Consider the following 71,147-nt stretch of genomic DNA (forward strand, 5'->3'; position numbering starts at 1 on the left):
GACAAAAGTAGTCTTCGCCTGCGCAAAGCTCTGGTGATGACGCCGTCTTGGGCTCCACGGTGACCTCCGTCTCGTAGTCCTCCTGGTCTTGGTCTCGTTGCACCGAAATGGCAACCTTTGCCTAACGCCTCGGTACTCCGCGGTTGCGCTTGCCCCCTTTGCACCAAAGAGGAAAGGAGGACGCTGCGCGGGCTGGCACCCGCCTGGCGCCCTGAGTCGTCATGGCTTGCGTCACGGGCACCTCGCGAGGTACCCCGCCTTGACCTCTCCGCCTCCTCGTGAGCCATCCTGACGAGGCCGTGCCTGAAGAAGCTCCGTGTCGTCCGTCCCGCGAGGCTTGGCCCCTCGCGAGGGTCTTGAGTTTGTGTTGGTGAAGATGGGCCGTGCTGGGCCCCCCCGCTTTGAGCCACGCCGCAGGCCGCAGGCAGGCAAGTCTGGGGACCCCCGTTCCCAGAATGCCGACAGTAGCCCCCGGGCCCAAGGCGTGCCCGGACTTGGCCGGGCAGGGAGGCGGAAGGGCAAGAGCGAAGCGCCGCGGGCCCTAACAGCCTGCGGCCTTGGGCTCCGCGTGGCGGTTGATTGGACGTGGGCGCCTTAGCAGCCGCGCGAGTTGATAAGGGAGTGGCGTCCGCCTAGGCCCTTCTTCTTGCTTCCCCCGGTTGCTGTTCAGATCCCCTTTCCTGCGCTTCTCCTTCCTTCCTCTGAAATATCCAAATCTGCTCTGACCATGCGACCCAGGAAGCCATGGCGCCTCGCCAGCCCCCGGCCGCTGCTTGCTACTCGTCTGCCCTGGACCCGCCGAACGTGTCGGAGGCGGGCCTTGCCCGGTTGCGCCGGATAGCGACGGCGCGAGGCATTGACGGGGCGAAGGTGTTCAAGTCCGGCTCCGCCACCCCTAAGGGTCAGAGGAGCACCTTCTATCCACTCTTCGTAAGTGCCATTGTTGCTGGCCTGGTGCCTCCCTTCTCCGAGTTCTTCTTCTCTGTCCTCCGCGATTACAAGCTGCAGGCTCTGCATCTCCATCCCAACTCCGTCCTTCTCCTCGCGATCTTTGCTTATTATTGCGAGGCCCACGTTGGGGTGCAGCCCTCAGTGGCCTTGCTGCGCCACTACTTCTCCCTCCGGACCTCTCACGATCCTGCTTCCGCGTGCGCGAGCTTCGTCGCGTACGGTGGCGCCATTGCCATCTCGAACTCTAGGAAGAGGATTGAGGGCTTCAGGAGCAAGTGGGTCTTGGTGGACGCTGAGCGCATCCATCCTCGGCTGATCTTGCCCACCGAGCAGCCCACGAGCTCCAGCAACTGGGGTCGAGTGGAGCTCACGGATCCCCGCGCGAAGATGGTGTTGGAGAAGATGGACGCGGATCTGAGGCCGGCCGACATGGCGGCGGCAAAGCTGACCGGCGCGTCATTGCTGAGGGAGTTCCTGGAGCACCAGCTGGCTCCGCTTCGGCAGTACTCGCTTCCAATGTGGAGGCCCCGTCCGAGCCCCGCGGCCTGGGCCGATGGAGACTTGGCTGCGGTTCTCCAATCTCTGGTCGGGGGCAATGTGGCGAGGTTGGAGGGCGCTCCTACGCCCTTGTTCCTCCACGACGACTGGGAGCGGGTAGTGAAGTCCATGCCCGTCTTCAACGGGGAAGGGCCCGTGCCCCTGGAGGCTCCCGAGGGACCGGTGGACGTGCCCTCCGGCGACTCCAGCGAAGAGGAAGAAGGAGGGGAGCGCGGAAAAGGGCCTGACTCCGAGGCGACTGATGGAGAGTCGAGGGCTCCCCTCCCCCGGCGCAGGTCCCGCGTTCTCCGCCTCTCTCCGAACGATGACGACGAGGATGACGACGAAGACGACGACGAGCAGGACGGCGGGAGCTCGCCCCCGATCCCGAAGAAGGACAGGACCGGGCTGATCTCCCGCGGGTCTCCCCCGGCCCCGGGGCGAACCGCGGACGCACCTTCCGCCTCCAAGCTTCCCGAGGTTGACCCTTCCAGCCGGCTTTTAGGCTTCAAATTTGGCCGGAGGCCACTTGAGCTCACTGGCGATGACCCGTAAGCATTCGATTCTTGTCTTTATCTCTTGCTCTCCTTCTGAGGCTTGACGTCCGCATCTTTGGATAGGTTGGCGCCCGCAGCAAAGAAGTCAAAGGGGGCTCCTGAGGTTTCGTTCGTGACAGCGCCCCTGAAGGAAGGTGACCACGACGCACAAGCTTCTCCCGCCCGGTCATCCTCGCGGGGCCTGACTGAGCCGGCTGGGGCGAGCTCAGCCCCCACGGCCCGAGTGGCTCCCGAGGTGCTCCCGCCTGCCGCCGCTGCTACAGCTATTGGGGCACGGCAGACTCCGCCTCAGGATGCTGCGGCCGTGCTGCCGCCTTCTCCTCCTACTCCACCGGCTGCTATCTCCCCAACTTCTTCCGCCGTTCTGGACCGCGCTGTTGCTGAGCTGGACCGGCTGCGGCAGGATCTTCTCGGCGCCGACCCTCGCCTGGTGGCCGGGCGCTTGGAGCTGGTTTCTGGATGGGTTCGCTTCGACGCTTCGATTCGGGCGGCGCTGGTCCAGGCCTCGACGGCATGCGATGAGGAGAAGCAGGCCGTCCTTGAGGCGAAGGCTGCTCGCGATGCAGCCCTGGGAGAGGTGGTCGACGTCCGTGGTCACTGCAAGGTGCTGGAGGACGAGCTGCAGGGCCTGTGGGATCAGCTCGCGAAAGAGGTTCGCCTTCGCCAAGAGCAGGAAGAAGGCGTGAAGGCTTGTGAGGCGGCCGCCGAGGGCCAAGAGGCCAAGCTCAAGAAACACCGCGACCGCCTAGGCGCGCTGGAGCAGGAATTGGGGGCGAGGAAGGCCGAGCTAGACGGCAAGGCCCTGGTCCTCGCCGAAGACCGCGCGGCCTTCACGGAGCTGGAGGCGAAGGCTCGCTCCTCGCTGAGGACGCTTTATGACAGTGGCCTGGAGAGCCCGCTGGCCGGCGCCAAGGACGGCCCCGCCAAGCTGCTTCCCTTCTTGGTCCATGCTCTTGAAGATTTCGCCCTTGGCCTCGGCCCCACGGCCGAGGCCGAGGCACGTGTTCTGTCTTCTGCAGCACTGACGTGGGTTCTCACCCACATCCATCTTCGCGATCCCGAGTTCGACCTTGACAGCCTGCTGGAGCCCGTGAGCGGCAAGCATGCGGCGGCTGCTGCCGAGGCCGTGAAGGGTCGCGCAGAGGCTCTGCTGGGGAAGTTCCGGGCCTTCAGCACCAAGCCGGTGCAAGGCGCTGTCGACCCCGCTGCTCCATGAGGCGAACCCACGCCGCGCTGCTCCCCCGCCGCCAAGTGACTCCATCGTGGCTCCTGTCCTGCTTTTGATTCCTGCACATGTATCATGCCTCGGGGAGGTGTTTAAACTTGCGCCTGATATTGGAATAACAGTGTGGACTATAATATTTGCTTTCGAATTCCTTTGAAACTTGTGCTTTTCCTTCCTACTTGCTTACGTTCTACGCCGGCAGAGCCCGGCCCCGCGCGTACCTCACCCAGCAATAGCCCCGACCGGAAACCAGGACGGGACTAAGGAGTGAGGGGCTACGTGACAAGTTAGGCTCCTGAGTCGCGATGCTCAGGAGTCCCCCTTGGCGCACGAACAGCAAGTAGGGAGGTGTGATGTGGGTGGATCCATCGTTCTACGTCTGCAGATCCCGGCCATGCGCGTACCTCACCCAGCAATAGCCCCGACCGGAAACCAGGACAGGACCAAAGGAGTGAGGGGGCTACGTGACCAGTTAGGCTCCTGAGTCGTGATGCTCAGGAGTCCCCCTTGACGCTCAAACGGCCTTCATACCTTGGCTCCGCTCGGGGAGAGGCGCGCGATGAACCAGGCCCGTGGGGACCTGGCTGGGCGGCGTGCATCTGGGTGTGGCCCTGGCGCAGCCCCCGTGCCCAGCCCTCTCGCGCAGCACTCCCGAGGGGAGGCGTTGCGATGAGGCTAGACACTGAGCACTGGGCTCCCTAAGGTTGATGCGGCCCGGAGGCCACCCTCAGTTGTTTATCACCAGCGCGGAGCATAGCGCTTCCGTATGAGTACGGGCATAGCCGCTCCTCGGCAGTGTCGTCAGCCAGCACGGAGTATGGTGCTTCCACTGGTGCGTGGGAGGGGGACCCCTCCGGGAGGAGCCCCCGGGGCGTGTATAGCCCCGCCCTGACTCGTGGCTGGCACGGTAGGGCCTGGCGAGGTGTATCTGGGCACCCGTGAGCCAGCGCGGGACTCACGGGGCCCTACCTCTAGGCGGGTTGCACCTGGCACTGGGCCTTATCTTGTGTTGTGTCCCTGCAAGTTCTGTTAGATGCCTGCACTCTACGTCCTCGGGTCCCGGCCCTCAAGTTGGTCTCAGCCGTCGCTCGTATGCCAGGTCGCGATGCCGTGGTCAAGGCCAGAGGGTGAGGGCTGGAGAGCCAGTAAGAGCCCTGAGTCGCGATGCTCAGGTACCCCCCCTTTAACGTGCAAGTGGTCAACATGGAGAAGAGGAGGCGCCGTGGACTGGCATCCAATAATCAAGCATGGTAGTTCTAACGCATAATCGGAAATGAACGCAAATGGGGTACATGCCGCTGAGCCTGGCCCGAGCGGCTTGGGGATCATGCAGCCTGAGGGGCGCCCCCAACAAGGTAAGCTAACGACGCGAAATAAAAGGGATACACGCCGCAGGGACGGACCCACGCGGCCTGGGAATAATGCAGCCCTGGGGGCGCTCCCAGCCGGAAGTGAAACTTGAAAGATGTCACCTGATGACGCTGAAGACGAAGGGGTGTTGGTGTAGCCGGCTCAGTGGGCTGCGGGAGCCGATCCTCATGAGCCCCCAGGCCCAGGGGACTCGGGAGGCTCCGGAGGCGCTGGCGGTTCCTCGCGGGCCATCTTCATCTCCGCCAGGGCTGCGGAGCACCTGGCCTCTTGCGCCCCCGTGATGCCCCTCATGAGGCGCTGGTACGTGTCAGCCGCGCTCGACAAGCCGTAAGGCATGCGAACGTAGTTGTGGGGTGGACCTCCGCAGCGCCCCACTCGCGAGGGCCAGAGGCGCTCCAGGGAGGCGACTTGGTTGAGCCCTAGTACGTCGACGCAGACGCGCAACCCGCCATCCTCGCCTAGATGGGGAGCCACTGCTGGTAGGCGGCGGGCGCCTCTCATGACTCTGGACTCCTGTAGCTCCTGAATGGCCTTGCTGACGAACTCCTGTGGGTCTGGATCTCCTTGCCTTGCTCCTTCTTGAGGGAAACGTGCTCCGAAACATGCCTCCATGTGGTGCCCCAGCGCCTCCCTCGTGACCCTTGCTAGGTCGGTGGCCCTCCAGGGGAGGGCCCCCGAGCCCTGCCTGAGGAGGGCGCCGGGCGCGCTTTCCTATGCGATGGAAGGAGGTTCCCCCTGGTCAGGCATGGGCCCAGAGGGGCCTACCTCCTGAGGGGCCAGGCCGGACGATGTCTTCTTCTTCTTGGGGGCGGCCTCGGGAAGCCTCCTGCTTCCGTGATCTGGGTCCTCCCGTGATGCGGCCTGAAAGGCTCGCTCCAGGGAACACACTGCGTCCTTCTCTTCACAGGGCACCGTGATGACTCCGCCGCTTCCTGGCATCTTGAGGACGTTGTAGCCGTGGTGAGTCACGGCCATGAACTTGGCCAGCGCCGGGTACCCGAGGATGGCGTTGTACGGCAGGCGGATGTGAGCGACGTCGAAGTCGATGAGCTCGGTGCGGTAGTTGTCGCGTGCCTTGAAGGTGACGGGGAGGCGGACCTGCCCGATCGGGACCGTGGAGCCGTCGGTGATACCGGAGAAGGGCTTGGTTGGCTGAAGCTGGCTGTAGGGCACTTGGAGGTTGTTGAACGTCTCTACGGACAGGATGTTGAGCCCTGCCCCGCCATCGATGAGGGTCTTGGTGACCACCACGTTGCTGATGATTGGGGAACAAAGCATCGGGAGGACTCCGGCTGTAGCCGCACACTTGAGTTGATCTGCTGAGCTAAAGGTGATGGCACACGCCGACCACCTGAGAGGGCGCGTGGCTTCGAGCCTGGGGAGGGCTGCGTTCACTTCGCGGGCGAACTGCTTGAAGATGCGCTGAGAGGCTGGGGCGTGAGCTCTGCCCAGGATGTAGGCGATCGCGCGCGGCTCCTGGAAGCCCCCAGCCTCCTCGTCCTGGTGGCGGTCCTCGTTTCTCCTTGGCTGCGGCGGCAGCGGTGGGAGGCCTGCGTTGCCTTGCGGGTGATCCTCGTGAGGCTGATCCCTCCAGCCTCCCTCACGAGGTGGGTCTTGCCAGCGATCCTCATGAGGTTGGTCGCGCCACCCCTGGCGCGGACCACGGTCTTCCCAGCGCCCTGCGTTCCTTCCTCCTCCTCGGCCGTATCCCCGGCCACCACGGTCAGGGCGACGGCCGATCCTTCCTTCACGCACGGCTCGGAGTTCTTGGCATTCGCTGGTGTTGTGGGTGTGGAGGTCGTGGTACACGCAGTACCGGCTGCCCTTGGGAGGTTCGGGCTGATCTCTGCCCCGCTTGGTGTCTGGTTCTGCCGCGAGCACGGCAGCCCCCTTGCACTTCACTTCCTTGGCCTTGAGCTTCTTCTCTTTTGGGTCTGCGGCAGGCAGCTCAAGGAGGGAGAGACGCCCTTGCTCAGCCCTGGCGCACTTGTTCACCAAGTTGAACAGCTCCAAAGAAGTGCACAGGTCTTCGTGCATCGCCAGCTCCTCCTTCATCTTGACGTCGCGCACGCCGTCGGAGAAGGCTGAGATGATGGCCTCTTCAGTCACCTTGGGAATCTTGAGGCGTGCGTTGTTGAAGCGCTGGATGTACTTCTGCAGGGTCTCCCCGGGTTGTTGCTTGATGCGGCGCATGTCGCTCACGGCGGGTGGCCGGTCGCGAGTACCTTGGAAGTTGGCGATGAAGCGGGTGCGCATCTCTTCCCAGGAGGAGATTGTGCCTGGAGCCAGGTTCAGGAGCCAGGTGCGGGCCCCGTCCTTGAGCGCCATGGGAAACCAGTTCGCCATGACCTTCTCGTCTCCGTTGGCAGCTTCGATGCCCAGCTCGTAGAGCTGGAGGAACTCCGCAGGGTCGGCCGTGCCGTCGTAGCGAGGAGGCAGGTCCGGCTTGAACTTGCCTGGCCACGTGACGTTGCGCAGCTCGGTGGTGTAGGCGCGGGAGCCTGCTATGGCCATGGGAGGCCTTGGGTGGTGGAGAGCCTGGTCCTGCATGTCCCCACGCGCCGGAGCAGGAGGATGGTCGCGACGTGCTAGAGCAGGGAGTGCCCGGGCAGCTTCTGGCGGGCGAGGAACTTCTTGGCAGCTCTGCTCTTGCCGCGCTGGCACCTGACGGAGCGGGTTCCGCCCAGGGGCCACGCGTCTTGGAGCCATGGCGTCTTCTTGAGGAGGAGGCGACCGAGGCGCCGCCGGAGCCTCGTCGCCCGCGCGGGGCGGGGTGCGGTGCAGCGGAGCGGACGGCGCGGAGGAGCCCCCTGCGGCACGGACGAGTTCTGCGACGCGGTCGAGCCATTCTTCGTAGACATCGTCGGAGGGACGGTAGCGCAGGAGCTCATTTGCCGCGATGAGTGCAGCCCGAGCCTCCATGGGCGCGCGAAGCGCGCGGGACGAAGATCCAGCCGGGGCGAGTGAGGGAGTTGCGGTGCGGCCGTCTTGGCGCACGGATGGATGCTGAGACGATGCTTGCTGCTCGTCCCCCGCCGGGCCGGTGGCGGCGTTGACGGCAGGTGACAGGGAACGGCGAGGACGCCCGCTGACAGGGGCTTTCTGGGCGACGCGGGAAGCGAGGGCGGCCCGACGCTCCGCGCGGGCCCGACGTGCGTCAGACATGAGCGTGATGGTCGGAGGAGAGCGGAGCGGTGGAAGACGAATTCCGGCGCACCCCTACCTGGCGCGCCAAATGTCGGATTTCGGGTTCTGGCAGACCCTTGAGGTTCGAACACTGGGGTGCGCGTGGAGATTTCGCCTCCTACCTACCTGCACCCCTCCGCCACGCTAGGATCAAAGCTATGAAAAGAACAACACAAGGGGCACAGGGTTTATACTGGTTCGGGCCACCGTTGTGGTGTAATACCCTACTCCAGTGTGTGGTGTGTGGATTGCCTCTTGGGCTGATGATGATGAACAATACAAGGGAGGACAGCCTCGCGAGGGTCTGTTCTTGGCTGGGGCGATGAACTGCTGGGAGGAGTTCAGCGACCTTTCTCTCTCTCTCCCTCTTTCCAACTGGTCGACCCCTTGCCATGTGGGTGTCTGGTTCTATTTATAGAGGCCCTGGTCCTCTTCCCAAATATTGAGCGGGAAGGGAACCAACAATGGCGGGCTAATTTGAAAGGGGACGGCAAGTATCAACTATCCTGACAAAAGTAGTCTTCGCCTGCGCAAAGCTCTGGTGATGACGCCGTCTTGGGCTCCACGGTGACCTCCGTCTCGTAGTCCTCCTGGTCTTGGTCTCATTGCACCGAAATGGCAACCTTTGCCTGACGCCTCGGTACTCCGCGGCTGCGCTTGCCCCCTTTGCACCAAAGAGGAAAGGAGGACGCTGCGCGGGCTGGCACCCGCCTGGCGCCCTGAGTCGTCATGGCTTGCGTCACGTGCACCTCGCGAGGTACCCCGCCTTGACCTCTCCGCCTCCTCGTGAGCCAGCCTGACGAGGCTGTGCCTGAGGAATCTCCGTGTCGTCCGCCCCGCGAGGCTTGGCCCCTCGCGAGGGTCTTGAGTTTGTGTTGGTGAAGATGGGCCGTGCTGGGCCCCCCCTTTGAGCCACGCCGCAGGCAGGCAAGTCTGGGGACCCCCGTTCCCAGAACGCCGACAGTGTCGCAATTTCCTCCTCATATCCATCGCGTGTAGACTTAAGTTCTTCTTCCATCTCAATGATCCTTGTTTTGCCTTCTTCAAATCTATCATGTCCGCGCACATCTGATTCTCCTGGCGTCAAATGTGTTGGTTTAGTTCCTGGATGAAAGCTGCAATTGATCTATCCTTCCTGGTGCTGATCATCTCCCATTGCTCGTCTCGGCGCCCACAGATCTGGTAGATAGTGTCTTTTAGCTCCTTTTGATAAACTTCTCCAATGCGTCCCATGGTGATGTGAGCTGCCATACTCTTTCCTAGACTCCAGGTTGGTGCATCGAAGGAAAACTCTATGGGTTTAGTGACTGGCGTGAAGGTCCTTCCTGGAACTTGAACTTGAATCATCCATCGCTCCTCTTCTGGTAAAGTGGCGTTGTAGGTCCCAGTGAAGCTTGGTATTCCGGGACCTACAAGCCAATTTTTGGCTGGTGGAGAGCTCTATGGTTATAGTTTTTGCGAAAAGCCAATTTTTCCCTATAACAAAGGAATAAGTTTTATTTTAACTATCATGGTAGTTGAAACATCATTGAGAAGGTTCCTCCAACTCAATCTCAATTAAAGTAATTAACAACCCAACAGTATTAATTAAGAGTGATGAAATACTTAAGATACTCCAAGTACTAGATACTCAAGATTGTCCATAACCGGGGACACGACTAACCATGATTAGTTTGTACACTCTGCAGAGGTTTGCGCACTTTTCCCCACAAGACTCGATCGCCTCCGTTGGATTTCTCGCACTACATGGTGTTTGAGAAACGGATGACCGAGACACAGTCTTTCAGAAACATTAACTCTCTACTCCGGGTAGACCATACCAAACCTACAAACCCACTACCTGCTGATCTACCTCTTCAAGAGCTTCACGTAACTTACTCAACTATGCTAGAGCCCATAATAGCTTGTGGCTACACACGGATGTTTCTAGCATGAATCATCTTAGTTCCCTTTGAGCCTGGGTGGCGGTCCATAGGAAAATCACACGGTACCCCGGGATTTCCAAAAATACAGGTAACACTGGGTACTCCAGGTGCCTCAATCCACCCAGATGTAAATTCAAGTTGCCACCTTAAGTTGAACCATTAATTAACAATCTCACATCTGTCATGGATTTCACTCACCCAAACCACGTCTACGAGCATAGCATAGCAATATAAGCAATGCGTAGAAGTAACTCCCAAGGGTTTGAATATAATAGGGCAATAGGTTCTACCTCAACAACTACTTCCCAACCCAGATGTTAATGACATCCTAATCATGCAATGTTTGAGGATTGAAACTAATGCATAAAAACTGGGTATGGAAAGAGTATGATCAATGTGTTACTTGCCTTGCTGACGATCCGCGAAACCTAGAGACTCCAAATAACACGCTTCGCACTCCGGGAATTCTATCACAAGCAAACAATAGCATAAATAAGCAATCAAGCTAAGATGCATGGGCAAAACTCAAATAAGAGAGATTGACCAGAAAGTTCAACTTAAGAACTCCGGTTTGCAAAAAGAATCAAACCAAACGGAGCAACAAAACTCAAACGGCGAAAGAAACAAGATCCGTTTACTAATCTGATTTAAGGTCAAATTTTACAGTAGCAAAAACTGGTTCAAGTTGGTTAAGCGGAAAGAGGGTCTCGAGACGAAGATCTAGGCACTTAAATCGCCTGATTCCGACTAACGATCGAAAAGATAAACAGAAACGAAAATCGGATCAGAAATCGCGATCAAGAATAATCGCGGAAAATCCGATAAAAGGAAAACTGAAAAACAGACTAACGAACGAGCGTTCGTTATCTGTAACTAACGAGCGAAAACCGTTCGTTAAAACGAACGTATGGACTATCGTCCGCTAAATAGAGAAACCGGGAAAAACCGGCGAACCAATCTAAAAAAAGTACTAGGGTTTTCAAAAAAACCGAATCGGTTTCTAAAAAAACGATGGCGGCGGATCGGCGCGGTACCTCTGGCGAGGCGGGGCTTGGGCGGCGGCCTGCAGGCGGTGAGGCGACGGCGGCGCGGCGAAGCGGCGGCGAGGCGCGGCTGCAGCGGCTGCGGCGAGGCGCGGGCGGCGGGAGGCGGCGGCGCGGCTCGGGGCGGGGCTCGGCGGCGGTGGTGGTTGTGGTGGTGGCGGGGGTCCGGGGGGAGTATATAAAGGGGGACGGCGTGGCTTGGAGGAGGGGCCAAGGCGGCGGTGAGGAGGAGTCCCGGCCGGACTCCTCGTCCGAGGCGGCGGCGGCTCGGTCTCCGGGTGGGAGACGACGCGCGCGAGGAGTGGGCCGGCGGGGGGGGGGTCCGGGGGGAGTATAAAAAAGGGGGGCGGCGTGGCTTGGAGGAGGGGCCAAGGCGGCGGCGAGGAGGATTCCTGGCCGGACTCCTCGTCCGAGGCGGCGGCGGCTCGGTCTCCGGGTGGGAGACGTCTCGCGCGGGGAGTGGGCCGGCCCGGCTGGGTTTCGGCCCAGTCGGCTGGAAGTTTTTTTTAAATAATAATTCCGCCGAACAGAAAATAAATCCTAGAAAATAAAATAAAAAAATCTAAAAATGCCAAAACAAATTTTCACCGTCTAAATAAAGTATTTAGAACAAGATGAACATCTTCTTGGCCCTAAAATGAAATTTTGAAATGTGCAATTTTTCTAGTGCAAATAAAATCCGAATAAAATCAAATAAAATCAAATAAATGATTTTAATATTTTTCCTCCAATATTTCAATTATTTTGGAGAAGTCATATTATCTCCTCTCATATATTTTATCATGAAATATTTTTCGGAGAGAAAATAATCAAAATCAAAAATCCTCGTTTCATTATTTGATAAAAAACAAATATGAAAACCGGGAAATCCCCAACTCTCTCCGAGGGTCCTTGAGTTGCTTAGGATTTCAAGGATTGCGGAACAGAAATGCAATAAAATATGATATGCATGAATGATCTATGTATAACATTCCAAATTGAAAATTTGGGATGTTACACCATACCAACCTACATCCCTCCACCTGTTGATCCACCTCTTCGGGAGCTTCACGCAACTTACTCAACTATGCTAGAGCCCATAATAGCTTGTGGATGCACACGGAAGTTTCTAGCATGAAAATATCTCAGTTCCCTTTGAGCCTGGGTGGCGGACCATAGGATTATCACACGGGTACTCCGGGATATCCTAGGACAACACTGGATTTCCCAGGTGCCCAACAAACAATCCACCCAGATGTGTATTCAAGTTGCCACCTTAAGTTGAACCATTAATTAACAATCTCACATCTGTCATGGATTTCACTCACCGAAACCACGTCTACGAGCATAGCATAGCAATATAAGTAATTCATAGAAGTAACTCCCAAGGGTTTGATAATAACAGTGCAATAGGTACTACCTCATCAACTACTTCCCAACCCACATGTTAATCACATCCTAACCATGCAATGTTTGAGGATTGGAACTAATGCATAAAAACTGGGTGATAAAGGGGTATGATCAAAGTGTTACTTGTCTTGCTGATGATCCGTAAAACCTAGGGACTCGTAGTAGCACGCTTCGCACTCCGGGTGTTCTATTGCAAACAAACAATAGCATACATAAGCAATCAAGCAAAGAAACACGGGTAAATCTCAAATAAGAAGATATAACCAGAAAGTTCAACTTAAGAACTCCGGTTTGCGAAAAGAATCAAATCAAACGGAGTAACGAAACTCAAACGGCGAAAGAAACAAGATCCATTTACTAATCTGGACTAAGGTCAAATTCTACAGTACCAAAATCCTGTTCAAGTTGGTTAAACAGAAAGAGGGTTTGAGACGAAGATCTAGGCGCTTGAATCGCCTGATTCCCATAAACGAGCGAAAAGATAAACTGAAACGAAAATCGGATCAGAAATCGCGATCGGAAATAATCGCGGAAAAATCCGAAAAAAGAAAACTAACAAATAGGCTAACAAACGAGCGTTCGTTGTCTGTGGCTAACGAGTGAACATGTTCGTTATGACGAACGTACGGACGAACGTCCGCAAAGTAACTAAACCGGAAAAAAACCGGCGAACTGATCTATCCAAAAAAACTAGGGTTTTCTAACAAAAACCAAACCGTTTTTATTAAAAAAACGAGCGGCGCTTATACCTCCGGCGAGGTCCGGCGCGGCTCCGGCGAGTGGGGCGGCAAGCGGCCGCGGCGGCGGTGGCAAGCGGCAGCGGCGGCAAGTGGCAGCAAGGCGGCGGGGCAGGCGACTTGCGGCGGTGGCGTGGGGCGGCTCGGGGCTCCAGGGGGGGTGCGGCGGCTTATAAGAGGAGGGGGGTGCGGCGGCTTATAAGAGGAGGGGGTGCGGCGGCTTGGGGAAGGGGCGAGGCGCGGCGTGTCCGGGACGGACATGTCGGCGGCGCAGCTCGGGAGTCCTCTCCCGAGCCGGTGCGGGGAGGCGCGTGGCTGGGCCTCGGCCCAGTGCGGTCCGACGGGAGTTTTTTTAAAAAAATAATTTCACCGGAACTAAATAAATCCTAGAAAATAAAATAAAAATCTAAAAATGCCAAAACAAATTTTCACCGTCTAAATAAAATATTTAGAACAAGATGAACATTTTCTTGGCCCTAAAATGCAACTTTGAAAAATGTGCAATTTTTCTAATTCAAATAAAATAGCAATAAACTCCGGATAAAATCAAATATTTGATTTTAATATTTTTCCTCCAATATTTCATTTATTTTGGAGAAGTCATATTATCTCCTCTCATATATTTTAATATGAAATATTTTCGGAGAGGAAAATAATTAAAACCAAAAATCCTCGTTTCAATATTTGATAAAACTCAAATATGAAAACAGGGAAATCCCCAACTCTCTCCGAGGGTCCTTGAGTTGCTTAGGATTTCGAGGATAGGGAAACGAAATGCAATAAAATATGATATGCATGAATGATCTATGTATAACATTCCAAATTGAAAATTTGGGATGTTACAGGTACTCCATGCAGACTAACTATCCTGGATACATACAGCTGTGCAAGTTGATCCGCTCGATATGTGGTCCTGATCGGGATAAAGTGAGCAACCTTGGTTAAGATGTCCACTATGACCCAGATTGCATCATTGCCTCGCGGAGTCTTGGGCAGTCCTGTGATGAAATCCATGCAGACATCATCCCATTTCCATTGTGAGACTGGCAGGGGTTGGAGAAGTCCTGCTGGCTTCTGATGGTCTGCCTTCACCTTGTTGCATATGTCGCAATAGGCTACAAAATAAGAGATGTCTTTCTTCATCCCATCTCACCAGAACACTTGTCGCAGATCTTCATACCTTTTCGTACCTCCAGGGTGAATAGAATACGAAGATTCATGTGCTTCTGACAGGATTTTATGCTTTAGATCCGCCTGATTTGGTACACAAAGTCTTCCACGGAATCGGAGAGTACCAAATTGATCCCTTGAGAAATCTGAGGTCTGTCCCGCTACCTTATCTTGGCACGTTTCTGCAGAATGGTGTCATCTGGCTGTGCCTTGCGGATCTCTTCCTCAAGGGTGGGGGCGACTTCCAAAATATTAGCAAGGCCATCATCAACTATGACCAGGTTGAGCTGAGCAATCTCGTCTTGAAGTTCAGGAGCCAAGGATTCCAATATGATATTCAGGCTGATAGGCTTTCGACTGAGTGCATCGGCGACCACATTGGCCTTACCCGGGTGGTAATTTATTCCAAGATCATAATCCTTGACTAACTCAAGCCACCTTCGTTGATGGAGATTTAAATCTGGCTGAGCAAATATATACTTGAGACTCTTGTGATCGGTAAAAATTTGGCACCCCTTCCTGATGAGATAGTGTCTCCAAATTTTTAGAGCATGAACTACCGCGGCCAATTCCAGATCATGAGTAGGGTAATTTCCCTCGTGGGGTCGTAGTTGTCGCGATGCATAGGCTACTACCTTGCCATCTTTCATAAGTACGCATCCAAGTCCTTGTATGGAGGCGTCGCAGTACACATCAAAACTGCGGTAGATATCTGGAAGAGTTAACACCGGTGCAGTCGTCAACCGTACCTTTAGCTCATTGAAACTTTTCTCACAGTCCTCAGTCCATTCAAACTTCTTATCCTTTTTGAGCAGCTCCGTCATGGGTTTAGCAATCTTGGAAAACCCTTCAATGAAACAACGGTAGTAACCGGCCAATCCAAGAAAACTCTGAATTTGTGATACAGTTGTTGGGGGAAACCAATCGAGCACATCCTTTACTTTGCTCGGGTCCACGCCTATACCCTCGACGTATAGCACATGTCCAAGAAATCCAACCTGCTGGAGCCAAAATTCGCATTTACTGAATTTGGCGTATAGCTGATGGTCGCGGAGTCGTTGTAACACTACTCGGAGGTGTTCTTTGTGATCTTCTTCACTCCTTGAGTAAATAAGTATGTCATCGATGAAGACTACCACGAACTTATCGAGGAAGTCCATGAATACTTTGTTCATCATATGCATGAAGAAAGCAGGGGCGTTGGTGAGACCAAAGGACATAACTATATATTCATAAAGACCGTACCGAGTGGTAAAGGCAGTCTTAGGAATATCTTCCTTTTTAATGTTGAGCTGATGATATCCTGTCCGTAAATCAACCTTGGAGAATACCTTGGCCCCACTGAGCTGATCAAACAAATCATCAATCCTTGGCAGCGGATATTTGTTTTTGATGGTGACATCATTCAGCTGACGGTAATCCACACACATGCGGAGGCTGCCATCCTTTCTGTCCACGAAGATAGCAGGTGATCCCCATGGTGAAGAGCTGGGACGGATATATCCTTTCTGGAGCATTTCATCAAGCTGTTTCTTTAACTCCACTAATTCTGATGAGGGCATCTAGTAATACTTCTTGTATAACGGTGCGGTTCGGGGCACAAGATCTATTGCAAACTCAAGCTCTCGATCTGGCGGCATGCCTGGCGACTCTTCTGGAAATACATCAGGAAACTCACCGACCACACGAATTAATTCCAATTCAGCCACAGCGGTGAAGGCCATTTCTTTCTTGGGTATGCTTCTGCGAGCATAGAATTTGGTATTTGCCCCTCCCGACTAGTCAAAGTGACTTCTCGGGTCACACAATTTATGCATACTTGGTATTCAGTCAGCCAATTCATACCCACGATAACATCCAGTTTAGCAGACTCAATAATTATCAAAGAAGTTGAAAAGCAGACTCCGTTGATATTGATTTCCAGATTACGGCAGATCAGATTGCTCTTGATTAGGGATCCCGGGGTTTGTACCAACATATTCTTGCCCAAAAGCGAACAAGGAAATTTGTTTTGGGCAATAAAACTCCGAGAGATAAAAGAGTGGGAAGCCCCAGAGTCAAATAAAATTACCGCAGGTATGTCATTAATAGGAAACATACCAATGACGACTTCGTGGTTTTCTTGGGCTTCATCTGCAGAGAGGTAATGAACGTGCCCAGTGATGTGTTGCTGGTCCGGGCATGATTCCATAAAGTTGACTTGTGGCCTGAATAGAGCATTTGCCTTGCTGTTCTTGGGACAATGTCTGGCATAATGTCCGGTTTTCCCACAACTGAAGCAAGCATTGATGCGCTGGTGCTCCTCGTGCACTGGGTTGGTCACGACATTCTTGACTTGGGTGGTGGTCTTGTTAACATTCTGTTGCCAATTGGGCTTGTATTCCACCTAAGTCTGCTGCTAGGTACGAGCCTTTTGCACGGGTTGCCCATCCTTCTTTGGCTCAAACTTGCGCTTGTGATCGTTATTGACAGGCATGTTGTCTAATACGAGCTTGTGCTCCCTTTCCGCAATGAAAGCTTTGTTCACCAGAGTTTGAAAATCTGGGAAATCAAACATGCTGAGAGTACACCGGAGTTGCTGGTTTAATCCACCAAGAAACCTGTCAATCTTTGTTTCTTCAGTGGCCACGTCATGAAGGGAGTAACGTGACAAATGATTGAATTTTTGCAAATATTCACCCACAGACTGATTTCCTTGGAGGAGCGCGAGAAATTCTTGCTGCTTAGTCTTCATAATTCCAGTAGGGATATGATATTTTCGAAACTGATCCGTGAATTTTGACCGGGTGATTTCTTCATCAGCAGGCCACATGAATTTTAAATTTTCCCACCATATGGCAGCAGCGCCTTCAAGATAATGAGTTGCAAATGGAACTTTATCACCTTCTTCAGTCCGAGCAATCTCAAGTTTCCTCTCAATGGTTCGCAGCCGATCGTCTGCTTCCAAGGGGTCAATAGCCTGACTGAAACTGGGAGGCTTGGTCCTTTGAAAATCTGACAGCTTTGAGTGATGACCGTTCTGATTCCCATTTTGCCCCACCATAGCTTGCACACTTTTTCATGGGATAGCGTTGAGTCTAAACATGTTTATAACCAATGGCAGTGGTGGGTAATTAGAGCGTTAAATATGTTTGGTGCTCAACATTGGAGCGATTTGAACCGCTAGATTACATGGTTTGACGGTTGAGATGGTTTGGATCTGCCTCTTCGAGTCTTTTTATATTGATATAAATATATTATATAATTCAACTGCCTTGCTTGACTTTTCAACCAGCTACCATATACGTAAATGCATTATCTAACCAGATCTATTGTTGCATATTACTCCCCAACATTTAATCTGCTATCACCTTTAATGAATTTTACCTAGATTTATGTATCTATGCTTATGTCCCCGGGTTCATTTCCACGTGCACACCAATGAGCAAAAAAGCCAGCGCAAAGTGCATTGTCTACATGGTATAATAGAAGTACATACTAATTCTTACACAAGATTGCACCGCAGAGAAGGGCTCTCAGGAGGCCCGCAATCACGGGGCCCAACCACTAGTAAAAAGATACAAGGTGGCTTAGTTATCTGAACTTAAAACTATGCTTACGCATATGTTATGTTAGAATACTAGTGGAAAATCTGTTAGACACATACTAGTGAGGAATTTAGACTCCCAGAGAAGTGAGAACGCCTTAGAGCTACAGATTTCACAGCTCTCATTTATTCTCTCACTTTTTAGTTTTCCTTCTATATCTTATTTGTGGTCGCTAATCACTCACAATATTTTAAACTTCGGTTTTCACTTTGCTTTGGACCGTGACTAACTTGCAAGCACAACCCCATAAACCTCAGTAAGAGGCAAAAATCATTTCATGTGCTCTACATGGGCTACAACGCGTGGCTCCGATGCCTGATGATCCATATATACCCCAAAACTCCACCCCAACTACCGAGTACTTTTTTGCCGCAACCACCGATGCATTCAGCAGAGCGAAGGAGAGTTCCTTTTTTCTTGGCGGCATCCTTCCGCATTGGTGGCGAGTGGAGTGTCATCACATTTCTGAGGCGATCTTTATGTTTCACCCTGATCCAGAACTCTGCCGGAGGGGGAAGCCATCTTCATAATCATCAATCTCGATCCTCGTGCTCTAAGATGAGTTGTGATTAGTCCACCCCTGGACTACGGGTTCATGACAGTAGTTCTAGTGTCCTCCAAAACGCGCGCTCAAACAACTTCGAGGGTACATTTTTTCTTAGATGGAAGAAACTGACTCTTTTTTTTAGGTGAAGGAAGAAACTGACTCGTTCGCCGCAGTTTCGAGCATTAGGCCCACAAATGTCAATTATCTCATGGTCTGGCCCTTGCAGGCGGCCCATGAAACCGACAGCCCAGATACGAGGCTAGGAGCGTGCACAGACCGACCTGGCGAACCCAGGGTTTGCCCACCTTCTAGAGGATTCGCTACGACCACCAGGCGCCGTATATACACCACCACCCGACCTCCTCTCGTCCGTCTCCTCCTCGCCAAGGAAAAAGAGCTGCTGCCAAGACACCACCCTCAGCTGCGGCGGCTACCAGAAGCAAAGCTCCAGAAGCTTCTCTGGCCTCGGCAACGGCCTCCACGCCGCGGGTACGATCCAGCCCCATGCCTCCCGCTTGGTACGACCATGGCGGATGCGTCGATATCGATCTCCCCGTGCTCGGATCCGCTTTGGCTTTTCACCATTAGATCATGTTTCTAGATTAGGCGTTTAATTCCCTTGTTACTTTGTTGAGGATTACGCTGCGGTCTGTAGAGTTTTGCTACTGCTTTAGGGCCGCAGGGATTGGTTTGCCAAGGTTTTGGATCTGGGGGTTTGTGGTGGATTTGGGTTAAATTCGACCACTTTTTGGGCTCTGGGCTATGGATTCGGGAGGTTCTGCGGTATATACGTTGATATCTATGCATTTCCACTGCTTTTCAGGGTTCGTTAACTCCTGGATCTCGTTCTGTGCAGGTGTAGTTCGCGATCTAGATCTCAGAACCAGTAGTGACCGGGAAGATAAAAAGGACAGGTCGGAGATGAGTGTGGTGGGGTTTGATCTTGGCAATGAGAGCTGCATTGTGGGGGTGGCGCGGCAGCGCGGAATCGACGTGGTCCTCAATGAAGAGTCCAAGCGGGAGACCCCAGCTATTGTCTGCTTTGGCGACAAGCAGCGTTTCATCGGCACTGCAGGTGCCGCCAACTCCACCATGAACCCCAAGAACTCCATCTCCCAGATCAAGCGCTTACTGGGACGCAAGTTTGCTGATCCTGAGCTGCAGAATGATATTAAGGCCTTCCCATTCCGTGTCTCGGAGGGCCCTGATGGGTTCCCGCTTGTTCACGTACGGTATCTGGGGGAGGAGCGCTCGTTCACCCCCACACAGCTGCTTGCCATGGTGCTGTCCAATTTGAAGGCCATCGCTGAGGGTAACCTCAACTCGGCTGTTATTGACTGCTGCATTGGTATCCCAGTCTATTTTACTGACCTGCAGCGGAGGGCTGTTATTGATGCTGCAACAATTGCTGGTCTCCGGCCATTGCGTTTGTTCCATGAGACTACTGCGACAGCATTGGCATATGGGATCTACAAGACTGATCTACCTGAGAATGATCAGCTGAATGTGGCATTTGTTGATGTTGGGAATGCCAGTATGCAGGTCAGCATTGTTGGGTACAAGAAGGGGCAGCTCAAGATGCTATCACATGCATATGACCGTTCTCTTGGCGGAAGGGACTTTGATGAAGCCCTTTTTAAGCACTTTGCAGCAAAATTTAAAGAGGAGTATAAGATCGATGTCTACCAGAATGCCCGTGCCTGCATTAGGTTGCGTGTGGCATGTGAGAAGCTCAAGAAGATGCTGAGCGCCAATCCAGAGGCACCAATGAACATTGAGTGCTTGATGGACGAGAAGGATGTACGAGGATTCATTAAGAGGGATGAGTTTGAACAGATCAGCGCACCAGTACTAGAACGTGTGAAGGGGCCGCTGGAAAAGGCATTGTCAGAAGCTGGCTTGACGACAGAAAGTCTGCACTTTGTTGAGGTTGTTGGATCAGGCTCTCGCGTTCCTGCAGTAATGAAGATAATTACTGAATTCTTTGGAAAAGAACCAAGGAGAACTATGAATGCAAGTGAATGTGTTGCCCGGGGATGTGCTCTCCAGTGTGCTATTCTTAGCCCGACGTTCAAAGTGCGGGAGTTTCAGGTATTCACTTGCTTGCATATGTTTGCTGTTTTCCTTCCATGGTCTCAGTTTTCTCCACAATGGTTCATCTTAAATGTGTTGAAATTTTGCATGCTCCCTTTTATGCATGAGAAGTATAAATAGATGTCATCATAAGTATAGAACAGCTGTTGGACATGAGCTTTCTGTAATACTATAAGGTAGTTTGACCTGTTGATGCCTATAATTGTTACCGACTTTAAGTAGGCGTTAATAATGTAGGAAAGATGATTTTTCTAGAAAAACTAAACACTAACTTTCCTGATAATGATGGAATGTGTGTGAGATCTAGTTGCGTGTTGGAATAAACATGCAACTAGGCCTCTCCACCATTTTTTTTAGAAAATATGTGTTTATTCCAACTAGGCCTTTCCTGATAACTTCCATCATTTTTTTCAGAAAAAGTAAACACTAACATTGGGGCTGCCGGTGTACTTGATAATTATGTTGGTGGAGAGGCCTAGTGTTCATTCAAATTGTAACTTTAAGCCAACTACTGCTTTAAGCTCTTACAATTGCACAACAACTTCGTGTGCCCTCTTGCTATGCAATTTGAACTAATTTTTGCTGAGCTCATAATCTGTGAGAACGGTGACGCACTCTGTTTTCCAATTGCATGTGGCCCTGTTTCCCCTTTCCTTTTCTAGGCCATGCAGGCATGCAGCACTTCCCTTCACCTGCTGCACTTGCCTAGTGTGTTTCTGTTTGTTTTTTTCTTTTAATTTGATTTGCACCATGTATGTTTCCAACAATCAAAGGAAACTGAAAGAATCCACTGCATGCTGCAACGTAGTAGGATAGGTGGGAAAAGCAAAAGTTCCTAGGGGACCACCCAGTCCACAGTTGACTCATGCCTGCTACGGTTGCCTTGTCGGAATGTAGCATCAGTTACGGGATCCCCATAATCTGTTTGATCTTATGGATCTGCTTTTCATAAGAGCTCATTATGTTCTCAAGGAAAATACTAACTCAAATTTGCTGAGATTTTACATCACTGGTGCTTTCAGTTGATTTTGATTATCAAGTGTCATATATGCTGCATTTATATCTCTGATTTTAATTTCTTGTATAAGTTGCAATTTATGTTGATGTTAGATTCATTTCTGAGTGACTGCCCCCCCCCCCCCCCCCCCCTAGTTTTGACATTGGCTTTACATCTTGTGCAGGTTAATGAAGGGTTTCCTTTTTCAGTTGCTTTATCATGGAAGCCAGATGCTCAGAACAATGAATCCCAACAAACTGTTGTATTCCCCAAGGGGAATCCAATGCCTAGCATCAAGGCTCTGACCTTCTATAGGTCCAGTACATTTGCAGTAGATGTTTTGAATGTTGACACAGATGATTTGCAAATAACACACAAAATTAGCACTTACACGGTGGGTATTGCTATTTTAATACCCCAATCTTATGCAATACAGCTGCAATGAATTGGGCCTGATATAAGCTCTGGTTCTAGCAACTTCTAATGGTGCCTGATTTAATTTTGCTCTACCTATTTACATGCAGATCGGCCCTTTCCAATCCAGCAAAGGTGAGAAGGCTAAACTGAAAGTGAAAGTTCGCCTCAACATCCATGGGATAGTGTCTCTTGAATCAGCAACGGTAATTTGCGTAATTTGCAATACTGTGTTCAGTCTTTTTTTTTCTTCTGAAATATCATATAATATATTTCTGATACTGTATGCTTTGCTTCGCCGCTATGCAGATGCTGGAAGAGGAGGAAGTGGAAGTTCCGGTTTCATCTACGAGTGAGGTGCCAAAGGATGCTACTAGAATGGAGACAGATGATGCACCGCAGGACCCTGCTTCTAGTGCTGGTGACCATACGCAGGAACCTAAAGGAGCTGCTGATCCTGCTGAGGGTGCTGCTGAAAACGGGGCACAAGATTCTGAGGAAAAAACTGTTCCAATGGATACTGACACAAAGGTACTGTTTTATTCTCTGTATTGTATAGGATTAGTATGCCTGGTCTTTTGCTTGCTGCATGTTTTGAAGAGCTATTTTTCTCTGCAGCTTCAAATCTGTGTTTACCCAGATTTGAACTTCAAATCTGTGTTTACCCAGATTTGAATGTGCCTATCTCAGTTTATTTTGCTTAGTTAGTACTTTGTTAGACAATTACACAATATTTCTGTAATGAGCTTGGTAGTGATCATCCTTATGGTGCTTAGTAAGTATTTTACTATGAGTATCAAAAGAAGTTTCTCCATCATTTTTTTGGTAAAGCACTTGATTTTCCCCATGAAAAAGCCTGTAATCATCCTTATGATTGTTTATTTTTGGTAATGCGGTTCTCTGTCATGTTTTTGTAGTTATGGACTACAAAATTTAGTTTCGCTTATCCATGTTAATATTTTGGCAAAGCACTCGACTTATTTTTCTTGGGCAAGACAATTATGTATATGAAATAATCTTTGTACCTTTTAGGTTGAGCCATCAAAAAAGAAAGTTAAGAAAACAAATGTTCCAGTTGCCGAAATGGTGTATGGGGCGATGGGCACTGTTGAGCTAGAGAAAGCTGTTGAGAAAGAATATGAAATGGCTCTTCAGGACAGAGTGATGGAAGAAACCAAGGACAAGAAAAATTCAGTCGAGGCTTATGTTTATGACATGCGTAACAAGGTAAGTTGAATTGCATGCTCTGATGATTGTTTATGACTGAGCAGTACCTGATGTCAGCTTCTCTTGTATTCAGATTCATGAGAAGTACAATGATTTTGTCATGTTGGAGGATATAGAAGGGTTGATGGCTAAACTTCAGGAGGTTGAGGATTGGCTGTATGAAGATGGTGAGGATGAGACCAAGGGAGTCTATGTTGCAAAACTAGAAGAACTGAAAAAGGTATGCTTTCTCCGGTACATTATATGGTTTACAATTTGGTTTTGTTCTCATTTAGGTTCTAGATGATTCTTTAACTCTGTTCCTCTGCAGCTTGGTGGTCCTATCGAAATGCGCTACAAAGAGTGGACAGAAAGAGGTCCAGCTCTTGAGCAATTGGTGTACTGCATCCGCAGTTTTAGAGAGGCTGCATTGTCTGCTGACCAAAAGTTTGATCACATAGACATATCAGAAAAACAAAAGGTATGCGCTAACATGAAGTCGATGACTGGTTGATGTAGAAATGCTCACCACTCTTTGCTTTATCTGCTAAAGATGTGAAGTCCTCCCATTTTAGTGGTCAGTTATTTTTATTGTTTGGACTAGACAAATCTCCACGTGCAATCTGAAGTGCAGCTCTTAACTGATAAAAAAGCATCTCTGTCAATAGGTGTTAAAAGGCGAAGAAAGTAGTCCGTTACAAAATATAGCACACTCGACTTTTGGGTACTAGTTGCATAACTTTGACCGGCAATATATAACGAAGTGTATGGACTAGGCATACATGAATGATATCGTTGCAGTGCCTTGCAAAATACTTTTATGCCATATTATATATTTGTACTAACTACTAGTAATAATGTACGTGCAATGCACGTTTATATTAGGTAGGATATTAGTTGCATGTTATATTAGGTAAGATATATCTGTTGCACGTTAGTATTTGGTAAGATATCAATTACTTTTTCGCGGGGATGGTAGGATATTAATTACATGACAGATTTCAAGGGATAGCGTTGAGTCAAAATGGTGTTTATAACCAATGGCAGTGGTGGGTAATTAGAGCGTTAAACGTGTTTGGTGCTCAATATTGGAGCGATTTGAACCGCTAGATAACATGATTTGACGGTCAAGATGGTTTGGATCTGCCCATTTGGATCTTTTTATATTGGTATAGATTTATAGACACGAGTGAAAAATGTAGTCAAAGTTGTGCACTGAAGACCATGAAAAGTCTGCCTCTATTATGCACTGTATGCATGGCACGTCAGTGTATACTGAGTTATGTTTGCTTGGAGTAGAAAAATAGTTATGTTGGGCGTGCCTATTTTCTTAATGATATATATTGTCAAATATATGGTTTCGGTGTGGTTGCAAATATGAATGTTAGATAACTCCTGTTGGTGTTGAAATTTGTTTTAATACAAACTGATGCAAACTATATTGTTTTATTTATAAAATGCATAGTTTGTCGATCAAATGTAGTAATACATGGCATTGGGGTGAAGAACAAAATATTTAGAGATGACATTGGGTTCTCTACCTTGGAAAAACTACCTACTTTTTGGGTACTGGTTTTTGTTGTTGAAAAAAGGCCTACTGGAGTAAGAAACACCCCCAGCTCGTAGTTCTGTGGCATTGCTCCACTCACATGTTCAAATATTGAGTTAGATGCACTCAGTAAGGATCTAGTTAGATTGAACATTTATCCTTGGGCACACGAGTACATGTCCACATTGTAATTGGCTTACACAAATCTGATGGCTATGCTACATCTAAGTGACGAATCAAAATGTTGGAATAGCAGCAACTTTCTATATACAAAGACTATAGAAAGATGAGACGAGTTGCTAATCCGTATTGTTTCATACAGGTCGTTAATGAGTGCTCGGCCGCAGAGACCTGGCTAATGGAGAAAAAGCAGCAGCAAGATGCTCTACCGAAGCATGCTAATCCCGTCCTACTTGTTTCTGACATAAAGAAGAAGGCTGAAGCGCTTGACAGGTAAGCTGGTGTTCTTCACAGGAAATCCCCTTTGAAAGAGCCTGTATGTATCTGACAATTGTCCCGCTACTTTGTCTTATAGGTTCTGCAAACCCATCATGACCAAACCAAGGCCAGCGCCAAAGCCCCAGACCCCGCCACCAGCAGAAACCCCATCACCCGAGGCTCATACACCGGAACAACAATCAAATGGAGCCGATGAGTCCGCTGAGCCAGCTAGCGACGGTGCTCAGGATGAGCATGCGGCTGAGCAAATGGACACTGATAAGGATGATCCTTCCCAGGTTTAAGAACTGTCGACCAGGGAGATTTTACGTCCATGATCGGTTGGGTTCTCTTGTGCTTTTTGCCTGCTAGGGCAATAGACTAGCAGGAATGGTTGTTTTCATACGTTGTGAGGATATGAGTAGAACATGGAGAGTTCTTCAGTGTTTCTAGACGTCTTTGTCCCTTCAATAGCGGTCTTTTCTTTGACGACGTTTGGCAGATGCATGCAGGGTAAGGGCATTCGGCGAGGTTTTGGTGACCCATGGTCTCCAGTGTATTTTTTTAATGACGATGGTCCATAACGTTGTAATTTTTATCTACGGTGGCCCATAGCGATTCAGAAATTTTTGGTCACTACGGAAACAATATTATTATTAAGAGCTTTCTTCAATTCCTGCAAGCTGAATTGCCTTGTTGTGACGATGGAGAACTGCAGAATGTCTAGCTTTGGAGCCTTCCCATCACGATTTTGAGCATCTCCAACAGATGTTGCAGAAGTTCGTGTCCAACAATTGGGCACATGGCACTGGCTATGTTGAAAGGGATTGAATTGATGGAAGAACTTAGATGCATTAAGGTGATCATTGAAGCACACTCGTTTGAATTGATCCAGTCATGCAAGGGGACGATCGAAATTTGGAGCCCTTTTGCTGCTCTCTACACGAGTTAAAATCAGTCCGCCACCTCCTGCAGTCTGCGGCGACGGTGAGTACTTGCGGCAGTGCCGACAAGCTCTCACTCCTTGGGCGTCCCTGCTCCAACCCCCACAGCGCCCTTGGTCGAGCTCCACCGCCTCCCACCTTGTGCGGAGGGATGGGCTCTTTCGGCGGCGCTCGCTTCATCTCCATCCCCATCAACCGCCAACTCGGCACCGTGCGTCTTCCCTCGCCGATGCCGCCGCCCCTAGCTTCCAGGTTTCGGAGGAGAATGCGGGTGTTAAGACCTCGCGTCCTCCCCACAAAGACAGCCTTCGCTCCGGCACTGACGCTCGCTGCCCATGCATCGGCCGCTGTCGTTTCCTCTGCTTGCATCTTCATTGGCTTGCTGCTGCCGCCCCTAGTGTCGGGCCCTGTTCACACGGATCTCGCAGATGCTATTGTTGTCTTCGATGTTGGTCGTGCCGGGGCTTGTGAGGGGTGAGCCGGCAGGCTAGGAGATTGTCCAATCCCGCCGCGTGCGCCAGGCTCTTCCATCACTTGCTTTCAAGCATCATCAACGCGCGCCCTCCGTTGATGTGGCTCAGGAATAGGTGTTTCCACTGCTTCGATAAAAGCCATTGGGGGATTAAGTGTAAGGATCCTGTCTGGTGCATTCGATGCTTCCGATCAAATCATCGTGGGAGGAATGTATGCCAGCCAACATTGTCGCGTGCTACATGCTCCCTTTGATCACTGGCTCATGCTGCATGTCCTCCTCGATCAGTGGGTCCTGTTGTATGTCCTCAGTCGATGGCTCGTTCTTGGGCTTCAGTAGTTGTGTTTCCAATAGCGGTTGAGATCGGCAACCCCCCAATAGCCCAGGCGGATGTGGTGCTCGAGTCTTCTTTTGCGGCGCACGAGGATTTGCTTCGCTATGATCTTCAAGGCTTTACTTCTTCTCAGCTGAAGGAGGCGGTCCTACCTCCGCGGGAGGTTGTTGTTGCAATGCAAGACTCGCTGGTGTGAGTTGGAGCTTCCTAGAGCAGGTAGAGGCTGCTCTGGGAAGGCCCCTTCCCACGTCGGCTCCCGCGGGTGGTGGCCACATTGATGAACATGATGCGGAGCTCTTCAGCTGTTTCTTCCCTCATGCTGGGGCAGTGGCGGAGCCAGGAATATAGTATGAGGGGGGCCAAGTGTAGTAAATCCTTGCTAGGGAGGGCCAGCTCATAAGAATACACCATTTTTGCAACCATTGTATGCATATTAGGCTTAATACAACAATGTTAGGGGGGCCAGGGCCCCTGCTGGTCCCCTGTCTCCGCCACTGTGCTGGGGTCAGTTCTTCATCACTGTCAGCCTTATCCTCGGTGTCGTCTGCTGTCGAGGAAGAGGCCATCGCCATGGCCGTTGCCCCTGTGCCGCAGATCATGCCCGAGCTTCAACAACTATGTGCGAGACCTGCTTCGCCTCTATCCATGGAGCACATGGAGGTCAACTCGCCGGCGACCTTGTGTGAGGGACATGATCCACCCTTGTCATGTGAGCATCTAGAGGCGGCTGAGTCTATCGCGTCGGTGGTAATTGTGAATGATGATGTTGAGTTGGATGAACTTGGGAGGGTTGATGTTGAGCATCCGGAGGCGCCTGTGTCCATCATGTCGGTCGTAACTGTGAATTTTTGAGTTGGATGAACATGGGAGGGCTGATGTATATGTTTTGCATGTTCCCACACTTTTCAGCCGAGCATCCCAACCCCTCTTAGTAGTTCGATGATCCTATAACTCAAATACACTAAAACAAAAACTTCGAGTCATCGGAGAACCACACATTCTCCCTTTAAAGTGGGGGTCAACCATCTCCTTAAAATAATCTTGAGGGACAAATAACCCGAGGCAAACTTAGTAGTTGTTATTAGTCCTGCTAACCACATTGCCATCACACCAAAACACCATTTAGGGACAAATGCACTTTTAGCGCCCCCTCATCTTCTCTCTCCGCCCTTCTTCCTGAGTCTGCACAAGCTCCTCGACCCTTCTTCCTTCTGCCTCCGCTGGTGCCACTAATCAGAAGGTGTGGGAGAGGTAGCTACGCTTCTGCTATAGATAATAATGCTCGGTTTATCGTGGCCTTAAAATATTTGGCGAAGGCCCCCTAATTTTATTGTGGCGTTGAGGTGAGATGATGCGGTGATACTCCCGTTCCCTTCGAGTTGCCGAGGTGGAAGACAAGGAAACATAGGAGGATCCCTACTTTTCCCGCCTCTCTCGCGATGTGCCTCATCGGATCTGAGCTTCTAGCGAGGTTATTGTCGCTCCCTGGCTTGCAAGGGATGTACGGCTCATCGGAGCATAGGAGCGACAGCGAAGATGCGAATGGTGTTTGAGCATATTATTTACGTGATGGTTTTCAAGAGGCTACGACGTCCACAAAAGGCTCTGGGTCCACTTTGACAAGTCGCAAAACCCTATGGCCAAAGGGTTGCCTCTTTTATTCCTCCCGTCCATAATGCCAAATGGGAGGCAGTGCAACTTCAGTGCGGAGTTCATGGCGAGCAGTTGTGGTCGTCTTAACGGACTAAATGGTCTCGTCCCCTTTGTGATAGTCTCATATAGGAGTGGCTTTGTGCCCAATTTTGCATCCTCGTTGCATATTTCAGGAGCTAGTATGTAATTTCCTGCTTTGTGTTGACCCCAAATGTAAGATGCTCCATACCATGGCGGTGACTTTTGGTGGTTTTGCTTTTTGATCCCCAAGGGCTCCTTTGCTTTTCTTGTCGGGTCCTTTTTGCAAAGTGTTGTATCAGTTGTGTTCTGGATGTGTTGAGTATATTAGCAATGTTTGATTGAATTAATCCATAAATAAATCATGAGCATGTCAGTGTTAATCACATAAGCATGTAGTACACAAATAGCAAACATGTCTATGTATAATGTTAGTACAACTAACATGGAAATAAATATGAGCGAGATAAACGGGTTATACCCTCCAGTCGACCAGGACGAAGCCGCGGTGGCGGTGGTCTCCTCGACGACCTTCTTCTTGGAAGTGAGCTTTTCGGCGTCCATGGCCATGTCGATGACGAAAGCGACGAGGACGTAGACGAACAACGGCTAGTGGTCACATATGAGACGCTCCCTAAAAACCTAATCACCCCTCTCCTGTATATGATCTCAAGGGGCGGGTACCGAAGGCTTGCTCTCCCGTACAGCTGTGCACAAGGTGAACGGGGTGGGATCGCTGGTGGCAGCAGTAGTGAGCGGAATGGTTTGGGCAGTGTGCGTGGAGGCAGAGTAGATGTGATATGTTCTTTGTGGCGGCTAGGGTTGCTGGTGCCTCCAATATATAGGCGCGGTCGGGTGGAGAGACGTGGGCTGGATCTACGTTCGTGTCAGCAACAACCCACGATCTAATGTCTTAGATTCGTGACTCTTCTGTTAAAAGCTGTCTGGACTCAGCTTGACTCATTCATGGCGCGCGGGGCGAGGTAGGTGGCGGAGGAGGACCGCGTGGAAACCACTTCTCTTCTCAAACTCCAATAACATTTATTTTTTTGCGTTGAACTCTAATAACATTTATTTTTTTGCGATGAACTCCAATAACATTTTGAAAAAGGATTCATTATGAAGGGGTCCAACTCTTCCTTCACTATTGGGGTGATACTAAACTTCCCAGCATATACCTTGTCATGATATGGGTCCTTATAGATTTTTTAAAATTGTTGGATGGGCCTAAAGCATACCTATATTTCAACAGGATGTCCTAGATCGTGGCTACGTGTGGGTTTGTAATTTTTGCTTAAGAATGAATGCACACGGTTTACAAAAAAAAGAAAAAAATGTGGGTTTGTAATTTTGCTTAAGAATGAATGCACACGGTTTACAAAAAAAAGTATATCGGTCCAGAATACCTTTGTTCAAAAGAATGCTACGCGTAGCAGGAACTGCCTACCGTCCCCGCGGATATTCTCATATCGGTCTTATAGCTAATTGTTTGGAAATTAACATGAAGCACCAGTGGTCTAGTGGTAGAATAGTACCCTGCCACGGTACAGACCCGGGTTCGATTCCCGGCTGGTGCAGTATTTCTTTTTTGGTATCGACCACGTCCACGTTGGAGCGCAGAGAAAAAACAGTCGCCCGTCGGATCAGCAGAGCAACAAGTCGATCCGTGCAGCGGCGGTGTGCCGACCCAAGCCGCAGGCGGACGATTTCTATCACGAACTCAGCATGAACCATTTACCGTCCGCACTAGCACTCTCCATCTCACATCAGCCGAAATCCCCGGCCCACACAATCGTTGTGAATCTCACCACTCCCACAGGGAACTAACAAGTGCCAGTTACTACCGATCATCAGTATCAGTACATTAACAGTCGGCGTGCAAAGCACACTCCATTCGGCAGCGAGCGCAAATGGCCACCATGGGCGCCTTCCGGACCTTCCTCCTCTCCTACCCGGAGATCCTCCTGGCCGCGCTCTGCTTCCTCTCCCTGGCCGCCCTCCGCCTCGCTCTGCGGTGCCGCGGCAGCAGCGTGCCGCTGCGATGGCCGGTCGTCGGCATGCTCCCGTTCGTGCTCAGCAACCTCGGCCACCTCCTGGACGCCGCCACCGCCGCGCTCAGGGACTCGGGATGCATGTTCGTGTTCCGCGGGCCGTGGCTCGTCGGCGGCGACTTCCTCGTCACGTGCGACCCGGCCGCCGCGCACCACTGCCTCGCGGCCAACTTCGACTGCTACGACAAGGGCCACGACTTCGCCGAGATGTTCGACGTCGCCGGCAACGGGCTGCTAAATGCGGACGCCGTGTCCTGGGCGCGGCAGCGGCAGGTCGTCGCCACCGTCTTCGCCGCCCCCGTGTTCCGCTCCTTTGTCATATCCACCGTCGCGCGGCAGACGGCGCGGCTCCTGGTGCCGTTCCTGGACCACGCCGCCGAAGCCGGACGCGCCGTCGAGCTCGAGGACGTGTTCATGCGCTTCTCGCTGGACGTCTCCTACGCCGTGGTGTTCGCCGCCGACCTCGACTCGCTGTCCGTCTCCGCGGCCGACGCCCCGTACCCGCCCTTCGGCCAGGCGACCAGGATCGCCGGGGAGGCCGTCATGTTCCGGCACGTCGTGCCGGCTCGCTGGTGGAAGCTGCTGAGGTGGCTCAACGTCGGCATCGAGAGGAGGTTCGCCGAAGCCAAGGCGGTGCTCGACGAGTTCGTCTACCTCGAGATCGCGAAACGCAAGGCAGAACCGCTCCCCCGAGGAGAAGGACAAGGCGGCGACCTGCTGTCCATGTACATGGCGTGGCCCAGGGACCCCGCCATGACCGACCGGCAGAGGGACGGGTTCCTCCGCGACGCCGCCGTCGGCTACATGATCGCGGCCAAGGACCTCGTCGCGTCCGCGCTCACCTGGCTCTTCTACATGCTCTGCACGCACCCGCACGTGGAGGACAAGGTCCTCGCCGAGCTCGAGTCGCTGCGCGCCAACGCCGCGTGCTGCGGCGGCAAACCGGTCGTGTTCGACTCCGACACGCTCCGGTCGGCGACCTACCTCCACGCGGCGGTGCTGGAGGCACTGCGCTTGCACCCGCCCGCGCCGTTCGAGGAGAAGGAGGCGCGCGCCGACGACGTGCTGCCGGACGGCACGAGGGTGACCAAGGGCACCAGGATCCTCTTCTGCATCTACGCCATGGGCAGAGTGGAGGGGATATGGGGCGACGACTGCCGGGAGTACCGGCCGGAGCGGTGGCTGTCCGGCAGCGGCCGGATCCGGCACCAGCCGAGCTACAAGTTCGCAGCCTTCAACTGCGGGCCCAGGAGTTGCCTGGGCAAGGACCTGGGGCTCACCAACCTCAAGATCGCCGCCGCAGCCATCATATATAACTTCCGGGTGGAGCTCGTCGACGGCCATGTGGTGGAGCCCAGCGACTCGGTGGTGCTCCACACCAAGAACGGCCTCATGGTTAAGGTCAAGAGAAGGGAGGCGGCTTGATGAAGATAATGAATTCAGGCTTTTCGTTGCATATTCTGATATTCATATACACATGTCATACAAATACTTATGACAGTGTCATCTATGTTTGTCGATCTGGATTTATCATAATTTCAAACGGTATTGTAAAAACCTAATATTGAAAACTACAATATATTAACCTATTGGTGCAAGATACTGCAGTTTTTATATATCAAAGTATTTTGAAGTATCAACAATACAGAAGACCTGTTTGGCTAGCATTGTGCGTAACTTAACGTAGAAATTGCTGGCTAGTTGTTAACTGTTGAAGACATGCGCCTTCTTGAAGCTAAAATTGATGATGGAGGCTAGATTTTATTCAATCATACAGTATGCATTACATGTATATAGTTTGGTTTTTATATATCAGACATCAATACATAAAAACACTATTTCAGTAATCAGCAATACTATATACATAGTTCACATAGACAGCATGATATAAGTAAAACATAATATATTTCGGTGGTAGCTGATATATTACTCAGCTCGCGCATAATAATCTTCTGATTGCGCCTGAAAGAATAAATTCCAATTGGTTGCCAGTACAAAAAATGTTATGCAACAGGTTCATCTGCCAGCACAAAATTGTACAGTAATGTACACTCGAGCAAATGACGGACATGCTGACATGCTATCACGCGAAGGGCAATCCTTCGATTTCTCCCGGGGATTTAAGCAATTGATTAACAAAGGAACCTAAAGAGTATTTCTGTCAAGTACTTCATTCCTCAAGGATATGCATTGAATATCTTGCAGCTAGCTACTGTACATTCTTCAGTCAGCTACCACAGCTATTCAAGAATCGTTTGTGTGCACACATTACCAGTAAAACAGAAAGGATAATGATAGTCGCTGCTGTAAACATGATTGCCTGCACACACCAAACCAGAGGAAACATAAGAAAGAAAACTCAATTGCTAACAGTGTACAAGAAAACAAATGAAAAAACTGGAGAAGCACATTGATGAGTTTGTATATTAGATTTACAATGCCCGTACATAACAAGGAAGTAAAGAAGGCCATGCAGGCAATTCAACCATGAATTATGATAATGTGCACCGATGAATGATTGACTAACTTGTTAAACAGGCAAAAAGAATTATTGCTTTTGTATGTCATATACTAAATCTAACAGGACATGATATGCTCCACACGTGTATGACGAATAAAAACTAACCAGAAGAGCAGAAGCGGCAAGCCCAGGCCGTTCTCGAGGATCACGGTTGTAGTACTTGCAGCAATAAAGAAGAGCTGCTATGTACCAAATTAACGGGCACAGGAAACCTAAAAGAAAACTGCAATAATTTTAATACAGTAAACAATAACTGAATGAAAGAATGAAGGAGTAGACTGCCTCACCAACACCATCCAATTCCACAACCAAAGAAGGGAAGGCGTCTTTCGAACATTGCCAACCTTGGATTTTCTTCATCGCCAAGTAGTGTGTACTTGCCGAGGCACACTTGGCAACTGCAATATTCGTTTGAGCTTCCTATGGAACACAAAACAGTGAATTTAGTTAAACTAAGATAAATACTTCTCCAAGAGATATGTACTTATAAACACTCTTGACGTTTTAAAAAAAACTTACAAACATTCTTCATTATATATGTCTTTTACAGATCAACGATCATGCTTTTAATAAGATGAGAGTGTTTTGCAACCAATATCTGACAGGCATCTCACACAAAGTAAGTGCATAAGCAGATTCAGTACCTCCCCTCATAATACTACAGTTGTTTGGTCAAGGAACCAGCAGGAAGAAACATGGAGCTTTTCAGCATTTCAGGACTCCTTGCTGTAATGGCTAATGTAAACTATGATCTAAGAGCTATCATCACATCAAGCAGCTGCACAAACGAAATGTGAGTAATTAGCACAAACATTAAGCAGGTGCACAGAAACATGAGAAAATGGCAGGAAAATCATGTGGCATCTAATCTAGTTATGTAGAATAAAGTGTATTCGATACAAATAGCAGTTTTAGATAGTGCACTAGAGATGATGATTCTGTACAAATGTTGCAATTCAGAAATATATCGAGTGCAATTGAACTAGCTATTCATTCATTACATAAATGCGATGAGCAATTCCCACAACGAATGGGAAGTACACAGCTCACTGACGCAACAATTCTTTTCAGACCTCATCAAGAAAATATAGCAGGGTAGAACTGTATCCAAATGATATAGGCTTGTGCGGTTCACAGCCTTGGAGTGATTAAGTTTGTCAAACATTTTTGCCTAACTTGTCTCAGAGAAAAACAAGACACGTCACAAGTGAGTTTCTGAGATTGCCTAAGCTAATCTTGACAACTCAACAAACCTTTGGGCACGCATAAACTGTGGCAATGAAGCAAATTTTACTGACTTGATCAAACTTGCCTAAGAGAATTGTGACAAACTCAAAGTTTGCGCCTCATGGACAACAGCTTTGACTTTTCCTGTAGATGATGATAGTTTTAGTGCTACTATTGGAAGCACTTTCATATGAAGTGGGTTCAACTGAAAGAAGCAGAGGGGGGAGATGGGGTTAGATGGTGTACTGGCACACACACTCATAAATTGTCAAGGCCAATGTGGTTTTACTAAAGAACTTGATGGAAACAAGCTCACACCTCAAAACCCAACGGGAAAGATTGTGGACGAGGCGGAGGCAACAGGAACGCGGTGCATGGCAAATTTTAAACCTCATGGAGATCCACTTTGACTTGTCCCTGATAAGCCGACAGACTAATTTTTACCCTGAGGCCTGTAGGTGACAGCTAAGGTGCTAATATTAGAAACACTTTCATCTGAACTGGATTCAACTAGAGAAAAATGCAGTGTCAGGAGGAAGGTCTTGTGTCCTGCATTGCGCATTACACCAAATAGGGGTTGAACTGTTGAAGCAAGCCAAGGAAAGCTCTTTGAACACAAAGATCCGGAAATCCAACACACAGCTTGAGTCTGTAATACCATCGAACGGGTTGTGTTCCTCCCACAGCCACAGGGTCAACGCCCTGCTTGAAATCGCCGACGAGCGATGTCAAGATCCGGTCCTAGTACATTCCAGAAATTCCACAAGCTACCACATTATGATCCGACATAGTACGTATAATCAGGGTACCAAGCAAGAAACCAAGAACCGAGCTGAGATCTGCAGAAGCAGGATACGCACACCTCGGCAAGGGGGGCGTCAAACAGCGAAACGGAAGCTGCAAACTTACATGACCGAATCTAATCTCCTGCGAGGAAAGTCCATGTAATTCTGCGGCGGATGTGCCTTTCAGCTTCCGCGGGTGGTCCTTTGCTGAGATGCGAAAAATTGGAAGAAGGAGGAGGGCGGAGAAGGCGTGGGCGTGAGCGGCTTCTGCCTTTTGGTATCCGTCCCGTTTGGGTGATTGCTTGCCCTTTCCAAGTGGCTCTCCCCCTCCTTTTCTTGATATTCCCGAGTGGATTTTGGCTGCTATTGCAGATGTGACACGTTGGATACTTGCTGGTATAGGCTCCGGAGGGCCAAAGAAGTGGTGTTCGCTACCTACCCCTCTCTCGGTCTAATTGATACTCCCTCCGTTTCAAAATAGGTGACTCAACTTTGTACTAATCATTTATTTTGAAACAGAGGGAGTAGAATTTGACTCCTAAAAATATCTACAGCCAGACTTTACAAATCCGGCTCCTCATGTCGTGCAATTCTGACAGTAAGAAGAGGGGGGACATAGGAGAAGGCAAGGCCCTAGCTGCGACGAGGTTGTGCACGCAAGATTTACGAGTTCAAACCCTTCTCGGAGGAAGTAATAGCCCTACGTCTCGGTGCCCGGAGGCTTTGTCGACTGGATTATGCGTGAGAGTTATAGGGGGTGCGAACCCTTGTGCCAGAGGAGAGGAGTGGCTTATATAAAGTGCGCCAGACCCCTCCAGCCCTCAGTTACACAGGATTCAATGTACGTTAAGGCAGGGGTGTTACTGGTAACGCTAGCTATGGATGACTATAAATGATCTTTAAGACTACGAAGTGAACGCCTGACCGTTGCCATTCTGGGGTGACCTTAGACTTTTTGTACTTCGAGTGATTCTTCGTGTGGTCGAGTGACTCTATCTTGGTCGAGTGGAATTGGGGTATCCGAATGGGATAGCTGGTCGAGTGGCTTGCACTTTAACTTGGTTTCAGTCGGTATCTTCTGTTGTACTTCAAATGACTTTGACTTTAGGGCAGTGTCCTTGGGTAGGTAGTCTAGGTCAGGCCTATAACCCTACCCTAAGTACATGGCATCGTCATTAGCCCCCGAATGGATTGAGGTTCGAGTGAAGTAAGGTTGGAGTTGTTTCTGATTCGATTCTATGCTTCGGAGGCATATCATCGGAGCCTGGAAATCGTACTAGAACTTTAACCTTGCATCAGTCGCCTTGATCGATTTTGTGGTCGTCGAGTGAATTACGTCGTGAATCTTCGAGTGAATTAGAGCGTGAAATCTTTGACGTGATTGGTTGCTCTGCGGTTCCCGGATCTCATGGGATTCGAAATTTTAGAAAACCGCGCGGGACAGAGCGTGGCGTCATAAGCAAAACAGATAGACAGAGGCTCCTTGATTTCCGCGCCGTTTTTTCGCCACGTATCGGGCGAGCGTCTGCTGCGGCATGCGATAAGATCGTCTGGGCCCACCGGTCAACCACTCGGAAGCAGCACCATAAAGAGCGCTCGGGCCGATGCAATGCACAATGCACCTCATTCGGTCCTCTTCTCCCCTGCCTCTCCACCGCGCATCTCTCTGCTCTCGTCGCCTCCGCCCAGTCCGCGATCACTTCGTCGCCATGGGGAAGGACAAGACAGCGGCCCTGGAGCACGCGAAGAAGGTATCGACGACGGCGAAAGGCAAGAAGACGGCTCGGGGGTCGTCGTCGCGGTCCGGTCTGCCACTTGGTTGGATCCAGGGGGACTGGATCTGCTCCACCGTCGTCTAGGAAGACTTGGAGAGGCTCGCCGAGGATGGTATGATTGCTGAAAAATCTTGGAGGTTGCCGGAGGGGGAATCCGAGCCCCAGCCGCGCGAGGGTGAGCATGTCCTCCTCACCACCCATGTCGATCGAGGTTTTTATCTTCCTCAGCATCCGTTCTTTTGGGGTTTCTTGAACCTTTACAGTGCCCAGATTCACCATTTCCCCCCAACACAGTCACATACCTTGCTGCGTACATCTCTTTGTGCGAAAACTTTCTGGGTTGCCAACCACACCGGGGTCTCTTCAAACACATCTACACTTGCCGTTCCCAAACGGTGAAGAAAGCAAATCCGACTAACGAAAAGACGCACGTGATCCAGATGTGCGGGGCTTTAGGGATTCAAACTAGGGGTAGAAGCATTTTTCCTTCCATGACCCTTCCAGAGTCAGTCCGAGGATGGCAGTCAACCTGGTTCTTTCTTGGCTACATTGTAGAGGTGATATGCCCCATTGTGGAACACCTTCGTGATGATGAAGGGCCCTTCCCAGGCCGGAGCAAGCTTGTGAGGCCGTTTCTGGTGCACTCGGAGCACAAGGTCTCCTTCCTGAAATGCTCAGCCCCTGACATTTCGGACATGGAATCGACGCAGGTCTTGTTGATAAATGGTCGACCGGATCAGAGCCATCTCTCGCTCCTCTTCTAAGAGGTCAAATGCGTCCTAATACGTCTCCAATGTATCTATAATTTTTTATTGTTCCATCTTGTTTTATTATCAATCTTGGATGTTTTATAATCATTTTATATCCATTTTTGGTTCTAACCTATTAACATAGTGCCCAATGCCGGTTCATGTTTTTTCCATGTTTTTTACATCGCAGGAAATCAATATCAAACGGAGTCCAAATGGCACGAAACTTTACGATGATTTTTATGGGCCAAAAGGAAGCAGATGGGCCCTGGTTGCACCTGGGGGGGGTGCCCCGAGGGGGGCACAACCCATCAGGGCGCGCCAGGAGGCCCTGGCGCGCCCCGGTGGGTTGTGCCCACCTCGGGTGCCCCCGGACCGCCTCTTTGCTCTATAAATACCCAAATATTCCCAAAACCCCAGGGGAGTCGATGAAATATTCATCCAGTCGCCGCAGAGTCCAGAATCACTAGATCAGATCTAAACACCATCACGGAGGGGTTCACCACTTCCATTTGTGCCTCTCTGATGATGCGTGAGTAGTTCTTTGTAGACCTTCGGGTCCGTAGTTAGTAGCTAGATGGCTTCATCTCTCTCTCTTGATCCTCAATACAATGGTCTCTTGGAGATCCATATGATGTAACTCTTTTGCGGTGTGTTTGTTGGGATCGATGAACTTCGAGTTTATGATCAGATCTATGTTTTTATATCAATGAAAATATTTGAGTTTCTTTGATCTCTTTTATGTGTGATCTCTTATAGCCTCGTATTTCTTCTCCGATATTTGGATTTTGTCTAGCCAACTCGATCTATTTATCTTGCAATGGGAAGAGGTGCCCGGTAGTGGGTTCGATCTTACGGTGCTTGATCCCCGTGACAGAAAGGGAACCGACACGTATGTATCGTTGCTACTAAGGATAAAAAGACGAGATCTATATCTACCGCCATATAGATAAACGGATCTTTTCTACATCATGTCATCGTTCTTATTGCACTACTCCGTTTTTCCATGAACTTAATACACTAGATGCATGTTGGATAGCGGTCGATGTGTGGAGTAATAGTAGTAGATGCAGGCAGGAGTCGGTCTACTAATCTTGGACGTGATGCCTATGTAATGATCATTGCCTGGATATCGTCATAATTATTTGAAGTTCTATCAATTGCCCAACAATAATTTGTTTACCCACCCTTTGCTATTTTTCTCGAGAGAAGCCACTAGTGAAACCTACGGCCCCCGGGTCTTATTTCTCATATATTTGCCTTTGCGATCTAATTTTTCCTTGCTTTTATTTTCAGATCTATTAAACCAAAAATACAAAAATACTTTGCTTCACTTTATTTTATTTACGATCTATTTATCTAATCTATTACAACCTTTTTACCGTCACACACCAATTTCTCGCGCCGTTACCCGAAAGGGATTGACAACCCCTTTAACACGTCGGGTTGCGAGGTGTTGTTATTTGTGTGTAGGAGCTGTTTACATTGTGTTGCTTGGTTCTCCTACTGGTTCAATAACCTTGGTTTCATAACTGAGGGAAATACCTATATACCTATCGCCGATGTGCTGCATCATCCCTCCCTCTCCGGGGAAATACCGATGTAGTTCCAGCTGCCATCAAGGAGAATTTATGAAGCCGTTGCCGGGGAGGATCTTCAACATAACCAGGTTCCTAATCACAAATCTCATCTCCTCGCAATTTACATTATTTTCCATTTGCCTCTCGTTTTCCTCTCCCCCACTTCACAAAAATTTGTCGTTTTATTCGCCTCTCTTTTTCCATTCGCAGTTTTCTTGTCGGATCTGTTTTTGAGTGCAATCTTGTTGTGTGGTCATCATGACTCAAGAGAACACCAAGGTATGTGATTTCTCAAATACCAACAACAATGATTTTATTAGCACTCCGCTTGCTCCTCCCGCCACTAGTGCGGAGATTTGTGATATTAATACTGCTTTGTTGAATCTTGTTATGAAAGACCAATTTTCCGGTACTCCTAATGAGGATGCCGTGTCCCATATTAATACCTTCGTGGAATTATGAGATATGGAAAAGAAAAATATGTGGACAATGATGTGGTCAATATGAAATTATTTCCGTTCTCTTTGCGTGATTCTGCAAAAAATTGGTTCTCTTCTTTGCCTCGCAATAGTATCGATTCTTGGAATAAGTGGAAGATGCTTTTATCACTAATTATTTTCCTCCCGCAAAAATCATTTCCCTTAGAACCCAGATCATGAATTTCAAGCAACTTGAACATGAGCTTGTTGCACAATCTTGGGAAATGATGAAAATGATGCTAAGGAATTGCCCAACTCATGGGTTAAATCTTTGGATGATCATACAAAATTTTTATGCGGGATTGAATTTTGTTTCACGTAATCTTTTAGATTCTTCCACGGGTGGTACTTTTATGGAAATTACTTTGGGTGAAGCCACCAAATTTCTTGATAATATTATGGCAAATTATTCTCAATGGCATACCGAAAGAGCTCCTACTAGTAAAAAAGTTAATTCGGTTGATGAAATTTCTTCTTTGAGTGATAAAGTTGATGCTCTTATGAAATTGGTTTCTAATAAAAGTTCTCCTATTGATTTAAATGGTATGCATTTGTCTACTTTGATTGAGCATATGCCATTGATGTGAATTTTATTTCTCGCAATAATTTCAACAACAATGCTTATAGAGGAAATTTTAATCCTAGACCTTTTCCTAGTAATTCCTCTAACAATTATGATAATTCCTATGGAAATCAATCTTGAGAATAATATTAAAGAATTTATCAATACACAAAAAAGTTTCAACACGTCCATAGAAGAAAAGTTGAATAAGATTGATGATTTGTCTAGAAGCGTTGGTGGAATTGCTCATGATGTGGAAAATCTCAAGATGGAAATTATTGTGCCTAAAGTAGATGAATCAATTAAAGATATTTATATTTATATCAATGAAATTAAGAAAAGAACTGCTATGCTTAGAGCTAAAATAGAATTTTTAGAAAAAAGCTTTTTCTAGTGATTATTCTTGCAAAAGTGATGAAGATCTTAAAATGATTGGTGTTTCTTCTATTGATTCCTTGTTTAGTAAAGTTAAGAATGATGAAAAAGGGACTGGAGAAGAGTCAAGTTTAGGTAGAAGGCATCCCAATATTTCGGAGGGTGAAAATCTTGTTGAGAAAATTGATGAAAGTGGGTTTGGAGAGGTCAAAACTTTAGCTAGTGATGCACCCACTATTATGGATTACAAAGACTTTAATTATGATAGTTTCTCTTTAATTGATTGTATTTCTTTGTTGAAATCCATATAAATTCACCCCATGCTTATGAGCAAAATAAAGCTTTTACTAAACATATTGTTGATGCTATGATGAAAGCTTTTGAAGAAAAATTGAAATTAGAAGTTTCAATTCCTAGAAAATTGTATGATGAGTGGGAACCTACTATCAAAGTCAAGATTAAAAATTATGAGTGTTTTGCTTTGTGTGACTTGGGTGCTAGTGTTTCCACAATTCCGAAATCTTTATATGATGTGCTTGGTCTTACCAATCTTGAAGAATGTTCCTTGAATTTGCACTTGGCGGATTCTACTATTAAAAATCCTATGGAAGGATTAATGATGTTATTATTCTTGCAAATAGGAATTATGTGCCCATAGATTTTATTGTTCTTGATATTGATTGCAATCCGTCTTGTCCAATTATTCTTGGTAGACCGTTTTTACGCACTATCGGTGCCATGATTGATATGAAAGAAGGCAATATTAAGTTCCAATTTCCTTTGAGGAAGGGTACGAAACACTTTACTAGAACTAGAATTAAGCCACCCTATGAATAAATCATGAGGGCATATTATGGATCTCGAACCAAAGATGACAAAACTTAGATCCTTGCTTTATGCCTAGCTAAGGGCGTAAAACTATAGCGCTTGTTGGGAGGCAACCCAATGAATAAATTTATTTTTGCTTTTTTTCCTATTCTTATGTGTTAGCACAATTATGCTACTATTATGATTGTGTTTTGTATGTTTTAATTAGTGTTTTTGCCAAGTAAAGCCTTTAGGATCTTCTTGGGCAATAGTTGTTTGATCTTGCTGAAAAAAGAAACAGAAAGTTTACACTCACGAAATTAATTTTCATTTTTTACGAGAGAGTGATAAAATACCCATTACAACTGTAGTAGATGAATATGCAAATTTCTCAGGTCGTCCTATTTTTTCAAAGTTTTTGGAGTTACAGAAGTATTCGAAATAGTCAGATTACTACAGGCTGTTCTGTTTTGACAGATTCTGTTTTCTTTGTGTTGTGTGCTTATTTTGATGGCTCTATAGTTTTCTTTGATGAGTTTTTGCCATAGAAAAGTTGGAATACAGTAGATATAATACAAAAACAAAATATGAATTGGTTTGATACAACACTTATAGTAGTGGTTTATTATTCTTATACTAACGGATCTCACAAAGGCTTTGTTGAGTTTTGTGAGATTGAACTTTTCAAGTTTTGGGTTATCTTACGATGGATGAAGGAAGGATGTAAGAGCCTAAGCTTGGGGATGCCCCGGCATCCCAAGCTATTATCCAAGAATGAGCAACCAACTAAGCTTGGGGATGCCCCCGAGTGGCATCCTCGCTTTCTTCCAACAACTATCTGTATTTTACTCGAGGCTATATTTTTATTCGTCACATGATATGTGTTTTGCTTGGAGCGTCTTGTATGATATGTGTCTTTGCTTGTTTTATTTTGTGTTTTAATTTATCAATCCTTGCTGGACACACCTATTTGAGAGAGCCAAAATTATGTCATGACTTGTTAGAATTGCTCTCTATGCTTCACTTAAATCTTTTATGAGCTAGGACTTGCTCTAGTGCTTCACTTATATCTTTTTGAGCACAGTGTGCTTTGTTATTTCTGAAGAAATGCTCTCTTGCTTCACTTAGATTTGTTTGAGAGTTAGTAAAATTTTGAAGAAATTCTCTATTGCTTCACTTAAATTATTTTAAGAGAAAGAAAATTTGTTATGCTCATGATCTTCACTTATATTTGGTTGAGCTTATGAAAAGCAACACATGAAAATTAGTGCCAAAGTGATAGATATCCAAGAAGGATAAAGAAAAAGAAAATGTCATGAAGATCATTGGACCAAATAAACTTGATTCTTAGTAATAGTTTTGAGATATGATGATGTGATATCTGAGTTATATTGATGAGTAATTGTGCTCTAGTAAGAATATGGGTGTTAAGGTTTGTGATTCCCTATGCATGCACGAAAGTCAATAATCATGCAATGAAAATTATATCCTACTTGTGGTGCATTATTCGGTGTTAATTATGCTTAATGCTTGCTTATGAGTTTATTCATTTCTTGGTTGGTCGTTTCCCAATCTTTTGCTAGTCTTCATTTTGCACTAAGTATGACCTCTACTCGTGCATCCAAAATCCTTTAAACCAGTTTTGCCACATGAGTCCACTATATCTACCTATATGCGGTATTCTTTTTCCGTTCTAAGCAAATTTGCATGCGCCATCTCTAATTTTGAAAATAAACTTCTTTTTTGTGTGTTTGTTTCGCTTGCAGAGCGGTGAGGGGTGGCTAATATTTTCCATGCTAGATGTGTTATTCTCAAGATGAGTGTTTATTCACTTGTCATTGCACGAGAGTAAGGCAAAGGTATTAGGGATGCCCGGTCCTGAAATGCAAAAAAGAAATGAATTTACTTTATGTTATCAAATAATAAATTTCTTGGAAAGTGTTGGTATGGAGGGCACCCGTGGATACGGTTAGCCATGAAAAGTAAAAGTTATAGTGGAAAAAGGAATAAACTTTATTTTCCGTTTGGGACCGCCTATGATATATCTATGCATGGAAAGTATTGGGAACTCTAAGTCATTTTCGTTGGTGGGATGGATACACCTCCCAAAATGTTTTTATGTCTAAGTTTTTCGCTTTGAGCTCTGGCACCTCTACAAATCCCTACTTCCCTCTGTGAAGGGTCTTTATTTTACTTTATGCAATTTTTTTTTGAAATTCGAGTCTCCATCTTCTCTTATAAAAAGCACCAACTAGGAGGCAATATGATCGTGCTCAAGTATTGGGTGTAGTTAATATTCGAGTGTGTTTCATGAATGGATCAATGTTTGAGCATGATGGGCTAGGGATAACTTATTTTAGCATTGATATTTTGAAAGACATGGTTGCTAGTTGATATGCTTGAGTATCTAAATTATTATGTCAAAACTAGACTATTGCTTTGAATCACATAAAAGACCAAATGTAGATGCTATAAAGAAAAGAATATGATATGACTTGATGAACAACACTCCACATTAAAAATTCCGTTTTTATCACTTACCTACTCGAGGACAAGTAGGAGTTAAGCTTGGGGACGCTGATACGTCTCCAACGTATCTATTATTTTTTATTGTTCCATGCTATTTTATTATCAATCTTGGATGTTTTATAATAATTTTATAGTCATTTTATATCATTTTTTGGTACTAACCTATTAACATAGTGCCCAGTGCCAGTTCCTGTTTTTTCCATGTTTTTTACATCACAGGAAATCAATATCAAACGGAGTCCAAATGGCACGAAACTTTACGATGATTTTATGGGCCAAAAGGAAGCAGATGGGCCCTGGTTGCACCTGGGGGTGCCCCGAGGGGGGCACAACCCACCAGGGCGCGCCAGGAGGCCCTGGCGCGCCCCGGTGGGTTGTGCCCACCTCGGGTGCCCCTGGACCGCCTCTTTGCTCTATAAATACCCAAATATTCCCAAACCCCTAGGGGAGTTGACGAAATATTCATCCAGCCACCGTAGAGTCCAGAATCACCGGATCCAATCTAAACACCATCACGGAGGGGTTCACCACTTCCATTGGTGCCTCTCTGATGATGCGTGAGTAGTTCTTTGTAGACCTTTGGCTCCGTAGTTAGTAGCTAGATGGCTTCATCTCTCTCTCTTGATTCTCAATACAATGGTCTCTTGGAGATCCATATGATTTAACTCTGGCGGTGTGTTTGTTGGGATCGATGAACTTCGAGTTTATGATCAAATCTATGTTTTTATATCCATGAAAGTATTTGAGTTTCTTGGATCTCTTTTATGCATGACCTCTTAAAGCCTCGTATTTCTTCTCCGATATTTGGGTTTTTTCTGGCCAACTCGGTCTATTTATCTTGCAATGGGAAGAGGTGCCCGGTAGTGGGTTCGATCTTACGGTGCTTGATCCTAGTGACAGAAAGGGAACCGACACGTATGTATCGTTGCTACTAAGGATAAAAAGACGAGATATATATCTACCGCCATATAGATAAATGGATCTTGTCTACATCATGTCATCGTTCTTATTGCATTACCCCATTTTTCCATGAACTTAATACACTATATGCATGTTGGATAGCGGTCGATGTGTGGAGTAATAGTAGTAGATGCAGGCAGGAGTCGGTCTACTAATCTTGGACGTGATGCCTTTGTAATGATCATTGCCTGGATATCGTCATAATTATTTGAAGTTCTATCAATTGCTGAACAGTAATTTGTTTACCCACCGTTTGCTATTTTTCTCGAGAGAAGCCACTAGTGAAACCTACGGCCCCCGGGTCTTATTTCTCATATATTTGCCTTTGCGATCTAATTTTTCCTTGCTTTTATTTTCTGATCTATTAAACCAAAAAATACAAAAATAATTTTTTTCACTTTATTTTATTTACGATCTATTTATCCAATCTATTACAACCTTTTTACCGTCACACACCAATTTCTGGCGTCATTTCCCGAAAGGGATTGACAACCCCTTTAACACATCGAGTTGCGAGGTGTTGTTATTTGTGTGCAGGAGTTGTTTACGTTGTGTTGCTTGGTTCTCCTACTGGTTCGATAACCTTGGTTTCATAACTGAGGGAAATACCTACCGCCGCTGTGCTGCATCATCCCTCCCTCTCCGGGGAAATACCGACGTAGTTCCAGCTGCCATCGAGGAGAATTTCTGGCACCGTTGCCTGGGAGGATCTTCAACATAACCAGGTTCCTAATCACAAATCTCATCTCCTCACAATTTACATTATTTTCCATTTGCCTCTCGTTTTCCTCTCCCCCACTTCACAAAAAATTGCCGTTTTATTCGCCTCTCTTTTTCCGTTCGCCATTTTCTTATCGGATCAGTTTTTGAGTGCAATCTTGTTGTGTGGTCATCATGACTCAAGATAACACCAAGTTATGTGATTTCTTAAATACCAACAATAATGGGGCGGAAATTGAGGATGGATCTGTATCTGGCGGTGAGACGGCCATCTATTCTGATGGTGAGTCGTCCACAGGCGAGACCAACTCATTGTATCAACTTCAAGATGGTCGGCCTGGGGGCTATTCCGATGGTGACAGTATTCCGGACCCATGCGAGCCGCCGAACAGAGTTGCAATTTTCATGGCTGGTACACAACCTATGCTTGGTTCATCAACCGCCGCGGCCATGACCTCTAGCTCAATGGCTGTGGCAGCGGCTGATGCTGGTGGATCTGCGCGCCCAACGGCTCAAGTTCTCACCGAGTTGTTAGAGGCACTGGCAACTTTGATGGGGGTGGAGGTAACCCCGGACAACCAAGATCAGCACAAGGTGGATGTGGCTAAGTTGCGAGATGAGATAGCTCAAGCTAGGGAAGACTTGGCGGCTGAGAACACCAGGATGGCTGCAGAACGGGCCGTTTTGGATGCACAGGAACAACGAATCCAAGCCGATTCCTTCCAGCTCACGTTGGATTAGAATGCTTCAAATGAGGCCATGAGAAGGAGACACCGGAGTCATCTACCCTTGGTTTATGATCCAGGAAACCTCTTTAACACGCCTGGAGCAGGGACCAGTGATCAACTGGTGGAAAACCAGACGGTAGAAGTGCCTGGAGCTGGAGCTCCGGTTCAGCCGCGCACGATGGATTCTCCGCGCATGAACAATATTCCGCCTCAACATGTTTCGACACCACCAGCTCATTATTTTAACCCTTTGGACAATATGATTGCTGCGGCATCACGATTGGCAGCTCTACTAGTTGAAGGCAAGTCCCTAGCAGCAGCAGAGACACGGCGGGTCAGGGAACTTCTTTAGACGGTAGTGGATCAGCAGGCGGCTTATTCTTACAGTCGCGAGCGGATCCACTCAACCCCTCGGCCAAGCCGGAGTTACAGCACGCACATTGACGAACCAGCGGTCTCAAGCAGTGAACAATGTCGTAACCCGGCGCGCGGTGGTGCCAGTGCTCAGACCCTGGTGGATCATGGCAGGGCACGTCGGGAGGCCGAGCTGGCGGCTCAGTAAGCAGCTCACCAACAGTCTCCGATTTACCCGACAACTTCAGTAGAAACATGAGTGACCTCTAAGACCTTGGGTGTGCCCTGTTTAGTGCCGGCTCTACGTAACGAGCGTTTGCCCAAGGATTTCAAGGGTCCTCGCAAGGTGCCTAATTACACAGCAGACCAACCTCCTGAGGCTTGGGTTGAAAGTTTTGAGATGGCCATGGAGATGCTGGATGTTAGTGAGGCTGCGTGTGCTAAGTATTTCACCATGATGTTAGAAGGGCCGGCTCGTACTTGTTTGAAGGGGCTGCCCGCCAATTCCATTAGGTCGTGGGCGGAGCTGAAGGCCCGTTTTATTCAAAATTTCAAAGATACGTGCAAGCAGCCTATGTCAGTTGTGGATTTGGTTTCTTGTGTCCAAGGTAAAGGAGAGTCAACCACCAACTGGGTGTGCCGGGTCTCAACTATCATACACTCATCAGATAATATCAACGTCGGCTCAGTGGTTTTAATGTTGGAGAAAAATTGCCGTTTCCTCCCTCTTAAACAGAAGCTTGGGCGACTTAAGCGCCATTGCAGTGACATGGGGGAGCTCATGGCAGCCCTTGTCAAGTATGCCGACTCTGATAGTACCAAGGACCCCGAGTCTGATGACGAAAGGATGGGCAAGGGAAAGAAGAGTAGCGGCATGAAGGGACAACAGTAGAACTCGGTCAGTCAGGGTGGTAACGGTAAGCGCATAGCTGATGGAAATTTAGACTTCGTGGCCAACACTGGTGCGTGGAATAATAACCAGCGTCGCAAGGGGAGGCCGGCTCATGCTGGAGGGGGAAAACTCGACCTCAAGGCAATAATGAATTAGCCGTGTCCGAGGCACGGAACACAAGAGAGGCCATTTGCCCATTTGTGGAAGGATTGTTTTATTATGAAAGAGTTCAAGAATTCCCATCTTTTTTAGAATAACCATGGCCCTAATGGTAGTTCAGGATCCGGCTCTCATGGTCCAGGTCATGGAGGTGGCGGTTCAAATTCCGGTTTTCAAGGCCAAGGCAATCAGGGCGGTTACAATCAACAAAATAATTAGGGGAATCGGCAGCAGTCTAGTTATTAGAGTAACCCGAAGCAATTGAATAGTGGGCAGTATCACGTCTTCACCACGAGTTTATGTAAACGGGATCAGAAGCTCCATAGAAGGGCAGTAAACGTCGTTGAGTCGGCGGTACCCCGTTACTTGCGATGGTCTGAACACCCTATTCTCTAGAGTCGTGAGGATCACCCGCCCCGGGTTGATAATCTAGGTCACTTGGCGCTGGTGGTGGCACCTCGGGTTGGAGGATACAAGTTCACTAAAGTGCTCATGGATGGAGGTAGCAACATCAATATCCTTTACTATGAAACTTTCCGTCGCATGGGATTGACCGAAAAAAATCTTAAGCCATCAAACACTGTTTTTCACGGTGTGGTGCCTGGTAAGTCGGCATATCTAGTAGGTAAGATATCTTTGGAGGTTGCCTTTGGGGATGAGCATGATTCTAGGTCTGAGATGCTGACATTCGAAGTGGTTAAAATTAAGAGCCCTTATCATGCTCTGTTTGGACGGCCGGCTTACGCTAAATTCATGGCAAGGCCTTGTTATGTTTACTTACAGCTTAAGATGCCGGGTAACAAAGGCACTATCACAGTGCATGGAAGTCGCATGGTGGCCTTGGAGTGTGAAGAAGGTGATGCCGCTTATGCTGAATCTGTCTGCGCAACAGAAGAGTTGAAATTTTACAAGGACAATGTTGACCCGGCGGATATGACATCTTTGAAGAAGCCAACCACAGAGCATGATCCCTTGTTGACGTTTAAGTCGACAGATGACACTAAGCTAGTTGACTTTGTTCCTGGCGACTCATCTAAGCAGTTCAGCATCAGTGCTAATCTGGATCCGAAATAGGAAAGCACGCTCATTGAGTTCATCTGTGAGAACCGGGACATCTTTGCATGGAAGCCTTCAGATATGCCAGGTGTCCCGAGGGAACTCGCTGAGCACACTCTCAATATTGATCCAAAGTTTAAACCGGTCAAGCAATTCCTTCGCCATTTCAATGAAGAGAGGCGTAAGGCTATTGGTGAGGAGGTAGTCCGGCTCTTGGCGGGTGGGTTCATTGTTGAAGTTTTTCATCCTGAATGGTTGGCTAACTCGGTGCTGGTGCTTAAGAAAAATGGCACCTGACGCATGTGCGTGGATATACGGACTTAAACAAGGCTTGTCCGGCCGATCCCTTTGCTCGCCCCCGTATTGATCAGATTATTGATGCTACGGCGGGTTGTGAGCGTTTGAGTTTTTTGGATGCTTATTCTGGTTATCGTCAGATCAAGATGGCAGTTAAGGACCAGGAGAAAACAGCTTTCATTACTCCCTTTGGAGCCTTCTGTTACGTGTCTATGCCTTTTGGGCTCAAGAGCGCCCAGGAGACTTACCAGCGATGCCAGAATTGTCTTCATGATCAAATTGGGCGCAATGTTCATGCCTACGTGGATGATATTGTGGTAAAATCCAGGAAGAAGGAAACCTTGATATATGATTTGAAGGAGACCTTTGATAATCTCCAGGTCTACAAGATGATGTTTAACCCGGCCAAGTGTGTCTTTGGTGTGCCAGCAGGCAAGCTCTTGGGTTTTCTTGTCTCAGAACGAGGTATTGAAACTAACCCGGAGAAGATAAAGGCTATCACCTCCCTGGCTAAGCCGGCGTGTATCAATGATGTTCAACGTTTGGCGGGTCATATTGCAGCTTTAAGCCGGTTCATAAGCCGGTTGGGTGAGAAGGCCATCCCTCTTTATCAGATGATGAAGAAGACAGATCATTTTGTTTGGAGTGATGCTGCTGATCAAGCGTTTTGAGGCCTTGAAGTAACAGTTGGCTGAGCTGCCAGTTCTTGCTGCTCCCATTGATAAGGAGCCTTTATTGTTATATGTGGCTGCGAATAGCCGAGCCGTCAGTGTAGCCATTGTGGTGGAAAGGAAGGAATCAGGCAAGGAGCATCCGGTTTAGCGACCGGTTTACTATATCAGTGAGGTGCTTATTGAGTCCAAGCAGAGGTATCCACATTGGCAGAAGCTTGTATGGGGTGTTCATAGCTAGCCGGAAGCTCAAGCAGTACTTTCTGGGTCATCCCATCACTTTGGTTTGTTCTGCTCCTCTAGGGGATATTATTCAAAATAGAGAAGCCACAGGTCGGGTAGCCAAGTGGGCCATTGAGCTTGGACCCCATGGTTTGAAGTATATGCCTCGCACAACCATCAAGTCTCAAGAACTTGTGGATTTTATCAATGATTGGACAGAGTTGCAGATGCATGAGGAGAAGCCGGATAGCACATATTGGACTATTCACTTTGATGGATCTATGCAGTTGGAGGGCTCGAGGGCTAGAGTTGTCTTGACTTCCCCACGAGGTGATAAATTTTTCTTACGTTCTCCGGTTGATGTTCCCTTGTACTAACAATGCAGCTGAGTATGAGGCCTTGCTTCACGGTCTTCGGATGGCCAAAGAGATGAACTTAAGCCGGGTGAGGTGTTTTGGCGACTCAGATCTGGTGGCTCAGCAAGTTTCTGGTACTTGGGATTCTAAGGATCCACTCGTGGGGCTTATCGCTGAGAGGTTGATGCTACGCTGGCCATTTCAAAGGTTATCAAGTCGATCATGTTGATCACAGGAAAAATGAGGCGGCTGATGCTTTGAGCCAGTTAGGGTCCCAGCGTAAGCCGGTGCCACCTAACACTTTCCTGGATATTCTGCATAACCCGTCAGTCAAATTTCCTACAGAGGAAGATTTAGCTATCCCTGACCCGGAAGCACAACTGGTGGCGGCTCTTCATGTTATTCCTGATTGGACAGTTCCATACTTGGCTTATATGACCCGGGGCAAGTTACCTGAGGATGAAACTTTGGCCGGGCAAATAACCCGGCGGTCTAAGTCAATGACCATTTCAATGGAGAGTTGCATCATCGCAGTGTCACAGGGGTGTTTCAACGTTGTGTGTCTCCTGAAGAAGGCTGTGAGATTCTGTGAGAGATTCATGAAGGAGATTGTGGTCATCATGCCGGTTCTAAGTCTCTTGTAGCCAGGGCTTTCCTTCATGGTTTTTATTGGCTGACGGCTCATGCTGATGCTGAGGATTTAGTTAGTAAATGTGATGGTTGTCAGAAGTTCTCACGACGAGCTCATGTGCTGGCTCAAGAATTGAGGATGATTCCAATTGCTTGGCCATTTGCAACCTAGGGGCTTGATATGGTTGGGCCTTTCAAAAGGTCCAAGGATAAAAAGACCCACTTTTGGTGGCGGTTGACAAATTTACAAAGTGGGTTGAAGCAGAGCCGGTTAGTAAGTGTGACGCAGCGACGACGGTTCAATTCATCAAAAAGGTGATCTTCCGGTTTGGTTTTCCCCATAGCATCATAACTGATAATGGCACTAATCTGTCCAAGGGTGCTATGAAAGAGTTTTGTTAGTGAGAGCATATTCGACTTGACGTATCATCAGTGGCTCACCCCCAGTCCAATGGTCAAGCTGAAGTAGCCAATCAAGAGATTCTGCGAGGCATCAAGCCCCGGCTTATGATCCCTTTGCAAAGGACGTCGGGTTGTTGGTTTACCCTCAGTGTTATGGAGTATCAATACTACCCCCAACCGATCTACGGGTTACACACCTTTCTTCATGGTTTACAGAGCAGAGGTGGTTCTCCCTAGTGACATCCATCACGATTCGCCCCGTGTGGCGGCCTATGTTGAAGCTGATAGTGAAGAAGCACGTCAGGATGCACTTGACCTGTTGGACAAGGAGCGTGACCTTGCGACGGCTCGTTCGGCGATTTACCAGCAAGATCTGTGATGTTATCACAGCCGCCGGGTTAAAACCAGAACCTTTCAAGAAGGCGACTTGGTGCTCCAGCTTATCCAGGATCAGACTGATATGCATAAATTATCCCCACCTTGGGAAGGGCCCTTTGTGGTCAGTAAGAATCTGAATAATGGGTCATACTATCTTATCAATGTTCGAGACCACAAGGACTCACGCACATCGAAGGAGGAGACTCGTCGGCCGTGGAATATCGCTCATCTTCGGCCTTACTATACTTGAGCCACCGGCTCTTGTTATGCACATATTTTGATGATGTATATATTACAAGGAAAATAATAAAGCCGACATCCCTGATAATTCAGGGCCTCTGTCGTTTCATTTCTTCAAAATTGAGTCTTTATTGTCATTTCATACGATCATTTAAGAGGCTTGATGCCCAAGTTATAGGGACCAAAGAGAGTTTGATGCATAGCACAACTCAAACATAGGTACCCGTTGAGCACAGCTCAGAAACATATCACTTGGGGGCTTCCTGTTCAATGAGCATATCACTCGGCTATATTCACCCTTTTGATTGGCCTGGACGCCAGGTGTATTCACTCTCCAAATATGTGGGATTATTTTTACCTAAAGTTGACACTATTCCAAACCCACTTTCAAAATTATTGCAAATATCATAGTCATCATGAGGCTTAAATAAATTTTCAAGATCATAAGAAGAATTACCCCAATCATGATCATTGCAAAAAATAGTGGACATAGCAAAATTAGCATCCCCAAGCTTGGGGTTTTGCATATTATTAGCACAATTGATATTGATAGAATTTATAGTAAAATCATTGCAATCATTCTTTTCATTCAAGGAGCTATCATGAACCACTTCATAAATTTCTTCATCACAATTTTCAGATTCACGAATCTCAAGCAAAACTTCATAAAAATAATCTAGTGCACTCAAATCACTAGCAATTGGTTCATCATAATTGGATCTCTTGAAAAGATTAGCAAGTGGATGAGGATCCATATCAATAGATTTTTAGGAAGCGAAGATGCAAGCAAATAGAAGACACATGGCAACACAAGCAAATATAGCAAACAAGAGATCGAACGAGAAAAAAGGCGAACGAAAAAGAAGGCGAATAAAATGGCAAATTTTTGTGAGGTGGGGGAGAGGAAAACGAGAGGCAAATGGCAAATAATGTAAATCGCAAGGAGATGAGATTTGTGATTAGGAACCTGGTTATGTTGAAGATCCTCCCTGGCAACGGCGCAGAAATTCTCCTTGATGGCAGCTAGAACTACGTCGGTATTTCGTCGGAGAAGGAGGGATGATGTAGCACAGCGATGGTAGAGTATTTTCCTTAGTTATGAAACCAAGGTATCGAACCAGTAGGAGAACCAAGCAACACAACGTAAACATCCCCTGGACACAAATAACAACACCTCGCAACCCGACGAGCTAAAGGGGTTGTCAATCCCTTTCAGGTAACGGCGCCAGAAATTGGCGTGTGATGAGAGAAAGTTGTGGTAGATTGAAATAATAGATCACATATAAAATAAACTGCAGCAAAGTATTTTTGTGTTTTTGGTTTAATAGGTTTGAAAATAAAAGCAAGGAAAAACTAGATCGCAAGGCAAATATATGAGAAATAAGACCCGGGGGCCGTAGGTTTCACTAGTGGCTTCTCTCGAGAAAAATAGCAAACAGTGGGTAAACAAATTACTGTTGGGAAATTGATAGAACTTCAAGTAATTATGACGATATCGAGGCAATGATCATTACATAGGCATCACGTCCAAAATTAGTAGACCGACTCATGCCTGCATCTACTACTATTACTCCACACATCGACCGCTATCCAGCATGCATCTAGTGTATTAAGTTCATGAAAAACGGAGTAATGCAATAAGAACGGTAACATGATGTAGACAAGATCCGTTTATCTATGTGGCGGTAGATATAGATCTTGTCTTTTTATCTTTAGTAGCAACGGTACATACGTATCGGTTCCATTTCTGTCACTGGGATCAAGCACCGTAAGATCGAACCCACTACCGGGCACCTCTTCCCATTGCAAGATAAATAGATTGAGTTGGCCAAACAAAACCAAAATATCGGAGAAGAAATATGAGGCTATAAGATATCATGCATAAAAGAGATCAAAGAAACTCAAATACTTTCATGGATATAAAAACATAGATCTGATCATAAACTCAAAGTTCATCGATCCCAACAAACACATCGCAAAAGAGTTACATCATATGGATCTCCAAGAGACCATTGTATTGAGGATCAAGAGAGAGAGATGAAGCCTTCTAGCTACTAACTACGGACCCGAAGGTCTACAAGGAACTACTCACGCATCATCGGAGAGGCACCAATGGAAGTGGTGAACCCCTGTGTGATGGTGTTTAGATTGGATCTGGTGTTTCTGGACTCTACGGCGGCTGGATGAATATTTCGTCGACTCCCCTAGGGTTCTGGTATTTTTGGGTTATTTATAGAGCAAAGACGCGGTCCGAGGGGCACTCGAGGTGGGCACAACCCACCAGGGCGCGTCTGGGCTTCCTGGCGCGCCCTGGTGGGTTGTGCGCCCCTCAGGGCACCTCTAGGTGCAACCAGGGCCTATTGCCTTCCTTCTGGCCCATAAAAAAATCTTCATAAAGTTTCGTGGCATTTGTACTCCGTTTGATATTGATTTTTTGCGATGTAAAAAAACATGGAAAAAACAAAAACTGGCACTTGGCACTATGTCAATAGGTTAGTACCAAAAAATGATATAAAATTATTATAAAACATCCAAGATTGATAGTAAAACAACATGGAACAATCAAAAATTATAGATACGTTGGAGACGTATCACTATGGTGCGCGCCCCCCTTGGCCGTCCTCTTCCTCCCTGTCGGTGTTAAAACCGGCAGATCTCGGGTAGGGGGTCCCGAACTGTGTGTCTAAGGATCGATGGTAACAGGAGATAGGGGACACGATGTTTACCCAGGTTCGGACCCTCTTGATGGAGGTAATACCCTACTTCCTGCTTGATTGACTTTGATGAGTATAGGGGTTACAAGAGTTGATCTACCATGAGATCGTAATGGCTAAACCCTAGATGTCTAGCCTATATGATTATGACTGTGTTTGCCTCTACGGACTAGACCCTCCGGTTTATATAGATACCGGAGGGGACTAGGGTTTGTATAGAGTCGGTTTACAGAGAAATGAATCTTCATATCCGCACGCTAAGCTTACCTTCCACATCAAGGAGAGTCCCATCCGGACATGGGGAAGGTCTTTCGTCTTGTATATCCATGGCCGGACGGCACATTAGTCCGGCCCGTATCAAATTGCCCGGACGCCCGAGGACCCCATAATCCCGGACTCCCTCAGTAGCCCCTGAACCAGTCTTCAATGACTATGTGTTCGGCGCGCAGATTGTCTTCGGCATTGCAAGGCGGGTTCCTCCTCCAAATACTTCAAAGCAGTTGATCGTCAGTACTATATCTGGCTCTATACAACAACCATACCTCTGAATCACAAGGGCAGAATGCAGATAAGTTTTTTCTTCTGAAGATTTCACCGGTGAGACATTACGTCCGGCCATTTTATTATTTCAAACTGTTTTCGGCCTCCCATTTCACGTTTCATGACGCAACCACTGACGACACGTCTTGTCAAAGCAGAGATCGTGCCCCCTTATTATGGGATTCTCATCAATACGGGTTTGGGAAACCCAACCGTGCCGTTTTGCATGACCCCTTGGAAATAGGTGAGCTTTAAGGCTCGTGGGGGACGCATGATATTCGCTGCCTTTATAAGGAGATAAGATTCCCCCTTTTTACCCCACGCCTTCCCCTTCCTCAGCCCACCCTCCCTCAAGCTCTAGCGCCCAAGCTCCAATCCTCTCCGTTCCCAGAAAGTACTCCCGCCATGTTCGGATCCGGAGCGCAGGGCAAGTGGATGGCTTCCTCCGACACGGAGAAAAATATCAAGGAACTCCGGGAAGCGGGGTATCTGGCCAAGGAGATCGCCCACCAGCTCCCAGCCAAAAAACAGATCATCCCCACTCCAAAGCCTGGCGAGAGGGTAGTGTTTATCCCTCATTTTCTTCTCGGACTAGGGTTTCCCCTTCATCCATCGGCAACCTCATGTTTTACTACGGGCTAGATTTCCATGATCTAGCCCCAAATTCTTTCCTCAACATTTCAGCGTTTATCATCGATTGCGAGGCATTCCTCCACATTTCCCCCCACTTCGGCCTATAGCTCAAGGTCTTCAATGTGAAGCCGAAAGTGGTAGATGGCCAGCACGCGGATTGAGGTGGCGCCATGGTGAGCAAACTGCCCAACGTCACTTGGCCTCAGGGCACCTTCATGGAAACCGTGAAGGGATGGCAGCATGGGTGGTTCTATGTCACAAAGCCCCGTGACTCCACATGGGCTACTCCTGCGGAGTTCACGTCCGGACCCCCAATGCGGCCGGCATCCTGGCTCAACAAGGGCCTAGACTGGGCGTCGTCTGATGAGGTAACGGTGCTGAAGAAGTGAATCAAGAGCATGGTAAATAAAAATACCAACCTCGCCAGTGTGATCCAGGTGATGCTCTTCCACCGGATTCTCCCCTGTTAGGCGCGTCAAGAGCCCATGTGGAAGTTCAACCCGACCGGTCCCCGGACCCTACATCAGTTCTTCGGCACGAAGCACGAAGACATGTGGAAGCTGCTCTTCAAGACCCAGAAGTCATGGCTAGAGACAACCGATGACCTCGGCTACGACAGCACCCATGCTGCGGCCCCCGTAAGTTCTTTGATAACCTTACTTTGCAAATCCAAGGAGAGCACTAAACCCTCCATTTACTTTTGCAGGGCTGGACGAAGAAAGCGGACCGGATTCACTGTCCAGCTCCGCTGCCCGAAGACCCAGCTATTCCTCTATTGACGAGGATGCTGGTCCCGGCGCCGTACCAAGCGTCAGAAAAGAAAGCCAAGGAGAAGGGCAAGGAGGCCAAGAGTGGTCTCCGCCGTAAGGGTGCTTCAGACGTAGTGTCCGAGGACACCGTAACCCTCTCCCCCCCCCGATGAAGAGGAAGAGGAGGAGGAAGAGAACAACTCCCCCCTAAGGGGGAGAAGAAGAAAAGGGCAGCCTCCGCCGATCTAGAGGTGGAGGCGTCCAAGAATGGGAGGAAGTCCCTTACAGATGAATCCGAATCAGCCGCCAACGAGTGGTGCCCCAGGCCGAAGTCCCTGGCCGGGTCGTAAGTACTCAAAGGTATATATATGTCCTGCTTTTCTGGCTTATAGTTGTAATGCATTTAAATTGTATGCTGCAGTCCGGTTAAGGTCCTCCCCCAGCGATCCTCCTCTTCCGGGAATTCGCTGGGTCTGAACATGATGGAGAGCGAATCGCCTCCACTAGCTTCCTCACCCACTGCCATGGATAGCACCGAGATGTCATCCCAAAGTCCCCTTCCGGGACAGGGAGAGGTGCCGGAGGCTGCCAAGACAGTGCCGAAGGGTGACACTTCGGCTGTCGAGAACATGGGGGAACCGACCCCCATGGAGACTGGAGACGGGGGCCATGTCCAGTTTGGCCCCCAACCAAATGTCATTCCGGAAACCCACTTGGTTCCGGAAACAGATGAGCAACCCTCTTCGCGAGAAGGGGGAGCGCCTACTACACCAGCGAGCTCTGTCAATGCGGAGGCGCCGGACACTTTGGTGAGAGCGCTTCAGAGCGCCACCATTATGGAAGAACATCATACCCTTATGGGTATGGTGATTGAAAAGGTTCAGTCCACGAAAAGCGGACTGAGCGAGGCCTACACTAGCCTTTTAAGAGGCTTTGAGGTATGTGCTTTACATAATCTTTTAGCTGTACAAAAAGAATGCCTGTGTATAGATAGTGGCCCCTGAGACTCTGTTCGGTGTTCGGAAAGAAAAACTGAACAAAGGATCTAATAACTCATGCAGGAGACTAACGCACATATCTGTTTGTACAAACAGGCTGCGAAACAGGCGTCAGCTGCCCATGCCGCCGAAGCATCCGAGCTAAGGCAGAATTTAGAAGAAAAGCAAGGTATGTAATATCGAAACACGTCTGAAATGATGTCAGCTATGATGTGGTATCCCAATGAGTTTTATAATTATGTTTGTAGCTGACACATCTGAGGTCGAGGCCCTCAAGAGTGCGCTGGCCGAGGCCAGGAAGGAGGTGGAGGACGAGCGAGCCTCCCGCCTTAAACATGAATCGCGAGTGGAGGAAGTCCAGCAGGAGCTCAAGGATGCCATAGGCAAATGCGAGTCCTTAGAGCGCAAGAGTTCGGAGCAAAATTCTGAACTTGCCAAGGCACTCCAAAGTGCACAGGAAGCCCGGGCCGAAGCCCAAAGCGCTGTCCGGGAGATCCAAGAGGCAAAGAAAATTGCGGCGGGTAAGGCCTTTAACATGTAGAGCAAATTTGTGAAGAAAAGGTATATCTTTCTAACCCGGATTTGGAGTTCTCCAGGAGTGCTTGCGGACCTGCCCCAGAGTGTTGCTGATGCCATGGAGTTCTTCCGGGCCGAAGAGGGGAGCTCAACGGAGAAGCTGTTCTGGTCGTAGTACCTTGCGCCAGAGCATCCCATGCCCCTCAGCGATCAGCTGAAGCAATGGACCGAACTGCATAGGGTGGCTGAATTGGCCATGGGGGATTTGATAATCCGTCTTTGGCTCGTTGAACCCATGCCCAGTAGCTACTTCGGTCTCGTGAAGCGGCTGGTTAGTGCCTGCCCTCGGCTTGATGCCGTGAAGCAGTCAGTCTGCACCGAAGGTGCGCGGATGGCCTTCGCCTGTGTCAAGGTGCAGTGGGTGAACATGGATGTCGTCAAGTTTGCAACCGAGGGATCGCCCGCAGGCAAAGAGCATCGCACGCCGGAGCGGTACTTTGGTGATGTCCTGAAAGGATCCTGCATTGTAGAGGGCCAATGTTCAAAGGACATCATTTTTGAATGAATGTATCTATGTTGTTCAATCTTGTATCATGAAACAAGGCTTATGTATGATATGTTGTTTGTTTTATTAAAATATCTCCTCCTGTGCGGCTGTTTATGACATCTGAGAGTTAGCCAGTCGTCGGCTTCAGCCCCCTCGTAGGTAGTACGGGGGTGTTCAGTATGACACTTAAACACGCTTGACCCAATGTATTGGTCCGCGAAGGAGGTGTTAGTGCGGCGAACCAGGCAATCAGACTATGTGGCTATATCGCCCTCACTTAGCCATAGGAGTTTTATAATGGGAATGCGGGCGTAGCCCCTAGTGTTGTTCGATTATCCGAACTTGGGTGCTGTAAATGCCTGGCTGGGTGAAGGCCGGCTATCACATAATGCGGAGAAATCGCGAGAGATTTATACTTAGTCACCGAATAGCTGCCCAGCTCTTGCCGTATCATGACAGTCAGTTTTCGGCTTTCTCTACTGAGGTGTTTGTCTGGGTAAACCAGAAACACAATCGCAGTAGTTCTCCCTTTACTACCCTAGCCGATCAAACGTAACGTAAGGTAGCAAGCACATGAGCCGGGCAACCTAACTATTGACCAAATACATGATTCAGAGCCAATGCATATAATGCTATATTCGGGACGCCGAATTGCACTATTAAAGTGTTCGGACTTTGTTTTAGTATTTAAAAGATGTACGCAGCTTAATAAAGCCCCTGGCAATTTAGGTCATACCAAGGTGTACATGATAATCAGACAAAAACAGGGAAACATATGTTAAGAGATAAGCCAACGCCATGTAGGTTTGGGCTAAAAACTGTTTCCATTATAGTTTGATTGATACGTCGAAACGTATTGATACAAATAGTGCAATAAGCGACAAGGCTATTTTACATGCCGAACACAAGGGAAGCTGTGCATGCGTCTTGAGAGCGGACGAGGCGATCTTTAACGATCCTTTAGGTGCTTTGGCATGCGTCTATGCTTCTTTTCTCCTTGGTATGTCGTCCTTCGAGAAGATCATCGACCGGTATTTTCATGATAGGCCACGGAAAGAGGCCTTGGTACCGTCGAAAGGGTGGTGTGGGTTGTGAGGAACCTGGAAAAATAAAAAGAAAAGAAAAAGGAAATGTAAGTGTCCTGATAGGGTCTAGCCGTATTGTAGACCTTGTCCTTATTATGCCTCCATCCTTTCCATGGTATTTTAGAGCGTAATTATGTACACATGGTACATATGCCACAATTTGGTAGGGGCTGAGATGGAGGCCGAATTGCTAATCGAGCTCCTGACGAGTTGGACTGTCGTACAGTGGGGTAGTCCGGACTCGTTTGACAGTGTTCGAGGACTTGGCCGCCGACATAATAGTTGGCTTGATGAGGCCGCCCTGTACTTCCGCTGCCAGGGCCACGGTGTGCTCCTCAGTGCGGAGGGAGTGTTCCATGTTTCCATTCACTATTATGACGCCGTGTGGTCCGGGCATCTTGAGTTTGAGATAGGCGTAGTGCGGGACTGCATTGAAACGAGCGAACGCGGTTCGTCCGAGTAGTGCATGGTAGCCACTGCGGAAGGGGACGATATCGAAGATCAAGTCTTCATTGTGGAAGTTGTCCAGCGAACCGAAGACCACTTCCAATGTGATTGAGCCTGTGCAACGGGCCTCTACACCGGGTATCACTCCTTTAAAGGTAGTTTTAGCGGGCTTGATTCTTGATGGATCAATAGCCATCTTACGGACTGTGTCCTAATAGAGCAGGTTAAGGCTGCTGCCGCTGTCCATGAGGACTCGCGTAAGGTGGAATCCATCGATGATTGGATCTAGGACTAATGCGGCCGAACCTCTGTGACAGATATTGGTTGGATGGTCCCTGCGATCGAAGGTGATCAGACAGGCCGACCATGGGTTGAATTTTGGGCGACTGGCTGTATCCCATAGACGTCCCTTAGCACGCGCTTGCGCTCCCTCTTGGGGATATGGGTGACGTATATCATGTTCACCGTTTTGACTTCAGGGGGAAATTTCTTCTGTCCCCCTGTTTTCGGTGCACGAGGTTCCTCGTCGTCATCCTCACCGGGTGACCCTTTCTCCTTATGTTTGGCATTTAACTTGCCGGCTTGTTTGAAGAACCAACAGCTTCTGTTGGTGTGGTTGGCAGGCTTATCAGGAGTGCCGTGGTTCTGGCAGGGTCGATCAAGTATTCGGTCCAGGCTTGATGAACCGTCTTTGTTTCGTTTGAATGGATTCTTCCGTTGACCGGATTTGGAGCCATTGAATCCGGCGTTGACTGTCGTATTCTCTGTATCATCATTTTTGCTCCGACGCTTATGTTTGTTGCGTTGGTTCCTTTCGTTGCCGTTTTGGGCTTCGGAAGTGCAGGGGTCACTAGTACTGTTACCACTACGGGCTAGCCAGCTATCCTCGCCCGCACAGAAGCGGGTCATTAGTGCTTTAAGGGCTGTCATGGACTTTGGCTTTTCTTGGCCGAGGTGTCGGGCGAGCCATTCATCGCGGACACTGTTTTTGAAGGCTGCTAGGGCTTCGGTGTCTGGACAGTTGACAATCTGGTTCTTTTTAATTAGGAACCTGGTCCAGAATTTCCCGACCGACTCTCCGGGCTGTTGGACTATATGACTGAGGTTATTGGCATCCGGAGGCCGGACATAAGTGCCTTGGAAGTTGTCTCTAAAGGCATCTTCCAAGTCTTCCCAGCTTCCAATAGAGTTTTCTGGAAGGCTGTTTAACCAGTGCCTAGCTGGCCCCTTAAGTTTTAGGGGAAGGTATTTAATGGCGTGTAGATCATCACCGCGAGCCATGTGAATGTGGAGAAGAAAATCTTTAATCCATATTGCGGGATCTGTTGTGCCGTCGTATGATTCGATGTTCACGGGTTTAAACCCTTTAGGGAACTCATGCTCCATTACCTCATCGGTGAAGCATAGGGGGTGTGCGGCGCCTCTGTATCAGGCCATGTCACGACGCAGTTCGGATGGAGTCCGTATGCGGTTTTTAGCCTGGGGTTGGTTATGCCTATCGCACCAGGCTTGATAGCCCTCCTCTCGCACGGGAGCATGCCCCCGCGATCCGTAGATTGACCTGGTCTGACCTGCTCTATTTTCCAGGTCCTGTCGTAGGTCGTATGTGTATCCCCGAGCTATTGTTTCTCTGCTTTTACGGCGAGGTGGTGCGGGCTGGTGTTCGGCTTGAGTTGCCGTTCTGTCCCAACCACGCAGTGGGTGGTCGGGTCCGTCAGCCACGTTATGCGCGGGTGGTATAGGCTCCAGCGCCTCGTCGTTGAATTGGGGTAGCAGCTTACGCTTTGGGTAACTCTTTGCTGGGCGTTCAAGGCCGTATTCTTCGGCTGCCAGTGAGGGAGTCCTGGACTAAGGGGTCCTCGGGTGTCCGATCTATTGGATATGGGCCGGACTGATGGGCCGTAAAGATATAAAGACCGAAGACTCTACCCGTGTCCGGGTAGGACTCTCCTTGGCATGGAAGGCAAGCTTGGCAATCAACTATGAAGATTCCTTTCTCTGTAACCGACCTTGTGTAACCCTAGATTCCTCCTGTGTCTATATAAACCGGAGGGCTAGGTCCGTAGACAGATCCGGATAATGATAACCATAGCCAGGCTAGACTTTTAGGGTTTAGCCATTACGATCTCGTGGTAGATCAACTCTTGTAATATTCATATTCATCAAGATAAATCAAGCAGGACGTAGGGTATTACCTCCATAGAGAGGGCCCGAACCTGGGTAAACATTGTGTCCCCTGTCTCCTATTACCATCAATCCTAGACGCACAGTTCGGGACCCCCTACCCGAGATCTGCCGGTTTTGACACCGACATTGGTGCTTTCATCGAGAGTTCCACTGTGCCGTCCCCAAAAGGTTCGATGGCTCCTTCAATCATCTACAACGATGCTATCCAAGGGGAAGTCTTCCTCCCCGGACAGATCTTCGTGTTCGGTGGCTTCGCACTGCGGGCCAACTCGCTTGGCCATCTGGAGCAGATTGAAAGCTATGCCCCTGGCCACCAGGTTAGATTCAGAAGCTTGAACTACGTCGCAAACATCCGTGGATACTTGATCTTCGACGGATTCGAGACCATGGCAGCCGCTCCTAGCCACCACGATGAACATGACCTAAATCTGTCATCGGTCCGTACGCAGGAGATAGTACCTGTAGCTGCTCTAGCCATAGATCCAGAGCAGATCGCGCCATCCGAAGACGGGAAGCTCAACCCCGCCGCGGAAGCCGCGAACTCAGTGGCGTTGGAGCCACACATAGATTTAACTTCCAGCGACATCTATGTCACAGGAACTACGGACCCATCTCAGGCTACAGGTTCCGAACCATGCGCGTCCGCGCATATCGAGCACGATCGGTCATCGATCGCTGAATTCAGTGCCGCGGACATCTTCCGGCATTCGCCTCTGGGCGACGTGCTAAACTCGTTAAGAGCACTATCCTTAGAGGGGGGGCTCACAGCCGAACTGTATCCGGTTCAAACTGGAGATCGATAACAGAGAATTTTCTTCCCACCCACCGCCCACTTCATACACACTGTCGAAGACTTAACCGACATGCTCGACCACGGCTCCGAAGACATCGATGGTATGGACGACGATGCCAATGAGGAACCGGGCCAATACCCGTCGCTTACCGAACGCCGGACAACCACCTCTTCCCATGATGTATACATGGTGGATACACCTAAGATAACTAACGACGACGAAAAAGAAGATCCAGTTGAGGACAAACCTCCTGTGATACAACCATAACGCCGGCGTCAGCGGCGCCGCTCTAAGTCGCGTCACGGAATAAACGGCGATACGGGCACAACGGAAAATAACACTTCGGAAGGTGCCGAAGAAAACAAGGACCCCGTCGATGCAGCTACTGTACAAGACGGGCAAGTTAGCCCTAATGGACAGGCCGCGCACAAAGACTGGAGGATAGTAATTATCTTCCGCCTTCCGAGGATGAGGCGAGCCTTCGCAGCGAGGATTTCATCGCGCTCGAGGAACCTCAGGAGTAGGAGTGCTTTAAGCGTTGGCTAATAGCCACGACAAGGATCCTGAAAAAGAAGCAGCAATAGCTTCAAGTTGACCAAGATCTACTCAATGACAGATGGACTGATGTCCTGGCAGCTGAAGAACACAACCTCAATCACCTAGCCAAAAGCTACCTGAAGCGCAAACTATTGCCTCAGTTCTACAGCAAGGCGCAGGAGCACATACCATCATCGCGCAATGCGGCTGACCGACCACCACGTGGTCAGGATAAAGAGGCAACTTAGGCCGAACACCAGCCAGCCCCGCCTCATCATAAAGGCAGAGGCAAAACAGCTCGAGGTCATCCATACGACCTTCGACAAGACCTGGACAACAGAATAGGACATACCAGATCGATCTACGGATCGCAAGAACGTGCCTCGACACGCGACGACGGCTATCTAGTCGGACATAACAAGCCTAGTCACTCTCGGTCCGAAAACCGCAGATTAAGTCGCAGTGTGGCCCAACATAGAGGCGCCACACACCCCCTTTGCTCCACAGACGTAGTAAAGGAGCATGAATTCCTAGAAGGGTTTAAACCCATAAATATAGAATCATATGATGGGACAACTAATCCCGTGGTATGGATTGAGGATTTACTTCTCCATATCTATATGGCCCGCGGCGATGGCCTTCATGCCATTAAATACCTCCCGTTAAAACTCAAAGGTCCAACTCGGCACTGGTTAAACAATCTGCCCGAAAATTCTATTGGCAGCTGGGAGGATTTGGAAGACGCCTTCCGCAACAACTTCCAAGGCACATATGTCCGGCCGCCAGACGCCGATGACTTAAGCCATATAGTTCAACAACTCGAAAGCTCTGGAATAGGTTCTTAGTTAAAAAGAACCAAATCGTCGACTGTCCGGATGCGAAGGCCCTAGCAGCCTTCAAACACAGCGTACGGGACGAGTGGCTTGCCAGCCACATCGGTCAGGAAAAACCAAAATCCATGCCAGCCCTTACCACTCTGATGACCCACTTTTGCGCGGGAGAAGACATCTGGCTCACTCGTAGAAGCAACAATGCCAATGATACGGGCACTTCCAAAGTCCGAAACGGCAACGACAAACCTCGATGCAGCAAACACAAACGTCGTAACGATAACGAAAGAACGCGCGACACAGCGGTCAACGTCGGATTCAGCGGCCCCAAATTTGGTCAACGGAAAAAGCCATTCAAGGCAAACAGAGACGAGCCATCCACCTTAGACAAGATATTGGATCGACCCTGCCAGATTCATGGCAACCCCGATAAGCCAGCCAATCACACCAACAGAAGCTGTTGGGTCTTCAAACAGGCCGACAAGCTCAATATCAAACATAAGGGGAAAATACTGCCAAGTGATAGCGATGACGAAGAGACTCACCAACCAAATATCGGGGGTCAGAAGCAATCCCCCCCCCCTCGAGGTAAAAATGGTGAACATGCTATACATGACACACGCCCCTACAGAGCATGAGACGTACTCCCTCCGGACTGAGGATCATACTACATTCCCTCCAGCCGGAGTACAAGTCGGCCTTATTAAACCGCATACCTTGTCGGCCATTAAGCCGCCTGTTTCCATTCAGCAGGACCGACCTATTATGGAGCTGGACTAGCAGTTCGGCCTCCGCGGTCCACCTCATACACCTGCGAAATCTATACCGCGCATACATAACTATGCACTTAAAATACCATGGGCATCGGCGGAGGCACAATATGGACGGACCTACAAGTACTTCTATAACCCTCCTCTTTTCAATTCTTTTCTGACCACTTTTTTATTTTTTCATTATCCTTTATCATAGGTGACTCGTAGGTTGGTCATCGCACCGACTCCATCGGAGTTCCGGTTTGCACATTTATCCAAAAGTTACTCCCTTTAAGGAGCCCCTTCATCGAGGAAAGGCGACGCAGACGTGCGGCAGGAGGTCCAAAACAACTTTTTTAGATCGTACTCTCTATTTTGTGAGCCTATAAAGTGCCTTCTACCTCGGCCGTCGACCCTTGGCATGTCAAATATCCCGGGTCGTGGCGTTATTATATACAAAACAATGATTGGCATGTCACTCAAGTTCTAGTGAATATAATCTATACCCGTTATTCACTTTTCTCTAAAAAACTGTATTTTGCTCCTTGTGTGATTTCACGCGCCCGCCAGGGGCTCGATATGGGAACAAATTAAATTGCCAATAAGTCTGAAAAACTTTATAGCATACTTCGGCGTTGCGAGTTTGGCCTGATATGCATCAGCTCCGAATCATGTCTTGGGTCAATAGTTGGGTTGCCCGACTCCTGTGCTTGCTACCTTACGTTCCGCTCTATCGGCTAAGGTAGTAAAGGGAGAACTACTGCGATTGTGCCCTGGTTTACCCAGGTGAGCACCTCAGTAGAGAAAGTCGAAAACTGACTATCATGATGCGGCGAGAGCTGGTCAACCACTCGACGACTTATTAGAATCTTTTGTGATTCCCTTCGTATTACACGAAGTACCTTTCTTTATGTCATACATGTAAACGCACCACATTGGGATAACAACGTACATACCAGGGTCTATGTCGTAGACCCACCATAAAACTCCTATGGCTAAGTGAAAGTGTTAATGCCCTATAGTCTGATTGCCTCGTTCACCGCATTGACACCTCCTTCATGGACCAAGACATTGGGTTAAGAGTGATCATGTGCTTTTTCAAACACCCCCGTATTTCCCACGTGGGAGCTGAAGCCGACGACTGGAAAACTTTTAGATTATGCAAAAATGGCCGCACAGGAGGAACCAAAAGCTTTTAAGCAAAAATCATAATATTATCACCATATGTCTCTTACAATTTAATACGTTCATTCAAATATCATATCTTTCGAGCACTGTCCCTCTATCAAGCGGGCAACCTCTAAGACGTCCTCGAAATAATGTTCGGGTGCATGATGGCCCTTACCCTTGAGGGGACTTCTCGCTGCAACGTCAGTGGCCTTCATCTTGGCCCAATATGTTTTGACACGGCCAAAGGCCATCCGTGCACCTTCAATGCATGTTGAAAGCTTAACGGCGTCGATACGTGGCACCGCATCCACAAGCCGCTGCACCAAACCGAAGTAACTATTCGGAATGGGCTCAATAGGCCACAACTGGACTATGACGTCCTTCATGGCGGAACCAGATATCCTGTGGAGCTCGGCCCATTGGGCCATCTGTTCATTTAGTAATAACTGACGCTTTGGCGCGCCGAACTGTGACCAAAAAAGCTTCTCCGTGGCACACCCTTCCTGCACTTGGTAAAATTGCGACGCATCGGAGGCACTCTTCGGCAGGTCCAAAAAGGTGCCCGGAGAACTCCACATTTGGTTAAGCGGGGAATACTTCGGATCGCCGAACCTCATCTGTAATAAGAAAGGCTTACCAGTCGCTATCTCCCAAGCTTGCCGGATCTCTTCCCGAGCCGCTCTAGACTCAGATCATGCTTCTTTCACCTCTTGTAAGGCCTTGTCGAGGTCGGCTGCTTTGGCCTTGTTATCCTTCTCAAGGAATTCGCACTGGATGGTGGTCTCCTCCAGCTTGCATGCCATGGTAGTAATTCTTTCCTCACACTGGCGCCGAACAACCTGCTCGGTTTTTAACTCTTCAACCGCCTTATGGGCAGCCAAATTACTCATCCGGGTTTGTTCCTTGGCAAGGACAAGCTCAACCCGAAGGGCCTCCACCGCAGCAGCACCATCTGCAGTTGTGCATGTCTTAGTATACAATTCCAGCTTCATGCTCATGTTATCATGCATAAATATACTGGCTGACCCGATACCATACCTTGCGCCTCGTCAAGACACCTGTTGATCAGCATGATATCATCATCCACCTCATCAATCTTCCGCTGCAGATCCGCAACCTCTGCGGATCGGGCCGTTGTAGGGGAGGTAATAGCCTGTGTTCCAAGTAGTCAGATTATTTCCTGGATAAATACTTTTGATCCTCTGATTGCCTCCCTTGGGAAGCCTATCAGAGTCTCAGGGGCTACTATTTATACATAGGAGTATTTTGTGAATAAAACACAATTGAAAGCATTACAGCACAAACCTCGAAACCTCTTAGCATGCTCGTGAAGGCCTCATTCAATCCACTTTTCACGGATAGGACCTTTTTAACCACCATACCCACCAAGGTACGATGGTCTTCGGAGACGGACGCCTGTCGCAGCATGTTCGTCAATATATCCGGCGTTTCTGGGTCTCCGAAGGCAGCCATAGTAGCATGGCCCCCCTTCAAAGGGATCCATTCATTCACCCCTGGAGTTGACTCCGGCTGAAAGACGAATAGTCGGGGACCTTTATTGTTGATCCCTGGACCCTAGGCTACCAAAGTATCATCCTTGGTTCATGTTTTCGTCACCCCTTGCATCACTTGCGGATCAAGAGAGACCCTCCGGGATGACACCTCGAAGTCATCCACCTTATTGGGTGAGGAGACCGGTGGAGGTGTATCGCTTTCCATCATCTCTGGGAGAAGATCTCCCGAGGAAGATGATTGTTGAGAAAGATTGTGCGACGAGCTGCAAAAAGCATACATTTCAGATGTTACCCTGGTCGCAGGAGAGGAACAGGGTATGTGCAAAGCACCTTTGTTCGCTTACTATTTAGGCTTGGCCTCACTGGAGGACTGCGTGATAATGTCGTCCTTCAAACCTGAGCTGCCCGACAGGGGCATCTTGCCTCGCTTGGGAGCCTTTTCTTCCCAATCTTCGGAGACGACCCTTTTCTTACTATAGGAGGAATGAATATTGGCTTCTCCTTTACTCTTGCCTTCGGGCGATGGGATTTTCATCTCCCCGGACACGTCGTCTAAGATATCTTTGAGATGGAGGTCATCTTTGGTCCTCCCGCTCTCCGTCTTGTCCTCCTTCGCAGACATCTGGTATGGTGCCGGGGCTAGCATCCTTGTTAATACGGGATCCGCTGAGGCTTCGAGAAGGGGGGCCGAACACGTAATTAGTTCCACTTTCTTTATCCAGCCCTGAAAAAGATGGGTTGTTCAGTAACGTATTATGATATACTTAACTAGAAAGTGTTCGAAAGACAAGTACTTACCGGGGTATCCGGATGGTTGGAGTCAAGGCCGACGTATTCCGTGGTGTCCGGCCAATGTTTTCGTTTCCCAAAAAACATCTTCCACATCTCTTTGTGAGTAGTGCCAAAGAAGTGTTGGAGGGTTTGTGGCCCTTCCGGATTAAACTCCCACATGCGAAGGGGCCTACGCTGGCATGGAAGGATTCGGCGGATCGGTATTACTTGAATCACGTTGACGAGATCGATGTCCCTCTCGAGGAGGGTTCAGATGCGGCTCTGTAGAGTGCGCACTTCATCAACTGATCCCCAATCCATCCCCTTATTGACCCATGATGAAAGCTGTAACGGAGGGCCGGAACGGAACGCGGGTGTAGCTGCCCACTTGGTGCTACGGGGATCCGTAACATAAAACCACTCTCGCTGTCATTGATTGGAAGTTTCGGTGAAAAAGCCTTTTGGCCAGGGAGTGTTGGTAAGTTGGCTTACCACAGCACCACCGCACTCCACCTGTTCCCCGTCGACTACCTTTGGCTTCACACCAAAGGTCTTGAGCCATAAGCCAAAGTGTGGGGGGATTCGGAGGAAGGCCTCACACATGACAATAAACGCCAAGACGTGAAGGAAAGAATCCGGAGCTAGATCGTGAAAATCTAGTCCGTAATAAAACACTAGCCCCCAGACAAAGGGGTGGAGAGCGAACCCTAGCCCTCGGAGGAAGTGCGAGATGAATACAGCCCTCTTGCCAGATCTGGAGGTCGGAATAACCTGTCCTTGAGCAGGGAGCCTGTGGTGGATCTCCGCGGTCAGGTATCTGGCCGCCCGAAGCTTTGCAATATCCTCCTCTGTGACGGAGGAAGCCACCCATCGGCGTTGAGGGCTGGGTCCGAACATGATGGGGAAGCTTGAAGCAACAAAGTCGAACCTTGGGTGCTAGAACTCGAAGTTGTTAAGGTTGAAGAGAGGTTTGGCGTAAAAGGACGGTCCTTGGTTTCTTTATAAAGGCAGCGGGTATTGAACGCCTCCTCCTAAGCCTAAAAACCTGCATATTTCCCAGGAATCCTTCTAGTGGAATGGTTGGGTTACCCATGCTTGTATTAATGAGGATCCCACAATAAGGGGACACGATCTCTGCTTCGACAGAACATGCCTAAAAACCACGCCCCAAAACATGGAACAGGAAACGGTTTGAAATAACAACCGAACAGATGTGATGTCATCTTACAAAAAGTTGTCAGCAGATGGGACTCAAAAAATATTATATTCTCTGTGGTCATGTGTGGTACTTGTGTTGCAGATCCGAACACATTAGTTTTATCTGAAGACTATCTTGGAGTATTCAGAAAGGGGAACCCGCCTTGCCAATGCCGAAGACAATCTGCGCGCCAGACATCTCGTCATTGAAGCCTGGTTCAGGGGCTACTAAGGGAGTCCTGGACTAAGGGGTCCTCGGGTGTCCGATCTATTGGATATGGGCCGGAGTGATGGGCCGTAAAGATATAAAGACCGAAGACTCTACCCGTGTCCGGGTAGGACTCTCCTTGGCATGGAAGGCATGCTTGCCGATCAACTATGAAGATTACTTTCTCTGTAACTGACCTTGTGTAACCCTAGATTCCTCCCGTGTCTATATAAACCGAAGGGCTAGGTCCGTAGATAGATCCGGATAATGATAATCATAGCCAGGCTATGCTTTTAGGGTTTAGCCATTATGATCTCGTGGTAGATCAACTCTTGTAATAGTCATATTCATCAAGATCAATCAAGCAGGAAGTAGGGTATTACCTCCATAGAGAGGGCCCGAACCTGGGTAAACATTGTGTCCCCTGTCTCCTGTTACCATCAATCCTAGACACATAGTTCGGGACCCTGCTACCTCTTGAGCACTGTGTTGGTTTTCCCTTGAAGAGGAAAGGGTGATACAGCAAAGTAGCATAAGTATTTCCCTCAGTTTTTGAGAACCAAGGTATCAATCTAGTAGGAGGCTACGCGCGTGTCCCTCGCACCTGCACAAAACAAATAAATCCTCACAACCAACGCGATAAGGGGTTGTCAATCCCTACACGGCCACTTACGAGAGTGAGATCTGATAGATATGATAAGATAATATTTTAGGTATTTTTATGATAAAGATGCAAAGTAAAATAAAAGGCAAGTAAAAAGCAAAGGAAATAACTAAGTATTGGAAGATTAATATGATGAAGATAGACCTGGGGGCCATAGGTTTCACTAGTGGCTTCTCTCAAGCGCATAGGTATTTTACGGTGGGTGAACGAATTACTGTTGAGCAATTGACAGAATTGAGCATAGTTATGAGAATATCTAGGTATGATCATGTATATAGGCATCACGTCCGAGACAAGTAGACCGACTCCTGCCTGCATCTACTACTATTACTCCACTCATCGACCGCTATCCAACATGCATCTAGAGTATTAAGTTCATGAGAACAGAGTAACGCCTTAAGCAAGATGACATGATGTAGAGGGATAACTTCATGCAATATGATAA

General features: G+C 48.5%; 3 protein-coding genes and 1 non-coding gene across 5 annotated transcripts; 3 read left to right on the top strand and 1 right to left on the bottom strand.

Annotated features, from left to right (window-relative positions):
- The first annotated feature begins 18,553 nt into the window (after positions 1-18,553).
- Positions 18,554-25,596, top strand: LOC125551675 (heat shock 70 kDa protein 14-like). Its single transcript, XM_048714954.1, has 10 exons — positions 18,554-18,714; positions 19,082-20,316; positions 21,501-21,710; positions 21,841-21,936; positions 22,040-22,261; positions 22,763-22,957; positions 23,031-23,177; positions 23,268-23,417; positions 24,808-24,938; positions 25,021-25,596. The coding sequence occupies exons 2-10, from the start codon at positions 19,147-19,149 to the stop codon at positions 25,226-25,228; spliced, it is 2,529 nt and encodes an 842-aa protein (XP_048570911.1). The 5' UTR covers positions 18,554-18,714; positions 19,082-19,146; the 3' UTR covers positions 25,229-25,596.
- Positions 25,597-29,850: 4,254 nt separating this feature from the next.
- TRNAG-GCC lies at positions 29,851-29,921 on the top strand. The gene has a single exon. It is a non-coding gene; the product is annotated as a tRNA-Gly (tRNA).
- An 80-nt stretch (positions 29,922-30,001) lies between these two features.
- Positions 30,002-32,150, top strand: LOC125551677 (noroxomaritidine synthase-like). Its single transcript, XM_048714959.1, has one exon. The coding sequence runs from the start codon at positions 30,255-30,257 to the stop codon at positions 31,818-31,820; it is 1,566 nt and encodes a 521-aa protein (XP_048570916.1). The 5' UTR covers positions 30,002-30,254; the 3' UTR covers positions 31,821-32,150.
- Positions 32,151-32,285: 135 nt separating this feature from the next.
- LOC125551683 (60S ribosomal protein L18a-like protein) lies at positions 32,286-35,263 on the bottom strand. 2 transcript variants are annotated; one of them, XM_048714980.1, is made up of 6 exons: positions 35,053-35,263; positions 34,802-34,884; positions 33,561-33,694; positions 33,204-33,336; positions 33,022-33,139; positions 32,286-32,715 (listed from the first exon to the last, which is right to left on the bottom strand). In XM_048714980.1, the coding sequence occupies exons 3-6, from the start codon at positions 33,568-33,570 to the stop codon at positions 32,623-32,625; spliced, it is 354 nt and encodes a 117-aa protein (XP_048570937.1). In that variant the 5' UTR covers positions 33,571-33,694; positions 34,802-34,884; positions 35,053-35,263; the 3' UTR covers positions 32,286-32,622. The 2 variants fall into 2 exon arrangements, with proteins under 2 accessions (XP_048570937.1, XP_048570928.1); XM_048714971.1 differs by lacking the exon at positions 34,802-34,884 and having other exon boundaries at positions 35,053-35,262.
- Positions 35,264-71,147: the final 35,884 nt, after the last annotated feature.

Source organism: Triticum urartu, chromosome 1 (assembly GCF_003073215.2).
Source record: "Triticum urartu cultivar G1812 chromosome 1, Tu2.1, whole genome shotgun sequence".
Classification (NCBI taxonomy): Eukaryota; Viridiplantae; Streptophyta; class Magnoliopsida; order Poales; family Poaceae; genus Triticum; species Triticum urartu.

Bases quoted from the DNA above. Each gene is read 5' to 3' on its own strand.
- LOC125551675 (XM_048714954.1), top strand. From the start codon at position 19,147: ATGAGTGTGGTGGGGTTTGATCTTGGCAATGAGAGCTGCATTGTGGGG. The intron at 20,317-21,500 runs GTATTCACTTGC...CATCTTGTGCAG, and splicing joins TCAAAGTGCGGGAGTTTCAG to GTTAATGAAGGGTTTCCTTT. The intron at 23,178-23,267 runs GTATGCTTTCTC...GTTCCTCTGCAG, and splicing joins AACTAGAAGAACTGAAAAAG to CTTGGTGGTCCTATCGAAAT.
- LOC125551677 (XM_048714959.1), top strand. From the start codon at position 30,255: ATGGCCACCATGGGCGCCTTCCGGACCTTCCTCCTCTCCTACCCGGAG.
- LOC125551683 (XM_048714980.1), bottom strand. The intron at 33,140-33,203 runs GTGAGGCAGTCT...AAATTATTGCAG, and splicing joins TGTGGAATTGGATGGTGTTG to TTTTCTTTTAGGTTTCCTGT. The intron at 32,716-33,021 runs GTTAGTTTTTAT...TGGTGTGTGCAG, and splicing joins TTGCCGCTTCTGCTCTTCTG to GCAATCATGTTTACAGCAGC.